The sequence below is a fragment of the Macaca thibetana genome, chromosome 10 (assembly GCF_024542745.1).
Source record: "Macaca thibetana thibetana isolate TM-01 chromosome 10, ASM2454274v1, whole genome shotgun sequence".
Taxonomy (NCBI): domain Eukaryota; kingdom Metazoa; phylum Chordata; class Mammalia; order Primates; family Cercopithecidae; genus Macaca; species Macaca thibetana.
This window is the reverse complement of record NC_065587.1, coordinates 66,712,843-66,782,372: the sequence shown is the minus strand read 5'-3', so window position 1 is coordinate 66,782,372 and position 69,530 is coordinate 66,712,843. Positions and strand designations below refer to the sequence as shown.

The 69,530-nt window shown below is 47.2% G+C and overlaps 4 protein-coding genes and 2 long non-coding RNA genes across 7 annotated transcripts in view; 5 read left to right on the top strand and 1 right to left on the bottom strand.

Moving 5' to 3' along the window:
• BPIFA2 (BPI fold containing family A member 2) overlaps nt 1-7,771 on the top strand; it is an 18,846-nt gene extending 11,075 nt beyond the window's left edge. For both annotated transcript variants that reach the window (XM_050807297.1, XM_050807296.1), the window contains exons 4-9: nt 248-355; nt 1,575-1,727; nt 4,264-4,345; nt 5,965-6,028; nt 6,885-6,962; nt 7,583-7,771. In XM_050807297.1, coding sequence (XP_050663254.1) covers nt 248-355; nt 1,575-1,727; nt 4,264-4,345; nt 5,965-6,028; nt 6,885-6,925 — 448 coding nt within the window. In that variant the 3' untranslated portion in view covers nt 6,926-6,962; nt 7,583-7,771. The remainder of the gene's footprint in view (nt 1-247; nt 356-1,574; nt 1,728-4,263; nt 4,346-5,964; nt 6,029-6,884; nt 6,963-7,582) is intronic.
• A 7,553-nt stretch (nt 7,772-15,324) lies between these two features.
• Nucleotides 15,325-21,461, bottom strand: LOC126964358 (uncharacterized). The gene is made up of 3 exons (XR_007729348.1): nt 21,135-21,461; nt 17,419-17,515; nt 15,325-16,015 (listed from the first exon to the last, which is right to left on the bottom strand). It is a non-coding gene; the product is annotated as an uncharacterized LOC126964358 (long non-coding RNA).
• On the top strand, nt 18,618-35,895 carry LOC126964287 (putative BPIFA4P protein). The gene is made up of 9 exons (XM_050807316.1): nt 18,618-18,716; nt 23,552-23,665; nt 24,669-24,816; nt 26,878-26,982; nt 27,887-28,036; nt 30,521-30,602; nt 31,246-31,309; nt 33,166-33,245; nt 35,473-35,895. Exons 2-8 carry the CDS (start codon nt 23,566-23,568, stop codon nt 33,204-33,206), a joined length of 690 nt encoding a protein of 229 aa, XP_050663273.1. The 5' UTR covers nt 18,618-18,716; nt 23,552-23,565; the 3' UTR covers nt 33,207-33,245; nt 35,473-35,895.
• A 6,776-nt stretch (nt 35,896-42,671) lies between these two features.
• On the top strand, nt 42,672-53,112 carry BPIFA3 (BPI fold containing family A member 3). The gene is made up of 7 exons (XM_050807291.1): nt 42,672-43,019; nt 49,124-49,274; nt 49,669-49,776; nt 50,412-50,561; nt 51,715-51,799; nt 52,236-52,299; nt 52,844-53,112. Exons 1-7 carry the CDS (start codon nt 42,896-42,898, stop codon nt 52,921-52,923), a joined length of 762 nt encoding a protein of 253 aa, XP_050663248.1. The 5' UTR covers nt 42,672-42,895; the 3' UTR covers nt 52,924-53,112.
• An 8,218-nt stretch (nt 53,113-61,330) lies between these two features.
• On the top strand, nt 61,331-67,902 carry BPIFA1 (BPI fold containing family A member 1). Its single transcript, XM_050806933.1, has 8 exons — nt 61,331-61,400; nt 63,086-63,284; nt 63,453-63,609; nt 65,172-65,279; nt 65,611-65,763; nt 66,848-66,932; nt 67,519-67,582; nt 67,880-67,902. The coding sequence occupies exons 2-8, from the start codon at nt 63,101-63,103 to the stop codon at nt 67,900-67,902; spliced, it is 774 nt and encodes a 257-aa protein (XP_050662890.1). The 5' UTR covers nt 61,331-61,400; nt 63,086-63,100.
• A 74-nt stretch (nt 67,903-67,976) lies between these two features.
• Nucleotides 67,977-69,041, top strand: LOC126964361 (uncharacterized). Its single transcript, XR_007729350.1, has 2 exons — nt 67,977-68,046; nt 68,860-69,041. It is a non-coding gene; the product is annotated as an uncharacterized LOC126964361 (long non-coding RNA).
• Nucleotides 69,042-69,530: the final 489 nt, after the last annotated feature.

The window sequence follows — 69,530 nt, the reverse complement described above, 5'->3', positions numbered from 1 at the left end:
AGTCAGACTGTTCTGGCCTCAAAATCTGCCTCTGGCACTTACTCCCCTGGAGATCTGGGGGAAATATCACACCAGCCTGAGCCTTGGTGTGCTGTGCCATAAAATGGAGAGAATCAAACCTCTGAACAGGGCTATAGTGAAGACTAAAGAAGGCAAGGCTGACGAGGCCCAAACGCTCAACTCAGGGAAGTGCTTGGCAAGTGGCTGTTATGAGGAGTGACAAGGGTGAATTGTGGGTTTTACACAGGTTGAAAATCAGCGACTCCCTCATCCTGGATGTCAAAGCTGAACCAATCGATGGTGGCAAAGGCCTTAACCTGAGCTTCCCCGTCACCGCGAATGTCACTACAACCTTGTGAGTAAGCGCTAGAATCTGAGATTTGGGAAAGGCAGTGCAACCTGGCCGATGGATGCCCAACCTGGGAATCAGGCACCTCCTCCTGTTACTGGGTGACCTTGGGCCTCAGTTTCCCAATCTGTGAGTGAGAGGACCCTTCTGGGTCTAAGATCTCAATCCTTAAAATGTTATAGAGAACTCTAGCCATAATCAAGGGTCTTTTAAAAATAATACTCCAATGAATGTAGTTTTGAAATCATGACATTTATCTGGTTTTAAAATTTGAAAAGTTGAGAAAACAAGCATTTATTATTCCTTGGCAAAATTTCCTCCGGCATTATTTTGTCTCTCAAGATTCTCTCTAAATTGCAGAGACCATTACAGAAAAATTCATAAAGTAATACACACTGTATAATAAAGTATGTGTGTGCAAAATATAAGTTTAAACTCTTTTAATTTTAGCTGGGAGTGGTGGCTTATACCTGTAATCCCAGCAATTTGGGAAGCTGAGGTGGGAGGATCGCTTGAGCTCAGGAGTTCGTGACCAGCCTGGACAATATGACAAAACCCTGTCTCTACAAAAAATACAAAAATTAACCAGGTGTGGCAGTGCACGCCTGCAGTCCCAGCTACTTGGGAGGCTGAGGCAGGAGGATTGCTTGAGCCCGAGAGGTCAAGGCTGCAGTGAGCCCTGATTGCACCAGTGCACTCCAGCCTGGGTGACAGAGTGAGACCCTGTCTCACGAAAATTAAAAAATTTTAATTTTAAAGGAGATAGACAAGAAAGGAGCATGTGTGAAAGCACTTCTGTAAACTACATGCACTAATGGTGCCATCCATCATTTAGCTATGAGATCTTGGGAAAGTTACTTAACCTCTCTGTACCAAGGTTTCCTCATTCAGAAAATAGGGATAGTAATAAATGAATCCAGGTAAAATACATTTTAAAATACCTACACATAAATTGTTGTCAATAAATATTAACTATTATTATTTTACCTATTAGTGTAATGTTGTATAAAAAATTCATATGAGCTAAACCCAAGTGGCCAGGAGAAGAAGCCCCTAATATAAACATGTAAATTTCATAGAGGATATGGACCATGTTGATATTACCTGGGCCATGTTGACATTACACATAGACATTCTGACTCATGTCCACACAGGTGGAAGAACCCAACTGGGCAACAGGCAGGACCTTCTAGACTCTGTTCACTGTGCATCTTACTTCCTGCAGGCCCATCATTGGCCAGATTATCAACCTGAAAGCTTCCTTGGACCTCCTGACTGCAGTCAGCATTGAAACTGATCCCCAGACAAATCAGTCTGTTGCTGTCCTGGGAGAATGCGCCAGTGACCCAACCAGCATCTCACTTTCCTTGCTGGACAAGTAAGTCCTGTCATCTTAGCAGAGCTGGGCTCTCAGGGAACTTGAGGACCCCTAATTTCAGCTCTAGTCCTATAAATAAGAGAAGGCCTCGTGGTGAAAGTGTTCAAGCTCTGGGGTCATGTTGACCTTGGTTTAAACATCAGCTCTGCCACTAACTTGTAACTTTATCACCAACTTGATCCTCTAAGCCTGTTTTCACATCTGTAAACTGGGGGTGTTCATAATAACTACTCATAGGCTTCTGAGATGACCAGATGAGAAAATACAAATATTTAGAATGCAGCCTAGAACATGCTGCCTCTCTCCCTGCTGGTTCTCTCCATTACTAAGACTGGAGTGTTGAGCTCCCCACCATAATCATTAATTTCTTCATTTCACCTTTCAACTCTGTCAGTTTCTGCTTCATACCGTTTGGAGCTCTGTTGTTAGGTGCATGCACATTAGGATTGTTATGACTTCTTGGAGAATTGTCCCCTTTATTGTTATGTAATGTCCCTCAATAATAATAATAATAATAATAAAATTATATTTACCTTCTTGCCTCCAGAAGGAGAGGGGAGAGTAAGCGCCTGCCATGGGCTCTAATTTCAGATTGTCCCCAAATTGTTCTCCACCCAGTGGAAATTTCCTGAAAGGAGATCTTGAAAACTTAATCCTCCCCATTTAAATCATTGATCCCTTTTAATCCACAAAATCTACATCTTAAGCTCTGTGCTTGAAAGAGCAGGTCTGACTCAGACAAGAGGGTGGAGGGAAAAAGAGTGACACTGGCCGATGGCTGGGAGAAGAAGAACGACCCAGAAGCTGAGGGCTGGGGCTATTTGGCCTTGGCCAGGAGCAAGGCTGGGTCCTCAGCTCTCAGCCCTGATGGCCATGAGCAGAGGACACTCCACTTGCCCTGCACTGAGGGATCTGAACACAGGTTGCCCAAAGACCCCTGAAAACCAAAGAAGGTTTCCATAGCCTGATGTGAGTTGCAAAGGACGGGATGTAAATTCAGAGACCGGAGTCTGGCTGGGTGCTATCTTCCCAAGTAGCCTCAGGAACTCCATCCTGCTGCACTGGGTCTGTGCCCACATCTGTGAGATGGCACCACTCTGCAGCTCCAGATCCTTCCAGGGCCTTTCTTTGCACTTGTGGTTCAATCCCAAGTGCTCCCCATGGTCATATAGGCTCTGTTTGATCTGGCCCCACCCTTGTATCCCTGCACCCTCCCCTTACTCACTGTGCCCAGATACAGTGGCCTTTGTGCCGTGCCTCAGATAGGCTCTTTCCCAGCTCAAGACCTTTGCATGGGATGCTCTGGCTGCCTAGAGCATCTTCTTCTCACTCTGCTTCAATGGACTGCTGCATCCTGCAGGGCCTTCACAGGGCTCCTCCTATTCTCTCTCGTAAGAGTCTACTCTTGCCTTTAAAGCACTTGTCACAAGTTCTCAACGTATATTTAATTGCATGTTCACTTTTTTCATTCTTTCAGCCAAAAATGTATTGCGACTGAGCATGGTGGCTCCACACTGGTAATTCCAGCACTTTTGGAGGCTGAGGTGGGCGGATCAGTTGAGGTCAGGAGTTCAAGACCAGCTTGGCCAACATGGCAAAACTCCATCTCTACTAAAAATACAAAAATTAGCCAGGGTTGGTGGCAAGTGCCTGTAATCCCAGCTACTTGGCATGCTGAGGCACAAGCACTGCTTGAACCCAGGAGGCAGAGGTTGCAATAAGCCGAGATGATGCCACTGCACTCCAGTCTGGGTGACAGAGCAAGACCTTGTCTCAAAAAAAAAAAAAAAGGTGTATTGAGCAGGCACCATTCTGGGCTCTGGAGAACTGATTGGTAATGACAAACAAGGTCCCTGTTCTTGCGGAGCTTACCTAAGGGAAAGCTAAGCTGGCCTGGATCTGTGTCCACATCTGTGAAATGACACCGCTCTACAGCTCCAAATCTTCTCAGGGCTTTTCTTTGCACTTTGGATCAAATCAACCCAAATTCAGTCCATCAGTAAAGAACGCTCCAGGGAAATATGAGTCCTGCACAGAGCATTACCCTTAACAGGGCACTGTGATAGCAAAGCCCTCTCTTAGATAAGTAGTCAAGGAAGGCTGCCCTGAGGAGGTGGCAGTTATACTGACAGTTGAAGGTGGGAGGAGCCAACCTTGGCAAGAATTGTTTAGGTACCACATTAGGGTATGTTTGGACCGTTAATGTTTAGGTACCAGGTTAGGGGATGTTTGTACTTCGCTCATTCGGTACCAGGGCCCAGCTAGGTTCCTGGTGCAGAGTTGATGCTCTGTGAATATGGGTTGAATGAATGAACAAATAAGGTCTCTGTGCTGAGAATCTCATGAGGCCCTGGGGTGAGCCACTGGTCAGATGTGGGATTCTAAGTGATGATCCATGTGGCTCTGTCTGTAGTTAGAAAGGAGTTTCCATGTCCCTGGGATTTCTCTGACTCCACAGTGTTTCCCCCCAGCTTTTGGCAGTTTCCCCCATCTCTTGCCCACTTGACTAGGCTTTAACAGTTCCTTGTGTTTGCAGCCGCAGCCAAATCATCAACAACGTCGTGAATAGAGTGATCAACACGCTGAAAAGCACCGTATCCTTCCTGGTGCAGAAGGAGGTAAGTCTCCCACTCCTTGGGGCCCAGATCCAGGCCTGGTCATGGCATTTTGGGGAATTTGCAGGCCTGGCTGTATCCTCTGGGCACTTTTCCTTCAGAGGTGAAAGCTTCTCCTTGGGAGGTCAGCTGGAACTTCCTCCCCTACTAATCAGCCTGGGGGGCAGCAGGGGAGAACAGAGGCCTGACATCAGCTGGAATTGCCAGGACCCAAACTTGAGCCACTCAACATATCCATGCACTACCAATATGCTTTTGCAGCTAACATCTTCGACACAATTTTACTTAAATACATTTCTTTAGAAGCATTTATTTTTAAAAATAAAACTTTATATCCCTATCACAAATAGAAAATTAATATCACATATCATACAATCAATGGAAAAACTAAACACAGACTTATAAAATAGTTTTAATTTTTTTTTCCATCTGTGCATCACCCAGAACCATAGGTACCATGTGCAGGATTCCTAGGCCCACAGTTGCAGATATACTAAATCAGTCATTCTGGAAGGGGACCCAGGAATGTGGGTTTATAAAAGAAAAACCCTCCGGATGGCTCCGTGACCCACTGAACCAGAGTTTATTTGTATTCCAAGTGTGGTCCTCCACCAGCTTCAGCCTCAGCTGGGTGCTTGATAGGAACATGGAATCTCAGGCCCCACCCTAGACCTGCTGAATTGCAATCTGCAGGGAACTGTGTACACACAAGAGCATGAGATACTCTGCTCTACAACCTCAGGGCAAACGCCTCAGGGCACCATTTGACCCTTTAAAATTCCAGGGTTCCAAAGCTCAACAACATGGGGATGTCAACACTCTAGAATGTAGATTTCTGAGGTCCTAGAATTCTAGTGTTCTAAGGTTTTAGGATTCTAACACCCTAGGGTTTCCAGATTTAAGATTGCTGGGATCCCATTTCTCTAAAATTCCAAAGTTCAGGCCAGGCACGGTGGCTCATGCCTGTAATCCCAGCTCTTTGGAAGGTCAAGGTGGGCAGATCACTTGAGGTCAGGAGTTCAAGACCAGCCTGGCCAACATGGTGGAACCCTGTCTCTACTAAAAACACAAAGATTAGTCATGCATGTTTAGGTACCAGCTTAGGGGATGTTTGTACTTCGCTCATTTGGTACCAGGGCCCAGCTAGGTTCCTGGTGCATAGTTGGTGCTCTGTGAATATGGGTTGAATGAATGAACGAATAAGGTCTCTGTGCTGAGAATCTCATGAGGCCCTGGGGTGAGCCGCTGGTCAGATGTGGGATTCTAAGTGATGATCCATGTGGCTCTGTCTGTAGTTAGAAAGCAGTTCATGTTCCTTGGGTTTACAGGCACATGTCCCAGTCTCTTGGGAGACTGAGGCAGGAGAATCACTTGAATCTGGGAGGCGGAGGTTGCGGTGAGCAGAGATTGTACCACTGCATTCCAGCCTGGGCAAGACAGTGAGACCCTGCCTCAAAAAAAAAAACCAATAAAACAAAATGAAATCCTAAAGTTCAAAGGTTCTAAGATCCCTAGAAATGAGCTCCTCTGTGGGTGGCAAGCAGTTTGTTTCTAGCCCAGGAGAACGGTCTGTTCTTCCTCCTTCTCCTGACCGTCCTCTTCCTCCTCTCTCTGGCTGTCAGATATGCCCACTGATCCGCATCTTCCTCCACTCCCTGGATGTGAAATTCATTCAGCAGATCATCGGTAAGTCAATGGGGAAGTGGGGACCTTCTGAGGCAGGCCTGGAGTTCTGTGCCCACCGCAATAAGCAGTTCTGGTCAGGAGACCCTGGAGAAGCAGAAGAACCCACTGTCCTAAGCAAATTAGGAGCTGTGGCTTCCCTCCACAGGCACTTGGGGACTCTCTTTGGCTTTTGGGTCTACAGGCATGGCTGAGGTTGCTGGGGAGAAATGGAGTAAGTAAAGGTGTCAAGACCCTGGAGGTGACCCTTCTATGAAAATAGCCACAAGTCAGCCAGGAACGGTGGCTCACACCTGTAATCCCAGCACTTTGGGAGGCTGAGGTGGGCAGATCACTTGAGTTCAGGAGTTTGAGACCAGCCTGGGTGACACGGTGAAATCCCATCTCTACAAAAAAAATACAAAAATTAGCCAGCTGTGTGGCATGCACCTGTAGTCCCAGCTACTCAGGAGGCTGAGGTGGGAGGATTGCTTGAGCCTGGGAGGCGAACATTGCAGTGAGCCGACATCATGCCACTGCACTCCAGCCTGGGCGACAGAGTGAGATCCCGATCTCAAAAAAAAAAATTAAAAAAAAAAAAAGAAGAAGAAAGGAAATAGCTGCAAGTCCAGTCCCTTAGGCAGTCACTTCGTGCTCTGTACTCACTATCTCACTGGATCCTTGCAACAACCCTGTGGGGTGGGTACAGTCATTGTATCCACTCTACAAATGAACAAACTGAAGCTCAGAGAGGTGTAGTAACATCCCTGGGGTCCCACAGCTGTCAGGTGACCTGCAGGAGAGCGGCATCTTTTGGAGTCTGGTCTCTATTCAATTTTCCAGAGACAGAGACTAAAACCTGCTATTGATTTTGTTTCAGATAATCTTCAGCATGAAACCCAGCTGCAAACCCACATCTGAAGAGGATGAATGACGAGCACCACTGTGATGCCTGCTGGTGAGGAGCCAGGCTCTAAGCCCCAATGCACAGGGCCTATGGTGAAGAAAAGCCAAGCATGGCTTCCCTTCTTTTTGTGTTAGAAGACTGTGCCTTCATCTCAGTCATAGACTGAGCACTGGCCCCTGTCCCAGGCTAGGGCCTGATTCTGGTCACACTCTGAATACTGAGCCTTAATCACTGAACTATGATTCTGGCCCTAGACTGAGCCTGGATCCTAGTCACAGACCGAGCTTTGATGCCAGTTATTGACTGAGCCTTAGTCTTGGTCACAGACTGAGCCCCAACCTTGGTCTCAAATGGATCCATGATTCTGATCACATATTGGGCCCTGAACCTGGCTCCAGTGGTGGCCTGCAATCAATCTTTCCACATCTGCCATTGTTCTGAAGGAGGGTGAGGGGAATGTAGATGAGTCAGTGCTAGGTGCCAATGAAAGACCCCAAACCACAGGTCCCAGTTTCTTCTTCCCAGGACTTAAACCACATGGGGTATTGTGGGAAAGAGCTGGGACACTGGAGCCAGGTCAACCTGGGTCCCATCAAGTGCCCAGTGGATGACAGCTGGGTATAAGGGCAGCCTAGCTGCAAATGTCCTAACCCCCTGTGGTCTCATTCCAGATTGGTTCCCAGTGGCTTGCGCCACCCCCTTATAGCATCTCCTTCTGGGAAGCTGCTGCCACCACCTAACCAGCGTGAAAGCCTAAGTCCCACCAGAAGTACCTTCCCAGATGCCCCTCCTGCTCACAGTCAGAACAGCAGTTTCTACACATACTCTCCTGTCCCTGGCAATAAAGGCTCATTTCTGCACCCTTCTGTGTGGCTCATTGTATTCCCTCCATTTGGGATTTGTTGGTGGGAATTGGGGAGGGAGGTTGGGGACTGCAACTAGTGTGGGAGAGACCTGGATCCAGAGCTAGAAGGCTCAGTGAGAATATCCAGCCCCATCTCCTGGTTCTATAAAGGGGGCCACGGAGACACAGAGAGGCAACAAACCAGCCCAAGTCTCACAGCCAGTCTGTGGCGATGGCAGACCTCTGATCTATCCATTCACACATTCAACAGGTATGTAGTGAGCACCTACTCTGTGCCAGACAGGCAGTGGGAACTGGAAAGTCACATTCTGGGAGCAGTCCCACCCAGCGCTTTCCTCCATTCCTCTCCAGGGGCCCTGAGGATTCTCGGAGAATCAGGGGACACCCCGCCTGACTGGAGTCAGGAGTATAAGGCAGAGTGATGCAGGCTCAGAGGCCTGTGGCCCCATCTCCACCTGCCCTGTTGACCCCGCTGCCCTCTAGGGGCCCCACTGGAGCAGAGATGTCTTTTCCAGGGGGTGCTGAGAGTTCTCAGTCTGCAGCGCCCTCACCCACCCCTCCCATCACCTGAGAGCCTGTGCACCCACCTGCCAGGCTGCCTGGAGGTCCAGCTTCCCTAGTTAGGTCGAGAACCCTGGGATGCTCACCTATCCTATGGAGACCAGCTTCTCCCTCCACCCAAAGCCCCTCCATCCACACCCCAGAATGCAGCTCAGCCCATGCTGCACCAGGCTGTGGCAAAGACAGCATCACACTGCTCACAGCAACACGTCATGGGGGGCTGCCTTTGTGCGGCATGCGGGCTCCATTGATTCCTTACCACACCCATGCACCAGGAGAGCCATTATCACACCCATTTGACAGAGAACTCTGAGGCTGACGGAAGCAAAGTGACTCCTCCGGGTCACACAGTGAGCAAGGGGGCAGAGCCAGGCTTTGAATCCACAGCTGTAGGACCCCTGGATTTACTACAAATGAAGACACTGAGGCACAAAGAGGGCCCAGGCTCAGAGAGGTGACATCCTGGCTTCCAGGCACTTTGGCCACTACTCTTGCCAGTCTCCAGCAGGCTCCACTTCCCTGGCCCAGGACAGACGAGGCGCTCTGGGTGCTGTTCTTCTCCCCCATGTGTGGACCCTCGGCTCTTCCTTTGTTCTAGAAGGGGCAGGACACTGCCCGTTCCCACAATTGCGTTGGCCTCAGCAGAGATGCAACATGGGCCACACACTAATGCACGCTGTCGCCTCATGATCCCAGCAGCCTCTCCTTTCCAGTAGGGAACCCAGCCCCAGGAACCTTTGCCAATTTTGCCAAGCAGCCATCTCATTACTCTGCACAACTCTAGGAGGCAGAGATGGCTCTTGTCTCCACGAGAAACTCAAACTCAGAGAGGCCAAGGCCACACAGAAGCCTGCACCCAGCTGCTAATTCACTCGCGGGCTTGCTCTCTGATGAAGGCAGTCTCACGGAGTCAGGTGGCCTACGGGGGCCCTTTGATTCCTTAAAGTTGCCTAGAGGGCCTTGGACCAGCAAGCCGAATCTCCTCCCGAGCCCCTCTGCTGAAGACCTCAGCTCTGGTTATGACTGTGAGTTGCTTGACACAGGGTGAAACTGAGGACTTAGGCAGATCTGAGCTCAAGTCTGCCACTTTCTAGCAGTGTGATCTTGAGCAAGTTACTTAACCTCAGCTTTCTCACCTGTCAAATGGAATTAATAGAAAATCTGCCTCACTAGGCTTGTGAGGATTAAATGAGGAGTCAGTGAGTGGAAAGTGTTTAACCAGGGCCTCATATCAAATAAGCACAGGATGAATGTTGGCCTCTACACCCTGAAACTACTGTTATAACTGCCATGCTCAAGTTTGTTGACTGACTGATAAAAATATGGTAGAAGAATCATGGCCCAAGGAGATCTTGAGTTTCTACCTTGTCTCTATGAGGGAGGACTGCTAACTAACTCCCAGTGTGCATTCTTCTCTCCCCAAGATTTGGCTAGACATATGGACCCCAGCCAGAGACCACATCTCCCAGCCTCCCTTGGCGCTAACTGTGGCCATATGACTAAGGTCTGGCCAATGGCATATAAGCAGAACTAATTATGCAAATTCCACTTTGTGCTTTAAAAGGAAGGGGATTCCCTCAACTTCCTCCTGGCATTCTCCCTCCTCTGCAGTTAGAAATGGAAGCAATTGGAGCAACTGCCCTGGACCCAGAGGTGGAAGCCCTGTGTTGAGAACACCACAGCTGCTCCAGCAGCCCCAGACCACTCAGCCCTGGGCTCTTAAGGGAGAAAGGAATGAACTTGCTTATTTAAACCACTATGTTGGGGTCTTTTTGCTAAGTCTGCTTTGTCTACGTTGTACCTAACTCATTCTTCCACTCACATGCTGTGTGACCATTAGGCAGCCAGCTTCCCCTCTCGGAGCCCTGTTTCCATATCCCCAAAGGTTCTTCCCACTCTGACAGGACAGAAGCTAATGTTTCTTCCATAACTGAAGAGGAAAAGAAAGAATAGACATTTGTTAAGTTTCTACTACATGCCAGACACTGTATTAGACTGATGATGACTTTGCCCTCCAGGGAACATTTGGTAATGTCTGGTGTGAACCCCGAAAATTTGAGACAGGTCTCAGTTAATTTAGAAAGTTTATTTTACCAGCGTTGAGGATGTGCCCCCATGACAGCCTCAGAAGGCCCTGACGACATGCGCCCAAGCTTGGTTTTATTCATTTTAGGGATATATGAGACATCAATCAATATATGTAAAAAGTACATTGGTTCTGTCCGGAAAACCGGGAAAAACAGAGACAACTCAAAGCAGGGAAGGAGCTTCCAGATCACAGGTAGGTGAGACAAATGGTTCCATTCTTTGGAGTTTCTGATTAGCCTTTCCAAAGGAGGCAGTCACAATATGCATCTATTTCAGTGAGCAGAGGGATGACTTTGAATAGAACTTCCTTTCACACTGGCAATATTTTCAGTTGTCACAAATGGATGAGGCGTGTGCTACTCCAGGAGAGCACGTGAGTAGAGGCCAGGGTGGTGCTAACCATTCCATAGTACACAGGACAGCCCCTCACAATGGAAGCATCCAACCTAAAATGTCACTAGTGTTAAGAAACCCTGTAGTAGGCAACTGGTGTGGGCTGAGGACAGTGAGGGCCAGGACCCTGGGGCACAGCCTCAGGATTCCCCACCCTTGCAGCTGGGGAGCCCGGGTTAGGCAATTTGTGGGTGACCATATCTGTGAAGGACTTTGCCGTCTGTGTTTTAGGACCTGGGGAGAAAGAACCCCGTCCCCTACCCCTCCTCCCCCATTTTAGATACCCCAGAGGGACTCATTTTGGGATTCCCACTGACATTCAGGAAGGACACAAACCCTTCTCTGACCCCAGCCAGCCCGAGTGGCCACCTGTCTTTGCCACAGTGACCCTGCTCCCATGACCCTGCGGTGTCTCGAGCCCTCCAGGAATGGCAGGGAAGGGATGCGGAGCCAGCAGGGAGACCACGGGGTCGCTGAGGAGCTGTGCCCGAAGGTGGTGCATGTCTGGAAAGGCCCTGCAGGAGCTCCCACAGGATGGTACTGGGGAAATACGTCCATGGAGCCAAAGATAAATTACAAGAGGCACCAGAAGGAACTTCCTTGATTAGAGATAGCTGCCATTCAGACGACCTATTAACAATATCTGTTAAAACATCAGCTGGACCAACTAGTCTTCCAATCAAATACCAAGATGGGAAATTCAGATTGCACTCTGTCCTTTGTGGCAAGTGTGGATTCATCTAATTGACTGCTATGTTCAGATGAGCAAGGATGAGCAGACGGGCGGGAAGGTTCCAGAACGGCACTGCTCACCTTTACTGACCAAAGCACACTACCCAGTAGCCCTGATGAGGCAGGAAAATAGGGCCTGGAGGCAGGGAACGCAAGGCCAATTCACACTTCAGCTAGGACAGGAAATACCCTCTCCATAGGGCCTACACTGAGTAAATGACTTGGTAACTTTACTTCATCCTCTTCATTTACACAGGGCGTACCCCAAGTACAGGGTTTTTAAACTCACAAAAGCTCTGTAACAGGGCCTTTGAGCCCCTGTGCTCCGCCCTGCACCCACACTGTGGAGTGCACTTTCTTTTCAATAAATTTCTTCATTCCTTTTTTGCTTTATTTGTGCGTTTTCTCCAATTCTTTGTTCAAGACGCCAAGAACCTGGACACCCTCCACCAGAAACACCGTCTCTACAGCAGCTCTGGGAACCCCTCACTGACACTCAGTGATCTCTGGGAACCCCCCGCTAACAGGCGGTGATCTCTGGGACCCCCCCGCTAACAGGCGGTGATCTCTGGGACCCCCCCGCTAACAGGCGGTGATCTCTGGGAACCCCCCGCTAACAGGCGGTGATCTCTGGGAACCCCCCGCTAACAGGCGGTGATCTCTGGGAACCCCCCGCTAACAGGCGGAGATCTCTGGGAACCCCCCGCTAACAGGCGGAGATCTCTGGGAAGCCCCCGCTAACAGGCGGAGATCTCTGGGAAGCCCCCGCTAACAGGCGGAGATCTCTGGGAAGCCCCCGCTAACAGGCGGAGATCTCTGGGAAGCGCCCGCTAACAGGCCGTGATCTCTGGGAACCCCCTGCTAACAGGCCGTGATCTCTGGGAACCCCCTGCTAACAGGCCGTGATCTCTGGGAACCCCCTGCTAACAGGCCGTGATCTCTGGGAACCCCCTGCTAACAGGCCGTGATCTCTGGGAACCCCCTGCTAACAGGCCGTGATCTCTGGGAACCCCCTGCTAACAGGCCGTGATCTCTGGGAACCCCCTGCTAACAGGCCGTGATCTCTGGGAACCCCCTGCTAACAGGCCGTGATCTCTGGGAACCCCCTGCTAACAGGCCGTGATCTCTGGGAACCCCCTGCTAACAGGCCGTGATCTCTGGGAACCCCTTGCTAACAGCCGGTGATCTCTGGGAACGGCCTTGACCAACAAGACTAAGTTATTTGGAAGAATATCTGTTCCAGGTATAAGTGGGGATTTTTTTGTTTGTTTTGTTTTTGTTTTTGAGACTAGAGTCTTGCTCGGTTGCCCAGACTGGAGTGCAGTGGCGTGATCTCAGCTCATTTCAACCTTCATCTCCCAGGTTCAAGAAATTCTTCTGCCTCAGCCTCCCAAGTAGCTGGGATTATAGGCGCCCACCACCATGCCCAGCTAATTTTTTGTATTTTTAGTAGAGACAGGGTTTCGCCATGTTGGCCAGACTGGTCTCGAACTCCTGACCTCAAGTGATCCACCGCCTCGGCCTCCCATAGGGCTGGGATTACAGGCCTGAGCCACCTCGCCCAGGTTCTCTTTTTCTAAACATGCCTCACATAGAGTGTCTCCAAATGCAGCTATGTAAAAGAGAACCAAAACTTGAGTGACTGCTCTGAATAGCTATGAGGAATTCTTTGTAAGAACCGCTGAAGGCAATCTGATTTAAATGCGAAGAGGCAGCTAGGTATTTATTTATTTATTTATTTATTTTTTTTTTTTTTTTATTTTTTTTTTGAGACGGAGTCTCACTCTGTCGCCCAGGCTGGAGTGCAGTGGCCGGATCTCAGCTCACTGCAAGCTCCGCCCCCCGGGTTTACGCCATTCTCCTGCCTCAGCCTCCCGAGTAGCTGGGACTACAGGCGCCCGCCACCTCGCCCGGCTAGTTTTTTTTTGTATTTTTAGTAGAGACGGGGTTTCACCGTGTTAGCCAGGATGTTCTCGATCTCCTGACCTCGTGATCCGCCCGACTCGGCCTCCCAAAGTGCTGGGATTACAGGGTTGAGCCACCGCGCCCGGCCGCGGCAGCTAGGTATTTAAAGTTTCCCCAGATATCTTCACCTAAGTGATACCTCCCTTCCTAAGGCTGACCAAGGCCGGTTGATCCTTTTAAATTAAAAATAAAATGTCCCATGTAAAGGCTGGAGGAGTGTTTTATCAGAATGCCTTGCCTTTCTGAGGTTCCTTTCTATTAGGTCGAAGGTCTATGCTCCAGGAGGAGAGAAAGCCCTCTTCATAGGAATGCTGAAGGGATAGCAGGAACTGAGCTGATTCCAGGCTTCACTGCAATTTTATATGCCTGTTGGTCAGTTTCTTTTAGGGCATTCTATATTTTGCATTCTGATGTACCTAAGAGTTAAACAGTTGTTAAAAAGATCATGCTTGTGACTATTCCTCTCTCATTTTGTACAATTAACCAAACAAACAAACAAGGCCTACGAAGCCCTGTATTTGCCTTTTTTTTTTTCTTTTTTCTTTTTTTTTTTTTTGAGATGGAGCCTTGCTCTGTCACCAGACTGGGGTGCAGGGGCACCATCTCGGCTCACTGCAACCTCCACCTCCCAGGTTCAAGCAATTCTGCTGCCTTAGCTTTCTGAGTAGCTGGGATTACAGGCACATGCCACCACACCTAGCTAAGATTTGTATTTTTAGTAGAGATGGCGTTTCACCGTGTTGGCCAGGATGGTCTCGATCTCCTGACCTCATGATCCACCTGCCTTGACCTCCCGAAGTGCTGGAATTACAGATGTGAGCCACCACACCCAGCCTGTATTTGTCTTTTTACTACATGGATGAACTCTGTCATATGAATAAATACCGTACTAATCCATTTTAAGGGAGCCTTATTTTGGAAATATTTCAAACTGGTGCCAATGGAAAAGGCTTTTTTCCTTTTAAAGCTAAAGACAAGAATGTCATGCTATACAGGTACAACTTGATCTCTGTTAATAAAAACCAATGTAGATATAGACATTTTACCCTTTGAAGTAGCTGTGTCCCAACCTGTCACCATTGATTTTTTGGAAATGGCTTTAGAAATGTCCAAGTTGGGCTGGGCACAGTGGCTCACACCTGTAATCCCAGCACTTTGGGAGGCCGAGGGGGGCAGATCACTTGAGGCCAGGAGTTCGAGACCAGCCTGGCCAACATGGTGAAACTCTGTCTCTACTGAAAATACAAAAACTAGCCGGGCATAGTGGCACATGTCTGTAATCCCAGCTACTTGGGAGGCTGAGGCAGGAGGATTGCTTGAACCCAGGAGGCAGAGGTTGCAGTGAGCTGAGATCGTGCCCCTGCCCTATAACCTGGGTGACAGAGTGAGACTGTGCCTAAGAAAAGAAAGAAAGAAAGAAAGAAAGAAAGAAAGAAAGAAAGAAAGAAAGAAAGAAAGAAAGAAAGAAAGAAAGAAAGAAAGAAAGAAGAAGGAAAGGAAGGAAGGAAGGAAGGAAGGAAGGAAGGAAGGAAGGAAGGAAGGAAGGAAAGAAAGAAAGAAAGAAAGAAAGAAAGAAAGAAAGAAAGAAAGAAAGAAAGAAAGAAAGAAAGAAAGAAAGAAAGAAAGAAAGAAAGAAGAAAAAAATAAAAAATAAAAAGAACAAAAAGAAATTTCCAAGATGTCCTTGAATTGTCTAACCATGGACATTGGCAGTTGTCTCCTTTCTATCATGTAGAATACTTTGACTTAATATTCTTCCAGATACAAGGGGATACTTGCTTGTTTTTCAAAGTGTTTATTTACTGCTGCTACTATTTGATTACAATGTATTAAATTTTAAAACCTGCGGAAGTGACGAGGTGGGGAAGAAATCCTGTAGTGGACCTCATACACATTTATCTCATTGAATTCGGATTTTTACTGAGTGATCCAGTGAATGAGTCTTTGGTTAGGTGTGGCAACTCAGGGTCAGAGAGGTGAAGTGACTTGCCTGAGGCCACATGGCTGGTCAGAGGCAAAATGGCATTTAATCGGAAGTTCATCTCCTCCATAGCTTTTCCCGCTAGCAAAAGATGAAGGATGCGAATTTTCCTTACTGACTATAATTTGTGGCAATCCAATCCCACAGAAAATACACAAGGAGGTGCTCAAAAGTCAGGGCTTCTTTTGGGCAGGAACTAACTCGGGTCAGTGCCAAGCCTTAGTCCATGCTGTCCCAACCACCTCAGACACCTTTCCTTCTCCCTCACCTGCTGGTTAAATCCTCCACTGCTCAGGAGTCACCACCCAGCTGAGCAGGACTGCTCCTTAATGTTTCCAAAAATGAGACACTGTATTTCTCGACATGCAGGTCTAACCAAGCTACCTTGTCACCAGCGTCCAATGCAGAGAGAACACTCAAACATCATCAGTTCTTAATAGCGTGGCTTCCACTCTTCTCGTTCACCCCTCTGCCCATCTGCCTGAGGGCAGGTGCTTCACTCCTCAACAGCTCCAGTGCCTAGCAAAGGTGCAAGCAAATAACCCATGATGAATGAATGAATGAATGAATGAATGAATGAGTGAATAAATGAATGAGCCTCTTCTTGACTGTACACAGACACCACCTCTGGGGCAGCTGAGTGGGTGAGTAAGCAGGAAAACTCTAGCAAACCAGGATTAGGGGGTATGGGAGATCTGCATTATTTTCTGTTAACCAGAGACAGATAATGGAGGACAAAATTGATGGACTATGGACCAAACGCATGGCTCCTAGCTGCATGGTGCCAGGCTGTGGAGGGAGTAGGGCCAAGATCACCAGGACCCACTGATGACTGATGTGGCCAATGTGGAGTGGGGGAGTGTCCCCTCTGTGAGCCTCCCTGGGGCCAGCTCTGGCTTCTTTCTCACCAAGCCCAGAACTTAAAAGTGGGGATGTGGTGAGGGCTTCCTGGAGGTGGTGATGTCCCATGAAGGAGGCTTTGGGGAAGAGGAGGATGCTTTGAGAGGGAGAGGGACATCTACCATAAGGGGATATGTGGGAATAATGAAGGCACAACCTAAGTGGACATGAAGTTATCCAGAGAGTAAAGCACTCAACTCTAGTGCAGGCTCTTTTGAAGCCTTTATTCAGTTAAATCAATGCTGCCCATTCATATGGATCTTTCCAATGTTTGCTTGATTCATACAGGATAACATTTCAGCATCCAAACTGTTAACTCTATGCCTTGGAACATTTTGTGACCCCAGGAACACATCATGAAATATTTACCAAACTGGATCTTTCTGTTTACACTATGATGATAGCGTGTACCTATTTCACTACATCTTTGCCAGCAGATGGAAACCTTTACTGTAAATATTTGCTCTGCGAATGGGAGTAGAATAAATTTCATCACACTGGAAAAGCCAAAGTTCTCAAATTAGGGGAGTCAATTGTTACACCAACTCAACAGACTTGTTTTCTGGGCATTTTTTAAAAATGGAAAAATAACTGTAGTTTCCAGCTGGGTGGAAATAAAGATCTAAGAATTTGCTTAGCTGGAATCACAATGATGCAAAAAAGTGGAACTGAGAAAAAAACTGAAAAGGGATGCCAAAATTTGACAGAAGTTTATTCGTTAGATGTGACTTACTTCTGTGTTAGTGCATGCAAGAAAAAAATGCATTTTCAAAAAAAATAGGAAGGTTGTTGAGTACCTAGCTGAGCCAAGCCTGTGCTGAGCAATTCAGAGATGACCTAAGCAGTGCCTCTCCAACCTCAGCATGCAAGGAATGTGTTCCTGCTACACTTGTTGCAGGGACTGGAGGGACTGAGAGGGGAAGAGGGCAAGACCTGTTCCCACCATCAAAAAAGTACAACCTGTTCCTGCTGCAATAACAAAATATCTTAGACTGAATAATTTATAAATAATAGAAATTTACGTCTCAGTTCTGGAGGCTGGAAGTCCAAGATCAAAGTGCCAGCAGACTTGGTGTCTGGTAAAGGCTTTCTATCTGCTTCCAAGATGACACCTTCTCACTGCAATCACAAGAGAGAAAGGACGAAAGGGCAAAAGGACAAATGTTATGTCCTCACATGGCAAAAGAGAAGTGGAGGGGCTAGGCAGCTATCTGAGGCCACCTTTATAAGGACACTGTTCTATTCATGAGTACAGAACCCTTATGACTTAATTGATTCCCAACAGGCCCCACCTCTTAATACCACTGCTTTGGGGTTTAAGTTCCAACATATGAATTTTGGAGGGACACATGCATTCAAACCATGCACGTGCTTTAAGACATCTTTGCAATTAAGGCTTTAGTGGGGTCCCAACCTTTCAAATGGTTGAGCACATCTGTTCTCAAGTCTTCAAGGAACAAACCTCTTCAGTAAGATAGAGAACAGTTACCCCTACCCCACAAGGAAGTCACAGCTCTGCTCTAAAAGGAGGAAATTGTGATGTAGTGTGAAGGTTACAAGCTTTCATAGAAGGTAGAACTAGATTCAAATCCTGATTCTATTATACACTAGCTCTAGGACCTTGGGCAAGATTTGTCTTCTCTTAAGTCTTAGTTTCCTTATCTGTAAAATCAGGTTAATTAGTTCTTGCATGATAAGGATACATTTGTGAAAACTGACTGTCAATGTGAGCTATTATTTTTATAGATGGAGAGACGGAGACCCGGAAAGGGCTTGGGAGCTGTCCAGCATCAAACAGCAAGAATGGGCAGCGCCATGCTGGAGCTCAAGGGTCTGGGACCACAGACCAGTAAACTGAAGCTAGGACATCCTCTGCCTCCCCACTCACAGAAGACCGAGCGGCTTCCTTCCTCAGAGTCACCAGACCCATCTTGCTTATTGTACAGATGAGAAAAGCAGCTCAGAGCGGGGCAGGGATGTGAATGTGACTCCTGCACACTGTCTTCCCGCTTGCAGCCCCTCTCGGTGCTCTCCATACTCTCTGCACCTCTCCATTTGATGGCATTCGTGATTTACAGATTCAAATATGTTGTTGACATTTTCCCGGGCCTTCCAGGCAGGCATGTTTGCTTTGGAGGTATTGGATAGACGTGGTAAAATCAAGGGCTTTCCATCAGCTTCCTAGCTGTCCATCACCCAGTGCCACGTCTCCCCCAGCAATGGGATCACTTGCCATTTATACAGTCTGCTCCCCTACAGAGTCATCGAGAATCAACCTACAGAGGCCAGAGTGTCTCGACAGCACACCAGAGAAATCCAGGTAAGCACAAGGCAATGGCACTCTTCAACCTGCCTTTTCATCAGATGCTGAACCAGACTAAAGCTTTTGATACATGTTACCGGTTACAAATTGTGTTCGGTTCTAGCACAGAATATGAAAAATTGTGGCTTCCGTCATGATGAGAAGCCCAGAGTTGGGCTGGCGGAGCCTGCCATCTCCTTCCTTGGCTACCCCTAGCATGTAGCTTTCATCTTCCTTCTAGTAAGATAACTGCTGGGCTCCAGTCATCAAGTCTTACATGTAATCAGGAAAAGGCAGGAGAGGAAAACAAAAGCATGCGCTTTGCAGCTGGATCAGTCACTCTAGAGAACGTTTTAAGAAGCCCTGACCTACAATTTCCATTTATATCTCATGGACCATCCCTGGTTGCAAAGAAGGTTGGGAAAGATAATTTCTTTGTTAAGCACATTTCTTCCCTCAAAAATAAAAGGATTCATGCCGGGCGCGGTGGCTCATGCCTGTAATCCCAGCACTTTGGGAGGCCGAGGCGGGCGGATCACAAGGTCAGGAGATCGAGACCACGGTGAAACCCCGTTTCTACTAAAAATACAAAAAATTAGCCGGGCGCGGTGGTGGGCGCCTGTAGTCCCAGCTACTCAGGAGGCTGAGGCAGGAGAATGGCGTGAACCCGGGAGGCGGAGCTTGCAGTGAGCCGAGATTGCGCCACTGCACTCCAGCCTGGGCGACAGAGCGAGACTCTGTCTCAAAAAAATAAATAAATAAATAAATAAAAATTAAAAAAATAAAAGGATTCTATAAATAAAGAGGGAAGAATGGGCATGTGCCCTCAGCTCTCCAAGCTTCCATTTCCTGCTCTGTAAAGGAAGCATGTCAATAACTGTCTCATAGGATTTGGGATGTTGTAAGGAATCGGGGCACTCCTCCAGCACCCAGCAGGAAAGATGCTTCCCAGCCACCCTCCCCTCCTTCAGACAGTCTGTGAGTCTTCCAAGGGTACTTACTGTCAGAACCAGGGAGGGATAAGAGGAACTTTAATTTGCAAATTCAAAATTAACTTCTATTTAGTGGCACTAGGCTAAACAATTTTCAAAACGCTTGCTGAATTCTCCTAGTAGCCTTTTTGAGTGAGATGCAGATTAAAGTATAAAAAACGTACAGGCGGGAGAGCCAGGTGCTAGCCACTAACTACAGCTGGCCTTAAGAAAACTTAACCCTGACCCGAGCCTCTGTGTCCCATCTGTAAAATAGGTATTGGGCTGGGTGCAGTGGCTCATGCCTGTAATCCCAGAACTTTGGGAGGCTGAGGTGGGAGGATCACGAGGTCAGGAGTTCGAGATCAGGCTGGCCAATATGGTGAAACCTGTCTCTTCTAAAAATACAAAAATTAGCCAGGCATGATGGCGCATGCCTGCAGTCTCAGCTACTCGGGAGACTGAGGCAGGAGAATCGCTTGAACCTGGGAGGCGGCCGTTGCAGTGAGCTGAGATCATGCCACTGACTCCAGCCTGGGTGACAGAGCAAGACTCCATCTCAAAAAAAAAAAAATGGGTGTTGGGTGGGTAGGAATGAGTCCAAATGACTCTTTTGCTCCCCCCAATCTCCTTTAGCTCCATAGAGAACTTCTCAGAGTGACCCTGAAGCTGACTCTACTTAGCTGGTATCCCACGGGTACCGCCCCAAGACGCTGAAGGTCGCGGGCCTCCTCATCCTCTGTTGGTTTCTTGCCCTGTTGTCTGCTCAATATTGGAATATTTGACTTGCCTGTGGATTTATTATGTTGTATATTTTAATTTCTTGGCCTTTAGTCCCTTGGTCATTTTTTAAGCATGCATGCCTTGTAAATTTTTACTGGATGCTGAACACGATGGTGAATGACATTATCTTTTTTCCAGAAACGAAGATGGCAGAAAGGTAGAGCAGAAATGGATCATGACCCTGCCTAGGCTTAGCTTTGTGTTTTATTATGTAGAACTATTTTGGTCTTGTTCTTACTTTTAGAGGGAGACTATTTCTAGGGTGTGGCCCTTTCTCCTAGAGCATAGTCTTTTGTGTCTTCACTGAGAGCTTAAGATGTGTACCAAGGTCCCTCCCATCAAAGGGGCCCACCTCCAACCAGTGCTCCCTTCCCCAGCATCACACAGCGGAGGTGCTGATGTCTCTGTTCACTTTTTAACTTTCAGCTGCTGTTTTCTGCCTCAAGCCTGAGAGTCCCACCCTGCAAGGGCGCAGCTTAAAAGCTGAGATTTCAAGGCTCCTTCCCTGGGGACCTTCCTCTTTGGGATTTTGCCCCTCAAGTCCCAGCCACTTTGGTGGCCCCAAATTCCAATTCCAATTTTTGTCTCCTCATCCCTGTAAGACTAGCTCTTTTTGCTTGGACTCTAGTTGATACGTTGGAAAACGACCTCAAGCAAAAGCTGGGGTGAATATGGAGCCCACCTTGAATGATGTCTCTTTCTCAAGAATCACAGCATTTCAAATTGTGCCCGTGTAGTTGCTCATGGATGTCCTCCTTTGTTTTTATAGATTTCCATCTCTTATAGTTGACGTTAGTTGGGAGGGTTAGTCTGATGCAAGATACTCTGTCGTGATCAAAACCAGAACTCTGCAGATGGAACTTGAGCATAGATTTCACAAGGACTGTGAACCCTCATTGCGGTTCACGGATAGGGTGAGAAGGATGAACACAGAGAATGCTTCCATACTTATAAAAACAGGCCAGGCGTGGTGGCTCACGCCTGTAATCCCAGTACTTTGGGAGGCTGACGGGGGCAGATTACCTGAGCTCAGGAGTTCACGACCAGTCTGGGCAACATGGTGAAACCCTGTCTCTACTAAAATTAAAAAAAAAAAAAAAAAATTAGCCGGCTGTGGTGGCTTGCACAGAGGTTGCAGTGAGCTGAGATTGCGCCACTGCACTCCAGCCTTGGTGACAGAGCGAAACTCCATCTCAAAAACAAAACAAAACACCACACATGCGCGCGCGCACGCACACACACACACACACACACACACACACACACAAAGAACTTCAGGGTTGGTTATTCCTAGAAAATGCTTCACGGGTTATAATGTGGCAGAGAAACGCAGAAAACCCCTAAGGATGTTCCTGCCGGTGCCATCTGGGGTAAAAACATGAAAATTGCCCAAAAGAGGAGACATTCCACAAACATAGGTCAATACATACCTTAGAAAATTCTGCAGACGAGGAGGTAGACAGTCCTGATGTGCTGCTACTTGAATAAATGCTTCTGTAGAAGCATGACAGGCCAATCCTTGTTTCTCATCGTGTTACATGAATGCACACCTATGGAAAGAAAAACTTCCAAAAAAAGACACAACAGAAGTTATCTCTGTGAACTTATTTTTATCTACTTTTTCTGTCTTTGTACATATCTTTATTTTCTAATTTCTCTACTTGCCTAAAAACAGATCTCCCAAATTAAAATGTTAAACCATGAGGTGGTTCACACCTGTAATCCTAGCACTTTGGGAGGCCAGGTTGGATGGATCATCTGAGGTCAGGTGTTCAAAACCAGCCTGGCCAACATGGTGAAACCCCATCTCTACTAAAAATACGAAAAAATTAGCTGGGCGTGGTGGTGGGTGCCTGTGATCCCAGCTACTTGGGAAGCTGAGGAAGAGAATTGCTTGATCCCAAGAGGTGGAGGTTGCAGTGAGCAGAGATCACACCACACTGCACTCCAGCCTGGGCAATAGAGTGAGACTCTGTCTCAAAATAAATGAATAAAATAAAATAAAATAAAATGCTAAACCAAATGGGCTATGAATTTACATGAGAAAAGTGACCAGGGACTGGGCTGAGAGTCTCCTTGGAATCCGTCAAGTGTCTAAGGAGAGAACCGGCCCCTACCAGCCTCTACCTGTTAGTCTCAGGTCCCAGTGGGGCCATTTGCACTGACATTTGGTTGAAGTCCCAGGAAACCACACGAACACCTGCATGCACCTCCTTTCCGGGAGGGGTGGAGCGTGTGTCAAGGTCCCAAGGGGCACTCCCAGACCAGGCAGTGTGCCGTTCAAACGGGCACAGTAGATGGGCCTGTAGTGTCCACATACTCCAGCCCTAGTCCCTCAGCCTGGGCCCTTCTTGTCCGTGCTGCGGAGCCTACTCTCTCCCACCAGCTCAGGGAGGTAAGCCCTTGAAAATGTCAAGTGAAAATCATGATCATAATGATGCATCGGCACAGTGGTGACCATTTGTGAAGCACTTACAATGCGCAAGGTGCTGTGCTAAGTGCTTACAACAAGGACAAGAGGAAGGTATGCGTTTGTATCCTCTGCATTTTCCAGGTGAGGAAAGCCTCAGGTATCCAGCAAGTAAGTGGTAGAGCTGGGATTCCATCCCGGGTATGTCTGTCTGAAGCCAGGGCATATCACCACCACCATTTCACTGTAAAATGAGGATAGTGTGTCCTGCATAACATCATGTGGTGAAGCAACTTGCACTAAATCCCACAATCCCACAGCTGCTAACAGGTGGGGGATTTCAGAGACCATTGTCATAACTCTAACGTTAAGCAGCCTCTTGCAGCAGCCGTGAGCAGCCCTGCTGGGGAAGGCAGTGTCCCTGCGGGAAAAACCATATGTCCAGCTTTTGGGCATAAATACAGGTTGTGTGGCCTTGGGCAAGTGACTTCATCTCTTGGACCCTCTGTTTCTTGCTCTAAACTCTGAGGAAAAGCAGGTCCCTCTCTGAGCCTCAGTCAACCCATCTGTAAAATGGACATAGGTGAATGGGTCCACATGAGTTCTGTGGCCACTTCAGACCTAAGCTCTGGGAAGACCCTCTCAGAAAGTATCCTTGCAAATGACCTCTTTTCCCTGATCCTCCACAGGGACCTAACCCAGGATGCTGAATGTCTCCGGCCTCTTCATTCTCCTCTGTGGGCTGCTTGCCTCATCCTCTGCACAGGAGGTCCTGGCTGGAGTTTCTTCCCAGCTCCTTAATGGTGAGACTGTCCTGCTCTGGGTCATGCAGAACCCTGAGCCAATGCCAGTGAAGTTCTCATTAGCAAAGTGCCTGGGACACAATTAACACTATTAATTGTTCGCTGTCCTGACTGCAACATCGTTTAATCCTCATTTTCCAAGAGCCCCCTCTTTCCTGTCTCCTTGCTGTGCTTTATCTATCAAGACCCACCATCAAAGGAACCAGCTCTACATGGACTGGTCCCTGTCCCAGCCTTTGTACCTGCTGTTCCCTCTGCCTGGAACATTCTTCCCCTACCTGTCAACATGGCTGCCTCCCTTCCTTCAGGTCTCTGTTCAAATGCCACATTTGCAGAAAGCCCTTCCTTGACCTCCTGCATAAATGAATCCCTCACCCTGCCTTTTATTTTTTCGTCATAGGATGGACTGCTATTCAGTGGCACGGTCATCATGGTTAAAACATTGAAATTTTGGGGTATACCATTTGGGAAATACTTCCTGCTTACAGACTCTCCAGGTGCCCCCCATTGCCCCAAACATCCCAGCTTCACCCCCAGAACTCTAGCTTCCCCATGAACTAAACAACTATGCAGTTAACACCTGGCACAGCATGGGGACCCCAGGACCTTGGTCCAGAGCTATGGCCAGTGCCCCTGTTGAGCTCGTCGCTAAATACTTTGAAACCAACCCCTTCACAGCACTTGTTTGCACCTGAATCCTGCCTGTCCCTTTATCCTCCACTTTTTCATCTGTCTCTCCTCAGCCCCGTAAGAATGCCAGCTCCATCAGGGTGGTGCCCAGGGTGGTGAACAGACTGGATGCATGGCCCAGGTGCATAGTAGGCCCCTGTGAATATTTGCTGGATGATTATGTCTGGAACTTGGCCCAGAGCCCAGCGAGCCAGAAATAGCTGATCGACAAATCAGAGTTACATAGGGGACATGCTCGGAGATCGAGGTTGTATCTGGGGATCTTTGGCATCTAAATGTCTACATGGGTTTGGGGGTGGGACATTCTTTACAGATTTGACTCAAGGACTCCTCAGGGCAGACTTTCTTCCCAGCCTGCAGACAATCAGCCTCCAGAAATCATTGAGTAGTGCCTTTGACGTTGTATCAGGCCTCCTGGACATCTTGGGGCCTCCACTCACCAATGAGATTGACACTGTTAGGTGAGTGGTCCCTGATCACCAACCACCCCCAGTCCAGGCTGTCCTGGTTTGTTGGATAGTTAGAGCTCTCCCCACATTTCCTGACCTCACAGAGGCCCTTCCCTTGCAAAGAGCCTTTCCAACTCTGATGGCCTGAGATCCTCAGGTTGGGAGAAACTCCCACTGCAGGAGGCTAAGGGAGGGGCTAAAGACACAGGGATTCAGTCCCCTTGTCTGGGAAAAGGATGGCTGCTCACCAGCTGTGACAGCATCACCAATCTGCCCCTTTCTCTGAGCCTCAACATCTGCCCTGTTCAATGGGGAATAATAGCATCTACCCCCATGGGATTGTTGTGAACATTAAGTGAAATAATATGTGTAAAATGTTTGCACATCTTCCTCTCCTCAGTAAGCATCCAATCACAGGTAATAAAAAACAGCAAGAATGTGATAATCCTAATACTAGATGATGCTGGGCTTTAGGGTTAGATTGGCCACCAGAGTATAGAAGACCTGGGTTCCTTGTCTTCTTAAACTCAACATGTCCAAAACTCAACTGCTGACTCCCACCTTCATCCCTGCCCCAACCTGTGCCTCTCCCTGCCCAATCCATCTTACCTAATGACAACTCCATCCATCCAGTTGCTCTGGCCAAAAATCGTGATGTCCTCCCTGGCTCCTCTGTCTCCCTTGTACCTGCTTCCAGCCTGTTGCCAAATCCTCCCTGTCACTTCTGCCTTCAAATCACACCCAGGCATCTCACCACTTTTTTTTCCCACCTCTGGTGGTCTGAGCCACCATTATCTCCCCGCTTAACTTACAGCCGCAGATTCTCCTGCTTCTACCCACCAGCCCTCATCTCCTCCATTCTGTTCTGCCAGTATCCAGAAAAATCTTCCTAAGAAGCGGAGCCAACCCTGTAACTCCCTTGTCCAAACCCTCCAATGTCTTATCTTCACCCTCAGAACCAAGTCCAAAGTTCTTACCACTGGCCCTCAAGGCTCCACGCAATCTGGCCCTGGCTACCTCGCTCACCTCTTCTACTAGTCTCGCCTCACTCTCTGCCTGCTAGCCACACAAAGCCCGTTGCTGTTCCTCAAACACACAAGCCACATTTCAGCCTCAGGGCTTTTGCACTTGCTCTGCCTTCTTTATTATTTCTACTATTATTATTGTTTTGAGATAGGGTCTCGCTCTGTCTCCCAGGCTGGAGTTCAGTAAGTGGTGTGACCACAGCTCACTGCAGCCTCAACCTCCTGGGCCCAAGCCACCCTCCTGCCTCAGCCTCCCAAGTAGCTGGGACCACAGACACATGTCACCATGCCCAGCTAATTTTTTGTTTGGTTGTTTGATTTTTTGTTTTCCTTTGTTTTGTTTTCGAGACAAGGTATTGCTCCATCACACAGGCTGGAGTGCAGTGGCACAATCATGGCTCACTGCAACCTTGACTTCTCAGACTTAATTGATCTCCTGCCTTGGCCTCTCAAAGTGCTGGGATTACAGGCATGAGCCATGCACCCAGCCTTGCTCTGTCTTAAGCCTGTCCTTTTCTTCTCTTGACTATCTGTGTGACTCATTCTCACTTCATTCGTGACTCTGCCCAAACGTCAACTCCTTTGATAAACCTTCCCTGACTACCCTGTCTGAAATTCCACTCTTCCCAATATTACCTTCCATTGTCCTGATCCTGTAGGGCCTTTTTTTTTCACCATGCCTATCACTTTCTGTATGTATTTATTTACTGGATTTATTCTCCTATACATACATACCTGCTCCAAGCATCTGCTGTATATGGCTTTCGGTCTTATTCACTCATTGATTCCAGCCTGCTTGGTGCTGGGCAAAGTGCTGAACATGATTATTCTGAGATGCATTAAGATAAGAGCTTCTTTTTGCTCGGAGATATATTTCCAGTGCTTATAACACATAGTAGCTTTGCAATAAACTACCTGGTTAATGAATGAGTAACCATCTTTGCCTATATTCAGCTTCTTCTCTGCAAGGGACCTGCCATTGCACAAAGTGAGGTCCACCTGCAGCAGGAGCCACAGCCTCCCTGTGTTGTGCTGTTTCTTCACCCAGGATACAGGTGAAAAATCCTCAACTCCTCCAAGTCTCCATCGAGAGCACCCCTCAAAGAAAGGAGGCCACTGTACGAGTACCATTCATATCTGAGTTGATTGTGCAGTAAGTCACAGCTATGAGTCTCGCAGGTTCCATCGGCTTTTGCACAGGAGTTGGGGGTTGTGGGCAGGAGCGCTAACCAAAGGACTCAGCAACAGACTCACTGTGTGGTTAGAGCAAAACATCCACCCTCTCTGGGCCTGAGTCACCCCATGTGTAGAATGAGAAGCCTGCAGAATACTTGAGTGCTCCAAGCTTGGGGCCCCTCTTGAGAAAGCAGAAGGGTTGAGCAGATTTCCTCCCCCTACCTCTTCCAGACAGCCCCCACCTTCATTTATTTGAACTTCATGAGTCTGCTTAGTTCTGATTGAATGTAACTGAAGACAAGAACATCGAATCACCTCTGGACCCCAATTCTGTGACACTATTGCCTGGAGATCACCCCAGGAGATGCATCTGGCCCACTGATAAATTTTGTCTGGTTTGCATGGTGCATCTGCAGAGGCCAGGCATTCTCCAGTTCACCACAGCCTTTACCTCTCCCTGTGAAACTAACTGCCGGTCTACTTCATTCATTGCCATTTCAAGCCTGGTCATCAAGGCGATGGATTCTGAGACCTCTAGAAAAGGACTTTCCAAGGTCAGATGCAGTTTTCTAGTTTTGATAAGATGCCATACTTAGAATCAATATTTTCCTTCCTAACTGTCCCCAGAGCCAGAGGTAGCAAGTATTAGATTCCCTGAGTGCAGAACCCTCTGACTTAGCTACTGGCTGGATGCATGACTTGGAGAAAGCCATTCCCATTCTCCAGGACTGAATGGCCTCTTTTGAAAAATGAGAAAATGACCTTAACAGGGTGGTTTTGAAGATTCTGTGGCAACATGGGGAACGTCGTTCTAGAAACAAATGGGGATGTAGTGAGCTCTGAGCTTCTCTCCCACCTGCCTTACCTCTTCCCTCCCACAGGCTCCTGACCTTGAAGCCCTTCACAGCTAATATGCAGTCAGATATAAAAGTCCAGATTCGTTTGGAGAAGAATGTAGGTGGCAGATATGAACTTGCCTTTGGGAACTGCAGACTCTTGCCTGAGGCTATCTGGATCCAAACTGGAGCCCAGTGAGTTCTCCATCTGTCTTTCTCTGTGTCCAGCTGGTTATGATGATGTTCCCAGTGAGGTTTCACCTGAAAGATGTCACTAGAAAAACAATACCCTACAAAATTAGGCTTTTGTGTGTATGGTGATGTGGGTATAATAAATAGGACTTTCTGTGCCTTTAAAATTTTGTTTTTTACAAAAGTAATAATTCTATCAACATGAAAAGAGACTTACCAAATAGGACTGAGCAAAAAAAAAAAAAAAAAAAAAGGATTGCTTGGCCATTTTTTGATAGGTTATTTCTAAACTTTTTGGGCCTAGTGAGGTGGCTCATGCCTGTAATCTCAGCATTTTGGGAGGCCAAGGCAGGTAGACAGCTTGAGCCCAGGAGTTCAAGACCAGCCTGGGCAACACAGCAAAACCCTGTCTATACAAAAAATATAAAAATTAGCCACATGTGGTGGCAGGCGCCTATAGTCCCAGCTACTAGGGAGGCTGAGGTGGGAGGATCACTTGAGCCCAGGAGGTTCAGGTGGCAGCGAGTCATAAGCATGCCACTGCACTCCAGCTGGGGCAACAAGCAAGACCCTGTCTCGAAAACATTAAATTAATTTAAAAGATAAACATTTTGCTATCATAAATAACCCAGAACATTTTGATATAGGAAAATGTTCCAAAAATAGAATTGTTTTCTTATTGTAGATTTTTAAGATTATTCCAAAAGTATACACAGTTCTACAACTTCTAAGTTTTCAGCACTGCCAAACCACTCACCAAATACCTTACCAATGGAACTGAACCAAGTGGCATGTCTCTAGCTGATACTGGGCAGTTTTGTCCCAAATACAATAAATCCCAATTATTCTCTTTTTCACAACACTTATTCTTTTATACATACATACCTTCCCCAAGCATCTGCTATAGATGGCTCTCATTCTTACTCATTTATTTCAGCCTGCTTGGTGCTGGGAAAAGTGCTGAATATGATTATTCTGAGCTACGTTAAGACAAGATCTTCTTTTCACTAGGAGGAAAATCCCACAAATGCTATTATTTTCATTACTTTGACTACCAGTAGAAAAAGATTTCATCATTTCTTAGTCTCTGATATTTCCTCTTCAGAGAAACTGTCTTCAGAGATTTTGCTCTTTTATTAAGTAGAGTTTTAGTGTTTACTTCTAAATTTATAATCCTTTTTCAAAAGTCTTCTTTTTAAATATTTTTTTGAAATGGGGTCTCAGTTGCCCAGGCTTAAGTGCAATGGTGGTACAATCTTGGCTCACTGCAAGCTCCGCCTCCCCAGCTCAGGCGATCCTCCCATCTAGGCCTCCTGAGTAGCTGAGATTACAGGCGCAGGCCAACATGCCTGGCTAATTTTTGTGTTTTTTGTAGAGACAGAGTTTCACCATGTCTCCCAGGCTGGTCTCAAACTCCGGCACCCAAGTGATCTACCTGCCTCAGCCTCTCAAAGTGCTGGGATTACAGGCATGAGCCACCACATCTAGCCCTTTTTAAAGTTTGTTTGTTTGTGTGTGTGTTTGTTTAAATTAAGGCTGATATCCACATTTAGCTGAATCCAGTGGTCATCACCAGTCCATTTTCTATCTTGTTTTCTTCTTTCACGAATTCTCTATTTTGATTCATCTCAGTTGCTCGCTGTTTCAGGAAAGCTCTGGGTGTGGAATGCTTTCTGCACCCTTGCACACCTGGTCCTGTCCTCCTGACATGCTCAGACACAAATGAGAACCAGGCCAGATTCACAGCCCATCTCCCCTTCTGAAAACTCTGCAAATACCTCTCTCTCCCGTGATATGCTAAAGAAAACATGGCCCTCCTTTGTGAGGAATCTGAGACCTAAGGTTGGAAGCAGTAGATCATAGCTGATTTCTATGCACACTCTTTAAAAAATAAAGACATAAACCCTTTGCCTGAGAATAGGACAGATTTATCTTCACATGTTAAGGATTAGGGACTGAGTCAGGAACACAGAACACAAGGACACCTTTATGCTATTTCCTGCTTCTTTCTCCTGTCTCCCAATTAAAGAACGATGCTATACTGTTCCTTCCATGAAAGCACTGGCCCTCCGGCAGAAGAGATAAGTTCCGCTGTAGCATCAGGTAATCAGAGAATTGAGAAAGTGAGAAGGAAAGAGGGAACTCAGAATTAGCCAGGATGATCAGGAAGAGCTTTCTGAAGGAAACCAGTTGGCTGGGCCTAACAAGAATTTGAAGAAGGCATCTCCAGTGGGAGATGCAAAATAGTCACAGAGAAGATAACGTTGGGTAACAATGATAAGGGCAAGGTGACTTAAACTTGGAAGATTAATTTTGAGGAGCCCTAGAGTGTGGACTGGAGCAGTAGGACATGGCTGGGTGATTCAATGCCGTGGAAACAAAGAGTAGACTTGAAGAAGTTCACGGTCATTGATCAAAGAAGTGATGTGGAGAAAGGAATCCGAGAGAAGTTAATCTGTTCTGCGTATTTTCTGCCTCTTGATTTAGACTCGCCCCAGCAGCAAAATTTGTTGTGGCAAACATAGAGAGAAACCTGAAAAACATAGTAGCCCATGATCTGGGACAAAAGGTAAGTATGCAAACCCAGATTACTTCCGTTTTTGAGCTGAGACTCAGATAACGAGGGATTGGATCTTCTTAACGAAGTGGGAGGAAATCTTCCAGGAAGGAGAGCTAGGGAGAGATGGAGTGGTGTCTATTAAGCTCCCATTCTGCAATCGGACACTGGTGAAGTGTTTTACAGACATTCTTTAATTCTTCAGGTCAAAATCAGCATCCGTGTGACCAGAAGTGAGTTGATAATTCTCTCCAAAACTCAGTTTCCTTATCCATAAAATGGGGATAAGTAATCACAAAATTAACATTCACTAAGCACTCAAACACTATGCTAAGTATCCGAATTTTCTTATCTCATCCTCCAAACAATCTCATACTCCAGGTAACAATATCATCTTCATTTTCCAGATTTAAGAAACAGTCCCAGGCAGGGCCAATGACTTACTCAAGTCATACAGCTGCCAAGTGGCTGAGCTGGCTTGTGACCCTAGGGCAGCCTGAGCTGGCTTGTGACCCTAGGGTAGCCTGTCCCCAAAACCCATCTACTTGGTTGTCCCCAGAATGGGTTGGCTTAGGAGAACTTGCCTTGCTCACTCTTATTTAGGCTTTATTAACGAGCCCTCCTCCTGACCTTTGCCTATTTCCTTGTCTTTCAGGTGTGTCCTGTGATTAATAAATGGCTCTACAACCTGGAGCAGCATGTGGTTAAAGAATTGATTAGTAAGTGCTGGAGGTGGGAAGGGACAGGAACACTCCAGAAGAAAGTTCAGACTCCTCTGTCACCCTTTGTATCTCATTTCCCCTTACCTCACCCTGGCACTTCTCCTAGACCAAAAATCTCTTTCCTGCTGAAGTAGAATGGTCCCTAATAATCACAACCTTAATAAACTCAGCTGACATTTACTTAGGGGACCCAGTGTGCCAACATGAAGCACTGTGCCTGCACTAGCAATTGAATGTGCACCTTTAGCTAAGGACATGCTTGTTTCGATTCTATTCTTGCCCTCAGCCTAGAGCAGCTAAGATATGAATGCAGGCTTCTCCAGGGGAGAAAATCTGCCCAATTCTCCCTTTATTCTCCTCTAAAATTGTATGATGTTGATTGATGGGCAGGAAATTGGTCTGGTTTCAGCCGAGACAAAGACTGCCTCCTTTCAGATGTCTCTACCTCAAGCATCCAAAGTTTTCATATCTGCTAGAATTCAAAGCAAAAAATGCAAGATTGAATCTGAGCAGCTCAGGCCCCCATCAGGACTTCAAACTTCCCCCACCAAAAAAAAAAAAAAAAAAAAAAAAAAAAAAAAAGCTGAATTGAAAGGTATATGCCTTCATTCACTGAATATTCACTAGTCCTGCCAAGTGCTAGATGCCGGAGTTTCTAAAATTCTCTCTAGTGGCTCTCCCAGCAAGCAATTTTCTGACCTCTGCTTATATACCTTCATTGACTGGGAACTCACTACCTTTTTTTTTTTTTTTTTTTTGCTTTTTGAAATGGAGTTTTGCTCTGTTCCCCAGGCTGGAGTGCAGTGGTGCAATCTCAGCTCACTGCAACCTCTGCCTCCAGAGTTCAAGTAATTCTCCTGCCTTGGCCTCCCAAGTAGCTGGGATTACAGGCATGCATCACCACACCCGGCTAATTTTTGTATCTTTAGTAGAGACGGAGTTTCACCGTATTGGCTAGGCTGGTCTTTAACTCCTGACCTCAAGTGATCCACCTACCTTGGCCTCCCAAAGTGCTGGGATTACAGGTGTGAGCCACCACGCCCGGCCAGAACTCACTACTTATGAGGTAGGAAGCTTGAGGCAACTAATCTGGATGAGCCTAAAAATTCACAAAGCTTGTGACCCCAGGCCCATGCAAATGAATGGGACAGCTCAACCAACACCTTCACTTTGTTATTGGGCCATTGCTTCAGAGAGATGACCAGATGAAATGAGACTCCAGCTGCAGTAATGGCACCTTTCTGCACTGTCTCATTCCAATGTAGGAGCTCTTAAGTGATTAGCTTGGAAGGAAGTGGTTGTTCCTAATCTATAGATAAGGAAACCAAGATCCAAGAACTTTAAGCAATTTATCCAAGATTGCTTAGCAAAAAATAATAACAATTAAATCTAAATGCATATTAGGTGCTTTACTATGTGCCAGACTCTTTGTGGACTTTACATATGTTAACTTGATCAGTCCACACAATTCCATGAACTAGGTATTATCACTATCTGCATTTTAAAGATAAGGAAACAGAAACAAAGGAAGATCAAAATGTTTGCCCATATTTCCATGGAAGAAAGTGTCGGAGCCAGAGTGAACCCACATCCTCCAGCTACAGAGCCCACAATGGTAGTCACTATACTGCATGGTTATCCATGCAGTATCCATGCAGTATCCAGAACTGTCCACAAAATCATTCAAGACAGCCAGCAGCAAATCAGAGCTTCCAGCCTCAGACCCGTCTCCACACCTTGGGCTCATTCCCCCTCCCCATTCTGCTCCCAGTACTGCTCCAAGGGGGAAACCTCCCTGGTCTCTCTGATCCTCCCCCACCCCCACTGTCTGAGGTATCTGTTTTGCATTCTAGATCTGGTCCTGCTGCAGGAAAAGTACCAAGTCACCATCTAAATGTCCCCAAAGTGAAGGAGCTATGTGTGTACCAATCCGGTGAGAAACCAGAGCATGTTTCCATTCCTTAGTGATGACCTTTGGCCTTTAGGGTCATTATAAGTGTGTTACTCATTCATTTATTAAATTGTAGTTAAGCCTCTACTATATGCTAGACACTATTCTACATGTTAGGAATACAGCAGTGAAGGAGATGGACAAGGAATCTGATTTCCTGGAGCTTGTATTCTAGTTGGGAATACTAACAGCGAACAAAGAAATTAATATATAGTCAACTAAATTCCAGAGGATGGTGGGTATTCAGAAGAAAACAAAGCAGGAGGATGTGGACAAAAGTAACTGAGGTGGGGACAGAGAGAGGCATCAAATTAATATAGTCAGACAGAGGCTCTTTGGGGAACAGATATTTCGGCTGAGCCCTGAATGATCAGGCAGTAGGAGTTGTGCCAAGACCCAGGAGAAAAGTATCACAAGCAAGAGGATGAACACGTGCAAAGTCCCTGAAGCAGGAATGAAGGAACTTGCCTTTTTGAAGTAAAGAAAGGAGGTTGACGTGGGCTGGAGTGTGCAGGGAGCTCAGTTTTAGGAGACATCTTTACAAGAGTGATATCTGGCAGATAAAAGGAAGGAAGTTTCTATGAAAGGAGATGTCATTATTCATTCATTTATCATGTATGTATTTGCAACAATTCTGTGCTGAATACACTCTGCTCAGGTGTCACCATCTCAAGTCTCTCAAAAATGGCACATCCACCACTCTCTTCCCTGTTTTATTTTTCCTCATAACAGTCATTATTATCTTACTTCCTACTATATTATCTGTATCTTTTCTCTTCCCCTCCCAAAAGAATGTACACCTCATGAAGTCAGGGACTTCATCTTATTCCCTGTTTTATCCTAAGTTCCAGGATTACAAAAATGAATCACACATGGCCCCTGATCTCAAGATCCCCCAGCCTAGCAAGAGATAAAACAAATAAATAGGCAATTTCTTGTGCACTGAGGTGATCAGTTGAGGTTCTATGGAAGTAGACAAGACCCAGTAGCCTCACCAGGAGACTTCCAGGAGTCTTTGCAGAAGAGGCAAGATTTAAACTGGGTGTTGAAAAATGATAAAGACTCTTTTGGTGGGAAAAGACATTATAAGCAGAAGATACAGCATGTGCAAGTACACAGAAGCAGGAAAGGGTCTGATGCTCTGGGCAATGGGGAGAAGCTTTGGGTGACTGCCCATAAGAGTCATGGGGGATAGACGTATCCTCCTCTGAGGAGTAAGGATAAGCATGTAATAAGCTGCGCTGTACACATGCTTTGTGAGAACAAGGTCACATGTGATGAATCGAGCTGTAATAAGGTACAGTCCATGACGGGGACACAAAAAATTAAGTGGCCAACACCATAATGGAATCTATGTCCTTGAGTTAATTAGCTTAGTTATGTCATACTCTAAACCATTGTTATCCAATGGAAATATAACAGGAGACACACATGTAATTTTGAATTTTCTAGCAAAGCCATCTTTGAAAGGAAAAAGAAACAGATTATATTAACCTTACTGGTTTATATTTACCCACCATATCCAAAATATTATGATTTTAACATGGAATCAATATAAAAGTAATAAAATATTTTACATGTTATTTTTGCAGTAAGTCTTTGGTCTGTTGCGTATTTTATACCTACAGCATATTTCAGGGTGGATTAGCTGCATTTCAAATGCTGATATCCATGCGTGACTAGTGGCTACCCTATTGGACAGTGCAGCTCTCTCTAAGTTAATTGGCTGGCAGTTGCAAAACGTTGAAAGGTCTAGGGCATCTCAAGTGTTCCTGGCAATATATCTAGGCTGTCACTTAGCACAGAAGTCCCAAATCTGTGACCCCCCATATTATATTCAGCTCACAGACATATTTAGTTTAGCCTATAAAGTGTTTTATACATGTGACTGAGTTGCCAATATTAAAAGTAAGAAATATGTTTTTTGATTAACTAGGGCACCTGGTGATATTTTGTATTATTGTGCTGTGAAGTAGGCCAAGGTGACGAGGAAGAGCCACCTTAATTGATGAAAGGAAGTCCAGGGAAACAATGAGAAAACGTTATACAGAGAGAGGCAGTGGATGGGTGTCCCTACAGGAATAGACTTCAGCACCACGGACAGCAGTCTTACCAGCGCGGAGGGAGAGAGCAGGAAGTGGGAAAGGCTGTCAGTTCTGACCGGAAGAAAGGGTGTGAAATTTACTAATACCTGGATTATTTCACACAGAATCAGCTTCTGCATCCTAGTCTTCTCCCTGGAATGTTCTCCACATTCAGGACACCACCTGCGTAGATCGTGTTGATTATTCAGCTGATGCCTGGAACTGCATGACCCACCCTGGACCCAAAGATCCCATGCTTCTCCGGGTACGGAGGTTATTTCCCTGTAAATCCTCACCAGAACCTCTGTGCTGATTCCCTGTAATCTTCCCACAATAAATTTTTAGCAGCTCTGAACTGCAAATTGTCCACCTTCCACAGCGCTATGTAGATGGGGGCAACGTAGCCAGAGACGGTGGTGGGTCTGGCCATGATAACTAAAGTTTGGAAAGCAGGGGAGGATACGTGGGTTGATTTATCCATTATCTTATAAACATCTGAACACTCTAGCATGATGTTTCCCTAAAGCTAATTAAAAATTTTAAAAGGTTTCCTGTCTTGTCTGGTATGTTTTCTGAACTGATTTTTTGAGCTTGGGTGGCTCCATCCTCTTGGCCACAGTCTCCTCACTGTGCAGTGGGAATGTTGGTCTCATCTTCCCAGCACCCTCAGGCAGGAACAGCCTACAAAGTTGTGATTTATGGGAGAAACCTTATCCTGGCCCTGGTAACTCCATTTTTCTTCCCTGTATCACCAAACTTCCCAAAACAAATGCTGCTATTCACTGCCTCTCCTTCCTAACGTTCATCCCCTGCTTATTTCTTTTTAAGATGGAGTTTTGTTCTGTCTTCCAGGCTGGAGTGCAGTGGTGTGATCTCGGCTCACTGCAACCTCCGCCTCCTGGGTTCAAGAAATTCTCCTGCCTCAGCCTCCTGAGTAGCTCAGACTACAGGTGTGTGCCACCATACCCAGCAAATCTTCATATTTTTAGTAGAGATGGGGTTTCACCATGTTGGCCAGGTTGGTCTTTAACTCCTGGACTCGAGTGATCCACCTGCCTCAGCCTGTTAAAGTGCTGGTGTTACAGACGTGAGCCACTGCAACCGGCCATTTTTTTTTTTTTTTTTTTTTTTTTTTTTTTTTTTTTTTTTTTTACAATCTGGCTTCCTTCTCCAAAGCACTATTCTAATTTAGTTCTCATGATAAACCTAGGAAGTAACTGTTATTTTCTCTTGAATAGGTGAGAAAACTGAGGCTCGAAGAGGTGCAGTGATGTGTGCAAGCTGCACCTCTAAGAATGAGAGAGTCAGAACTCAAACCACATCTGCCTTAGAATGAAAGTCTGGGTACTCACTGGGCCTGTGGGCACACTGTGTCCATATGCATGTTCCTGACCCTGTCCCCATCACTTTCCCCTTGTCTCACTTGCTCTGGTCACACTGGCTTTCTTGTGCTGCCTCCTCAGCTTGTTTCAACCTCAGAGCTGAACACTGGACTGGATTTTTATCTTTCCTGTTGACTGCTTGGCACATGGAGGGGCTCAGTGAAACCAGCCAACTCCCTGATAAACGCTCCCTCCTGGGAGCTGCCACACACTGCACAATAGCATGGAGAATGTCACCCCCAGAGTCACACAATCCCTCTTCCAAAGACAGGTCCCCAATTCCCAGAGGATCCAGGTGAAGAAATTTAGTGTTGTAGCTATCTCCAGCAACCATGAGAATTTAGGATCAGCTAAAGCAAAATGAGCAAATATTGGGTGACACATGTTGGAGAAAATTAATAAAAGGGGGATTGGGATCCAAAAGTGGAAAATGGAAGAAGACAGAAAGCAAGTTTGGTCCCTTTGAGAAAGGCAGCAGGAAGCAGAAGAGAAGCCAAGTTGCTTGAAGAATAAAATTAATGATCAAACAGGTTGAATGTGCATTTTTAAAAGAAGGACCCATGCCCATTTCCTCTTCTTATTGGCTGACATTTAAGGGCAGGTGAGGCTCTGCCTGGCTGGTTATCCTTAATGACCTGCCTTCCTTCTTTCCTCCTGAGAACACTCCTGCTAGGTAAGCCTCGGGGCTTGACAGGTTGGTTCCTGCCCCCTTGTGGTCCAGAGTGTTCATGGTTATGGTGAGATCTGCAGTCTTCGGTCCATCTGGTGGATCAACGCACTGAAAATGTTGGTATTGGCCATATGTGTCCCAGGAATCTTAGTAGCCTCTGTAGTATATAAGAGGAAATGCAGCTGGACAGAACAGGCTTGCAGACCCCGGGGGCGGGGGGGAGGTCAAGGGCTGTAAGTGAATTTATCCAGAACAAGGTAGAGCCGATTAGAGCCAGACGGCCCAAGATCAAATCCTAGCTCCACATTTACCAGCTGTGTGTCCTTACACAAGTGACTCCAGAGTCAGGGTTCAACATAGGTCTGCCCTTGTTATTCTTCCTGCCTCTCCTTGCAATGCCTGTGGCTGGGGAAAGCAGGGCTGAGGATCATGTTGAGCAGCAGAATGGGGTGTGGGATGGAGCAGTTGGTGGGGAATGAGCAGCAGCTCCTCGGAGCTCCCTCCTGCAGGCCTGGCTACCTGGTTCCCATCCGAGCCCCACCCCTCCCCAGCTGGGTAGATTTGGGGATTTTACTTAACATTTCTGTGCCTCTGCAAAAGGAGGCCAATAATAACAGTACCTACTGCAAAGGGTTGTGTTGAGAATTCAGTAAGTCATTACAAGTAAAGCACTTAGCTTGCCCCTGGAGCTCAGTCAGCACTCAATAACTGTTAGCTGGTATCACTGTTATTATTTCAGCTAAGTGATCTTCACACACTGTGTGCCTCAGAATTGTCCAGAAGCTTATTCCCAGGCTCCCCCTCCAGAGAGTCTGACTCAATGCATCAGAAGTGACCTAAGAATCTGCATTCTTACAAGTCCCATCTCTCCCTCCAAAATTTGGTGATGCTCCCCTGGAAATTCCAGTTTTTCCGTTTTCCCTTTGCCTTCTCCAGGCCACCCTCAGAACCCAGAATCGGTCAACTCTTCCTTTGTCAAACCCAATAGGCCATTCAGAAATGGTCCCCACTCTGTCCTCCCCTGCCACTTTAAGGAAATTCGTCTTTGGATTAAAGTTATACGTGTATATACGTATATACACACATACATATATGTACATATATACACACACATATATATTATATATATAAAGAATGGAACAAACGAATGACTAGATGAACAATGAATTCCATTCCTTAGAAGAGTAATTCTCAAAGTATGGACTGAACCCCCTGAATCATCTCTCTAGGGTGTTCATTCCAAAGGCAGCTCCCAGCACCTCCGACAGCCCCTTCTAAATCAGATTCAGGAATCTGCATTTAATGCTTCTGCCTTCTCTGCTGTTCCCTGGAGTTTGGGGACCTCTGCCTTTTGCTAGGGACCTGGAATTTCCTTAGGGCCCCAAGGAGAGGAAGTGGACACCCCAATTGGCCATTGGAGATCACAGGTGTGCATAAGCCTGCTTGGCCCAGAGTTCTGCCAGGGGAGGTTCCTGCCTCCTTGTCCCACTGGACAGCTTCTTCCTGCAGCCAGGGATGTGAGACAGGCCCTCTCCCTGGGCACATGGGTACAGACTTCTCACCCCGTAGATCCAGCCACTACTGTCTTCCTTTCTTCCTCCAACCTGCTGAGCCCTTTCCCACCTGAGGGCCTTTGCCATCGTGGCTCCCTCTGCCTGGCTCCCCTTCCACATTTTGATACTCAAGTCTGGCTCCATCACCTCCTCTCCTCCTGGGCTCTGCTCGAATGTCACCTGAGACCTTCCCTAGCCCCAGTCTAATGTGGCCTCCTTGCTATTTCCAATCTCACACTAAGCTTTTTCCCCTTAATACAATTTATGGTTATTTGGTTTCTTGTTTATTTCACCTTGTTCTGATTCCCTCGCCAGATGATAAGCTGCTGGTGAACAGGGTGACTGTTATTCCCTAGAGTCAAGCACAGTGCCAGGCACATAGTTGGCCCACAGTAAATAATGGTTGGGTGGATGGATAAACGAATTTTTTTCAAAGTCAAACTCCTTGAAAGCCAGTTTCCCAGGAGAGCAAGTGTTTTACCATTGAACCCATGGGAATGCCTTAAGAGGTCCATGGCAATCCTGGTACTGTGTGCAACATTTTTTAGCTTGGTGCATTTTTTTTTTCCTAAAAGACAAACCAAAACTTCCAGTGCATTTTCAAAATGTCCCCCAAGAAGGTAAAGAAGCTTGTTTTAAGGAAAGCTATTTGGAATACTGAAAGAGGCTGCTAATGCGTGAGGCTCAGTGGTGTTCCACAGCTCCAGGGCCTAAGGAAAACAGTATCTGAGGCAGTGCTAGGGAAGGCAAGAGAGCCCGCTGGGATGCCAGCTCAGCCCCTTCCTGGCTGGGAGCTTAGGCAGCTGCTGGGTTTCTCTGGGTCCCTGTCTCCTCACCTTTGTAGCGTGAGGACAGCATAAGATAGACCACAGGGCAGGCTTAGCATGGGGAACGGGTCCCAACGGAGAAACACCAGCCCCGCCAACCTCCAGGTAGTTGCTCATTAAGGAGCAGTCCTCACTCCACCACCGTCCTCCCTGAAAGCACCAGCGTGGGGTGCCCAGCCAACTCGGGCTTTTTCCCTTGAATGTCAGCTGAAGCTCCACCTCCTCAGGGAGGTCTTTTCTCTGACATCCCTTTTCCCCCATTGACCAAGTATCCCCTCACTGTGCCCTCCCACGGTACCTCCCACCTCCTTCACCGCTGGGCCATACTTCATAATCCTATGCTCAGTTGCAGGGATAATTGAAGACTGTGTCTCCCCACTGGTATGTGAGCTCCATGAGGACAAGGACCCTGCCTGACCAGTCTCTGTGGGATCCCCAGAGCCCACGGCTCCTGGCACTCAGTGCTCAATGATTTTAGTGGTTTTATTCATTGAATGAATGACAGCAAAGCCCACCATCTGAACAACCACGCTCAAGCTCACTCCAGGACCATCACATCCTCACTACCGTCTCAGCCTCTCTGTCATTCCTGCCTGCCTTCTGCAGTTGCATTTCATTCGTGAAAGTACTTGATACAGGTGACTCCCGCATTCGTTGCACACGTGTCCCAGGAACCATCTCAGGACTCTCATGCTCCATGTCACTGACTCCATCAGCTTCCCTGGTTTACAGGTGAGGAAGGCTCAGAGGAGTAAGGACAAGGAGGAGGATCATCATAATAACATGGTTTTGGAGCACTGGCCCAAACATGATTCGCTTTAATCCTCACTATAGCTCTGAGGTCTGCCCTGTGATCCTTTTACAGACCTGGGAGCTGAGTTTGCCAAGAGACAGAGTCAGGAGTTGAACCCTGGTCTGTGTGACCCCAAAGCACATGTTCTGGACTGCATGTGATCCTGCACTGAGTTGGCTTCAAATCCAGTCCCCAGCCCCTGAGCAGGGCCCTCTCATCCCTCCAAATCTGCTCTCTCGTCATGCATCAAGCTCTGAAAATCTATACCCTCCATGCTGTCCTTTCATTAGGCTCTGTGGTCCTGAGAACCACAGCCTATGATGAGGAGGGACCAACAGCCCCCGCCCCGTTTTAAGATGTCCAAAGAGCCAAGCACAACAGATTTGTTCCTCCCGACAGTGCCCACTCTTCTGTTTTCTTGACAAAAAAAACAAACAAACAAACAAATTCCAACCACTTACATAAGACCAGGAAGGCTAGAAAAACACATTTTGAAGTAAGTGATATTCTACAAACATCCCAAGGGGAGCATGAACTCCATGAAAGGACCTCAAATAGGGAAAGCCAACACCCTGAGCCACGGCTTTCTCAGTGCAGTCTCTTACAACACCACAGTAAATTGCCCAAGAACAGCCCCAAGGCTTCTGTGAAATTTGCAAAGGACGTTCCCATCCCTCCTCCACATGGGGCCCTCTACATCCCCCGCAGTATGGGGAAACAGCACAGGGACAGTGACAAATGCCTTTGTCTCAGAGCTCACAGCAATGGCACCATGGGGCCCAGACCCCCAAGACCTGTGCTGCTGCAGTATAGTGGGTAAGAGAGAGCTGCAGGCAGTGCGGTCCAAGAGGATGCAGGGACTCTCCTGGGCCTGGGAGGTGTTGTGTGGAAAGTGGCTTTTGCTCTGTGTGCAGTAGGAAATGCTGGAGGGTTTTGAGCAGAGGAGTGGCATGGTCTACCTTACATCTTTTTTTTTTTTGGATGGAGTCTTGCTCTGTTGCCAGGCTAGAGTGCAGTGTGGTGTGATCTCGGCTCACTGCAACCTCCGCCTCCCAGATTCAAGCAATTCTCCTGTCTCAGCCTCCCAAGTAGCTGGGACTACAGACGTGTACCACCACACCCGGCTAATTTTTGTATTTTTAGTAGAGACGGGGTTTCACCATGTTGGCCAGGCTGGTCTCGAACTCCTGACCTCCTGATATACCCGCTTCGGCCTCCCAAAATGCTGGGATTATAGGCATGAGCCACCGCACCCGGCCTATCTTACATCTTAAAATGACTGTCCAGGCTGCTGTGTGGAAGAGATTGTAGGCGGGCACAGTTAAATGCTGGGAAACCAGCCAGGACCCACTGGCAATAATTCAGACCAAGCTGATGGTGGCTGAGGAGTAGTTGTGAGACGTGGTCATGTTCTGGAAGTGTCAGCAGAATCTCCTGACAGATGGGTTGTGGGAGATGGGAAAAGGGGAGTAAAGGGCAACTCCATGGGCTGGGACTGGAGCAACTAGATGGACTTGGCACCACTTCCTGAGAGTAAGGACAGGGGACTTAAACTGAATTCTCTCTGAATCCCAATCCCAGGGCTCCAAGGTCAACCTGCTGCTTTGGCTTCAAGACTCTGTAAATCTTATCCAGAAAGATAAGACCTATCCATCCAGTCATTCATTCATTTGTAGCATTAACAAACATTCACCAGTACTTACCATGTGGCAAACATAGGAGGCACTGTAGACATGAGGATTAATTAGGCTCATACCCTGCCCTCAAGAAACTCATAATTTGGAGGAGATTCAGAGATCAGCCATCTCCATTTATCAATTCAGTCGTTTGGTCACTCAACAAACATTCATTAGCACTCAGTTTCTGACAAGCAAGTGTCATGGTAGAGATTGAAGTGGTTGGTCTTGCCCTTAAGAAAGTCCTAGCCCAATTGGAGAGCCTGGGGTTAGCCATCCTCACTCAAATGTGTTCATTCATTGGTTCACTAAAGAGTCATCAACATCCAGCCTGTGCCAGGGTCTGGGAGAGGACTCCTGTTGGATGATCCAACAATAGGCTCTGGTGAGTGTCTCCAAGCAACAAGGCCTTCCTCTGGAGCCCTGGCCTCCCCCCAGGGTTCCACCTGTTGCTCTCCCAATGTGAGCAAGCCCGGTGGCAGCTGCCAGGGTCCAGTGTACCCCCTCCCCACAGCATGCTGGGGGCTAATTCTGATGTCATCTTTCTGCAGAAAACCATGAGCCCATCCCTCCAGACTGCCACCCTCAAAGCCATCTGCCCAGGCCCCATCTGACACTCTTGACATCCGCAGGTCCCAGACCCTACAATGTGTCCACTCTGGAGGCTCCTCATCCTCCTCGGGTTGCTGGCCTTGCCCTTGGCACTGCGCAAGCAGCCTTGGTCTGGCCTGGCCCAAGCCCACAGAGACAACAAATCCACCCTGGCAAGAAGTAAGCTAAGTCCCGGGCTCTGCCTGCTGCCCACAGGGTCGGGGAGGTGGGAAGGTGCCATCTGGGCTCCACCGCTAACCTGCTGGGTGACTTCAGGTTAGTCACTTACCCTCTTTTTTTCTTAGACCTCAAGTACAGAAAATTGAGGTTGTGTTGATTATATGCCAACTTCTAGCACATCCTCATTGGCACAAACTACTTCAAGGTCCCCCTTTTGTTTTATTTTCTTATTTCCCCCTTTATCCCTTATTCTCACTCCTGTATCCCTACTGCCTTGGCAGGCCCTGCAGTGTGTTTAATGGATATATTTAAATATGCCTGTGTCCTTGTATGTTTGGTACTTTAATTTACATAAATTGTATTGCCATATATATCCCATTCTGGTTTTTTTACTGGTTTCACTCAGCACTACGCTGTTGACATCTATGTTGCTTCAGCTGGTGCAGAAAGAGCCATAAGATTCATCCACCCCAGTTTATTTGGCTGTTCCCCTCTGGATGAACATGCAGGTTGTCTCTAACTCTCCACGATTATAAAGTACACTGAGATGAACCTCCTTGCACGTGTCCCTGTTACGGCCTGTGGGAGAATTTCTCTGGGATATACCCAGAAGGAGAGTGGCTGGGTCCTGAGGTAGAGGTAAACTCAATTTAACCAAAACTGCAGGAATCCTCTCTAGAATGGCCACGTGGTCTACACGTGCTCCGGTAAGAAATGACTATACCTGTCTCCCCATGTTCCCCAGCACTGCCGAGCACTGACTGTATCAGTCAGCTAGGGCTGTCCTCACAAGATACCACAGACTGGGAATTAAACAACACATATTCCTTTTCTCACAGTTCTGGAGGCTGGAAGTCCAAGATCAAGATGCAAGTAGGGTTGGTTTCTGGTGATGCCTGTCTTGCTGGTCTGCAGACAGACACGTTCTCCATGTCTCCATATAGCCTTTTCTCTGTGCATGCAGGGAAAGAGATCGCTTCTGTTTCTTCTTATAAGGACACCAATCCCGTCAGTTTAGGGCCACATCCTAATGACCTCGTTTAACCTCAGTTAGCCCTTTAGAGGCCCTATCTCCAAAGACAGTCGCACTGGGGGAGGAGAGGACACAATTTGAACTGACGTTATTTTTAGACTTTTTTTTTTTTTGCCAGTTTGATATGTAGTTGAGTGATAACTACTTGTTTTAGCTTGACTTTATCTGGTGAGTGGGAAGTTTGAGCATCTTCTACTTTTGTTAACCATTTTGACTTTTTTTCTTGGAGACAGAGATTCTCGCTCTGTCGCCCAGGCTGGAGTGCAGTGGCATGACCTTGGCTCACTGCAATGTCTGCCTCCCAGGTTCAAGCGATTCTCCTGCCTCAGCCTCCTGAGTAGCTGAGATTACAGGTGCATGCCACCATGCCCGGCTAATTTTTGTATATTTAGTGGGGAGGGGGTTTCATCTTGTTGGCCAGGTGGTCTTGAACCCCTCACCTCAAGTTATCTACCCACCTCGGCCTTCCAAAGTGCTGGCATTACAGGCGTAAGCCACCGTGCCCAGCCCCATTTTGACTTCTTTGAATTCCCTGTTCTTACCTTTTGTCCGTTTTTAAATTTGCTTTTCTGGGTTTTTTTAATCCCCTTTGATTTGAAGAGACATTACTTAATTCTTGATATTAGCCCTTTGTCAGATTTATGCATTGTGAATATTTCTCCCAAACTGTCATCTGTTAACTTTGCAGGTCCTTCCCTGAACAGAAATATTTTCAAATTCATCAATATTTTGTTTTATAGTTTGTGTTTGGAGAGTCTTAAGACCTGGCTCCTACCTCAGACATATTCTACTTTGTTTTTTTCTCATAGCTTTATAGTTTTACCTTTCACATTTAAGATTTTAACCCATCTCTGGAGGCTATCTTTATGTATGCCTGTGTATGTAAGGCAGAGATGCAGCTTCTCTTCTCTCCATGTGACTCAGTTTCCCTAACTCATCTACTAAATGATCAAATTCCTAAAAATGAGGATTCACTGCTAAGCTCCCTGTGCTGTATCTGTACATTTGTTTTACGCCAATAACATAGTATTGTAAATACCACATCTTTGTAAAATGCTGTTTTATCTGACAGACCTATATTCTTCCAAATGAGTTTTAGAGTGTGTTGAGTTCCTTTAAAAAATTCATCTGGTGGGGCATGGTGGCTCCCTAGCACTTTAAGAGGCTGAGGTGGGAGATCACTTGAGCCTAGGAATTCAAGACCAGCCTGAGCGACATATCAAGATCCTGCCTCTACAAAAATAAAATTAGAAAATTAACCAGGCATGGTGGCACATGCCTGTAGTCCCAGCTACTTGGGAGGTTGAGGTGGGAGGATCACTTGTGCCCAGGAGTTTGAGACCGCAATGAGTTATAATTGTGCCACTGCACTCCAGCCTGAGCAACAAAGACCCTGTCTCTTAAAAAAAAAAAAAATCAGGCCAGGCACAGTCACTCACGCCTGTAATCCCAGCACTTTGGGAGGCCAAGGAGGGCGAATCACGAGGTCAGGAGATCGAGACCATCCTGGCTAACACAGTGAAATCCCATCTCTACTAAAAGTACAAAAACTTAGCCAGGCATGGTGGCGAGGGCCTGTAGTCCCAGCTACTCAGGAGGCTGAGGCAGGAGAATGGCTTGAACCCAAGAGGTGGAGCTTGCAGTGAATGGAGATCACGTTACTGCACTCCAGCCTGGACGAGAGAGCGAGACTCTGTCTCAAAAAAAAAAAAAAAAAAAAAAACATCTGGAAATTTGATTGGAGTTAAAATGAATTTGTTAATATAAAGGGAGTTGATATTTTTTACTTCCCAATCATAAACTTAGTGTATCTTTTCATTTATTCAGATTTTACTATATATCCCATAATATAATTTTAAAGTCCTATCAATGTCTCAAGCATGATATGTTAACGTGATTCCTAGAGAATTTATAGTTTTCATTACCATGTAAATGCTACCTAATCTTTTATTATATTTTCTAGTTGGAATTGCAGGTACAGATGGAAGGAAAGCTGTTGACTTCTTCTGATATTCAAAAGCCTTGCTGACCTCTTATAGTTTTATTGTTTTATTTATTCTGTGAGTTTTTCTATCTAGAGTATTATATTGTCTGTAAGTAGTAATAGCTTTATCTTTCCTCTTCTAAGCCTTACACTCCCTGTGCCTTTTTCTTATCTTGCATTGTAGCCAGAGCCTTCTACAGAAATGGAAATGAATCCAGAATTCCCCTCCAAGCATATTTTCTGTAGGTTTTTGGAATATAGTGTTTATCACATTAAGCTTGTTCCTTATGCCCCTAGTTTTATGAATTTTTCTTAATCATAAGTCAGTATTGACCTTTAACAAAAGTTTCTCTGCATCTAAAAGTTAATCACTTTTTTCCTCCAACCTACTAAATGATAAATTGTATTAATAGATTTTTCTGTGGTTGAACCTTGCCAACATTTCTAAAATGAACGTTTTTATGATGTACTAGTAGTTTTTTTGTGTGTGTTTTTGTTGTTGTTGTTGTTTTGTTGTTGTTGTTGTTGTTTTTGCAATGGAGTCTTGCTCTGTCACCCAGGCTGGAGTATGGTGGCGGGATCTCAGCTCACTGCAACCTCCACCTCCCAGCCCAGGTTCAAATGATTCTCCTGCCTCAGCCTCCCGAGTAGCTGGGATTGCAGGTGCCCCCACCACCACACCCTACGGATTTATTTATTTTTAGTAGAGACAGGGTTTCACCATGGTGGCCAGGCTGGTTTCAAACTCCAGACCTCAGGTGATCCGCCTGCCTCGCCCTCCCAAAACATTGGGATTACAGGCGTGAGCCACTGCGCCTGGCCAATATTTCATTAACTAATAATTTGTTTAGGATCTTAGCAAACTTTTCATACATAAAACTAATATGTAACTTTCTTTTCTTGGTATTGTCCTTGAGGCTAGGAAAGTTATACTAACCTCAGAGAATGAATTTAACATCTTTCTGTTTTTCCATTTTCTTTCACAGTTTTCTCTTTATAAAAGTTTGATAAAACTCTCTGCAAAATCTTCTAGGTCAGAAGCTCTTGGAGAATGAGATCTTCAATCACTATTTTTATTTGTTAAGAAATTTCTTAGTTTCTTTGGTTATGAATGTTTTCTATTTTTCCTCATCAGAACTTGGAATGTTGTGGTTTATCATAAATGTATCCTTTTCATTTAGGTTATTGAATATATTGGTGTATAATTCTGAACCCAGGTAACCTCATTTATACAATGAGTGCGGTTAGAATGTTAGTTCATGAAGCTGCTTTTCAAACTTAAATGATGAAAAGTATGTGAAAAGTGCTTTGACTGTGCATATGTTTATTGCTATGACCAGTAGCAGCTTCTCTGCAGTAACCCAGAGTTCTCGGCGAAGGGCCTGATCTCAGGTAGGGTCAAGAAGTGAAATTATATTATCAGTTAGAGTACTTAGCAGCAGGCAACAGAAAACCCAACTAAACCTGGCTTACACAATTAAAAAAGTTGTCATTTTACATAACTGAAAGTCAGAGGTAGGACAAGCTCCAGGTTTGGTTCAGTCATGAGTTCAAAGCTTACCTCCAGACTAGATTTTGTCTATTTTTCAGCTCTGCTATCATCATGGTTTTATCCTCATGCTGGTTCCCAGTGTGGTAAGAAAATGGCAACCCATGGCCATTGGCACTATAGGCTGTCTTGCTTCTTTCTGATAGGAGAAAGAGAAAAGAATTTTCCCCTCAAACGTGAAACATGAGCTCTCCTGTTTGGTCTGATAGAGCCAACTGGGTCATGTGCCAACTTTGAACCCAAAACAGTCAGTGAGGGTGAGGCACACCTGATGGTTCAGATAATCAACAGCCTCATCTAGACTAGGAATTTAAAGGAGTACTTGAATCAAATCAGGGTTCAGATGAGGAAGATAGAATGAATAAATGGATAAGTGGATGGATGAATGGACAGATGGATGGATGGATGGATGGATGGATGGATGGATGGATGGATGGATGAACATTAGACTGGCAACCACTGGTATCTGCTGCTCACAAATTCCTAAGCACCACTATAATCACGAACCAAGAACTACTAAGAGCTCTGGCCATACCTATAGGTTCACTCTATCCTTGAAACTATTTGTTTAATATTTATCTCCCCTAGTAGACACAAAACTGGTTTGAATCCTCAGTGCCCAGTTTGGGGCCTGACACCCAGTAGATGCTCAATAAATATTTGTTGGATGAATGAATGAATGGTCTTAATATTCCTCACAAGGACCCTGTGAGGTACTGCCCCTGTTATACAGATGAAGAAGCCAAGACCCAGGGAGATGATAGAGCCAGGATTTGAATCAAGATCTGCTACTCCAGACACATTCTTGTTTGTAAGCGACAGAAACAAACATTGCTGAAACAAACAGCTCCAAGATGCTGTCTTGGAGGAGGGGGATGGGGTGTGACAAAGGTTTCTGCTACTCTGCAGTAACCCAGAGTTCTCAGAGTGGGACCTGATCTCAGGGCAGGTAAAACTAGTGAAATAATGTGCCCTGTGGTACACTCTGATGTTCATCAGAGCTGGATCCTCATCCCAGGCAGGAGGGTCTAGAGACAAAATAGGCAGGACTTAAGCATCTCCAATAGCTTTAAAAATTCCTTCCTTTGGGAGATTTATTCTTTTCTGGTGGAAGCTTCACTGGGTCCTGCAATTTATTCTAGATATGGTGTGGAGCAATTTACATCTATTCTCTCCACACTTACCCATCTAAATTTTCTCTTCAACCAACATTGACTCTGATCTACATCCCGTATGTTAGCTCCGTGCTCCAGACTGAAATACAGTGTTGGGTGAACTTTCAACCAGGATACCCCTCTTTGAGCAGCTGTTTCTGCCAGACCCTCTGCAGGTTTTTTTCTTTATTTCTCACATCAGTCTTGCAAAGCATAATTTCATTTCATAGATGAAGAAGGTAGATCTCCATGGGGAGGCGGTGACATGCACCACTCACTAAGCAATCAGAGCTTGCACCAGCCTGCAACCCAGGTCTCTGAATCCCAAGCCCCCCACCTTTTCCATGACACTGTGCAAAGTCAGTGGTCCTTGTGCATTTCCAGTTATTGCTCAGGGCCTCATAAAGCACAATGCAGAAAGCCGAATCCAGAACATCCACTTTGGGGACAGACTGAATGCCTTGGCACAAGTGGCCCCAGGGATGGTGGGCTGGCTAATCAGCAGCAGGAAACACCAGCAGCAGCAAGAGAGCAGGTGAGACCCTGAGTTCCATCCCTGGCCCTGGAACTCTTTATAGAGCTCTAGATCAAAGGGTGGAGCTGATGGGGGGCTGGGGAGGTTCAAGGCCTGTAAAGAGGGAAGGTAGGAAGATTGAAAGAAGAGAAGGTGGAAGGCCCACACGAGGAAGAGTGGGGGCCCAGCTGCACAAATCAAAACTGTGTGGCACTGTTAGGGCCACTCTGGGGCAGCTTGCAGTCCAGGGCTCCCACACCTGACTCTTGCCCTCAGAGCATCTGTAAAAGAATCACACTCCAAATCCCATTGCCAGGCCCTCTTTATAGACGGGACAGTCTTGTTTCTCAGCAGGAAGCCTTACCTGTTCTGAGGTCCCTCACCCTTGCGGGGCCTCTGCTCTTTCCCTGTGCAGCATCAACATCACCAACATGCAGCTGGACTATGGTGGGATCCAGATGTCATTCCATAAGGAGTGGTTCTCGGCAAACATCTCGCTTGAATTTGACCTTGAATTGAGACCGTGAGTCATACAGAAGCAGCATCTGAGAGGTGCTAGCCCTCCTTGCAGGGAACCTGGGAAATCCAGATCTTTCTGATCCCAACCTAAATTCAAATCCTGGCTTCCAAAGCCACTTGCTGTGTGACCTTGGGCAAGTCACTTCGCCTCTCTGAGCCTTGGTTTCTTCACCTGAAATGTGGATTACAATCATTAGTCAGTGGAAGGAAGTCATTTGCTCATTCAAACCTATGAGAGTTCACAACAACTGGGCTTGATAAAAAGAGAAAGGGAGAACTGCTGTAATCATCTCATCGCCCCTGCTCACCATCCTCCTGTTCAAACTATCCTTTGACATCCACTGCCCCCAAGAAAGGGAGGATGCAGCTAAATGGGAAAGATTTTTGAAACAGAGATTAGCTCTCAACGTTTGAATTTCCAAAGGCCTATTTAAGGGATTTTCAAAGTTACTCTGGCTACAGCTGTTTTCTCTTTAATCACTGACTTCGGGATTTAACTGGGCCTAGTTTGTTGAAAGGACTCAGAGTGCCAGGGGAAGCCCTGACAGTGGACAGTGCCCATCTTTGCCAACACGGAGATTTCTACTCTTTCTCTACCTCCTCCCCTTGCCCTTCCTCCTCCTCCTTTCTCATCTGCAGGCCCTTCGATAGCAACATCATAAAGATGTGTGCACACATGAGCATCGTTGTGGAGTTCTGGCTGGAGAAAGACGAGTTTGGCCGGAGGGATCTGGTGATAGGCAAATGCGATGCAGAGCCCAGCAGTGTCCACGTGGCCGTCCTCACCGAGTAAGACCCCAGCTGCCCCTCCCCAGAGCTGGGCCTCCTTCCTGACAAGCCCCAGCTGCAGCGTCACTTCCTGACCATCTCCTAAATTAGTCCAAAGCAGATCTTATCCTTCCCCCAGGATCTGCTCTTCCTCCCGTGTTCCCAACCGTGATGACCCTACCACCCTCCCAGAAGCCAGATTCTTCTCCCTCCCTACTCCTCAGGCCCATCATCACCAGTTCCCATTAATGACTTCCTAGTAGCCCTCAGGTTCTCTCTTTCATCTCCATCTCCTACTCCACTACCTGGAGCACTACAAGAGCCTCCTCCTGGCTTTCCCGGATGTCCCCTCCTACTCTCCATTCCCCATCCTGCAGCAGAAATAACTTTCTAACACAGAAATTTGGCCATGCCCAAGCTCCTTCTCCAAAGCCTCCAGTGGTTCCCAGTGCCCTCTGGATAAAGAGCAACTCCCAAATTTCACTCAAGGCGCTGCTTGTCCTCTCCCCTGCCAACTTTTCAGCCCTTTGTCCTCCACCACACACCACACATTTTTACACCACTGTGCCTTTGCACATGCTGATCCTGTTGCCTGGAATGCCCTTCCCATCTTCCCTGAAGCTCCTCCTTATCCCTCATTCATTCGTATGTTTCCCAAAAATCTACTGTATGCCAGCACCACACCTGATGCTAGGGATACAGTGGTGAACAAGACACAAAATACAGCTTTAATAAAGCTCCATAGATTGGCTGACCAAGTCTTTCAATTTCAACTGACTGTAAGTCCCTTGAAGGCAAGATTTGTGCCTGATTTATCTCTGTAATTCTGGAATGCTGAAAGCAATGAAGACCTCAGTGGATGTCTGATCATTTGTTCATCAGATATTCATTGAGTACCTAGATTGTACCAGACATTCATGGGAGGACAGTGTAAGGGAAAGACTCTGGAATCTGGTGCTCTATTGCCATGTTTCTTATATAACCAGCACTTATTAGCTGTGTGACCTTGGGCAAGGTCCAAGCTACCCCTTTGACGATCACTGACAATGATACTTCTGGCATGGGGCTGAGTGAGTATTAAAAGACTGTGGAAGGCGTACTCAACACATACCTCCTGGCTTTAATGTTGCCTAGATTGCTCTGTTCTGTTCTGTACCTCTACCTTTCTTTCTAGGGCTATCCCACCAAAGATGAAACAGTTCCTCCACAACCTCAAAGATAACCTGCAAGAAGTTCTCCCACAACTGGTAGAAAGTCAAGTAAGTTTAGAAAAAACTTTGCATCTTGAGCAATCTTGAGTCCGAGGGTCAAGGCATATCCACTGGCAATTTAGCAAAGGATTTCAAACATTGGGTTTTGGAGCTTGAAATATCTCAATTTGAAACTTCAGGTTGGCCATGAGTTTTGTCAGGCTATCCTTGAGCAAGAGACTTTGCCTCCCTGAGCCTCAGTGTTCCCACCTGTAGTATGGGAACCACCACAGTCCCTGTCTTATATGATGAGGATTTGTGGAGACAAAGCGTGGAAGTGTTGTGCATGACACTGAGCAGGTAGTTGGCGCTCACTACCAGGGAGCCACTCTGGCCATGATTCCTACTAGAAAAATCCCATGGACTTAAAGTTTCCTGCCACAGGCACTTCAGTTTTCCTTTTCCAGCCCCTGACCTGATCCTTCTCTCTGTGCTGATGGTCCAGGTATGTCCTCTGATCGGTGAAATCCTCGGGCAGCTGGATGTGAAACTGTTGAAAAGCCTCATAGGTGAGTGTCTGGTCCATCCAGTGAGGACTCCTTAGGACTGGCAAGGGGCTGAAAGAGGTACCCCTGTCCCTGGAGCCCCCAGGGAGGCCTGCTAAGGGGCATCTGCATGTGCTGTGAGAACACTTTAGAGGTGACCATATTATGATGACCACACTGTCCCCCAAGAGAGCTGGGACAGCAGAACATACCCCTACCAAGCAGGCTGTGCCCTGCCAAGTCGCTGAAGTCATCAGGTTACCAGGGATTCTAGCTTCTCCCAAGATCTCCACCCAATCCAGTAGGGAGCACTGGTCCCACCCCAAACCTGAGACCATCTCTACTCCAGTTACAGATAAACAGTTACAGTCCCTGCTCATATAGAGCTCATAGACTAGTAAAGTGAAGACACCAAGAAGCAAATAATTCAGCATCATTTGGGGAGGGTTTTCATGTGAACACTCCCGACACCCGCCTTTGGTCACCATGGATAGATGATGGTTTCCCTTCAGTGTGGGAGTTGGGAGGTGGGCACGCTGGTGACAGATGCTACCTTTTCTCTTTACAGAACAGGAGGCTGCTTATGAACCAACCCACCATGAATCCAGCCAACCCTCTGCATGCCAGGCTGGGGCGCCCCCCAGCTGACTACTGCTGATCAGAAGGAAAGTCCACATCTTGGGACCTTAAGTCTCCCTTAGAGTGGGGCTTCTGCTACCCTAAAAACTTTGCCCCAGACCCTGTGGACATCCCATCCTCTCCCACAATAAACTCTAGCTCTGAAGGATGCACAGGTCCCTCCCGCCTGGGCCCTGGGGTTTAGGTCTAGAAGTCAGACCTGATGAAGTATCCTCCTGAGAACAAATATCCCTACGGTTGCTCATCAGCCCAGAAATGCCGACAAAAAAAAAATGCAGGGAGGGGCTTGTTGAGAGTTCTCATTCTCTCATTCTTTCATTCCATATTTACTGGGCACCTAATATGTGTCAAGAATACTGCTGGGCTCCAAGGGGGTGTAGAGAAAGGGTGAGAGAGTGGAAAAGTGAAACCATGGGTGCCAAACACACCTGAGCTCACCTTCAATTCGGCCCAACTGGCAGTTCCATGAGGGTGTAGGTGCCATGCAGCATGGTGACCCATGCCCCAGCATACAGCTGGCACAGAGTGCGTGCTCAGTAAATATTTGTGGCTCAATGAGTGGTTGGATTCTAGTCTTAGGCTCCACTAGCTGCATTTGGGACAAAGCTTGTTACCTTTCTGTCTTCATCATTTGCAAAATGGGAATAGAAATCTTGCAAGATGTGGAACAACAGAAGCCATCCAACGCTGCTGGTGCGAGATCAGTTCTACCACCACTTTATAAGGCATCTCTTAAAGTTAACATAGGCTTGCTTTACAACTCAGCAATTCCACTACTTAGTGTATTCTCAGCAAAAATACATGCACGTGTGGAGCAAAAGGCAAGGAAGCTGGTAGCAGCAACGTTCATCATAACCCCAAACTCAGCATCCCCCCATGCCCATCAAAAGAATGAATAAATAGAATGGGCAAATATCTTGTGGGATGGGCACCCACTGGAATCTCTATAGTGATGGAAATGACCAAAAATTGCCCACAGCCACATGGACGAATCTCATAAACAGAATGTTACATGAAAGAAGCCATAGGCAAAAGGGCACGTGTTGCGTCTCCCATTTATGTGAGTCCCAAAACAGCAAAACTAATCCGTGCCACCAGAGATAAGATAGTGGTTACCTTGGGGCAAGGGTTAGATGCTAAGAGGGCATTGAAGGGGGCTTCAGGAGAGCTTATAACATTCTGTTTCCTGATCTAGGTGCTGGGTATGGGAAGGGATGTTTGGTTTCTGAAAACTCATTGAGCTATTTACATATATGCATTTTTCTTACGTGTAATGCACTTTAACAATTTTGCAATAAAAATATTGGCCAGTTGTGATGGCTCACACCTGTAATCCCAACACTTTGGGAGGCTGAGGCTGGAGGATTGCTTGAGGCCAGGAGTTCGAGACCAGCCTAGGCAATGCAGCAAGACCCTATGTCTACAAAAAGCTTGAAAACTTAGCTGGAGGTAGCAGCACGCATCTGTAGTCACCACTACTTGGGAGGCTGAGGCAGGGGGATTGCTTGAGCCTAGGAGTTCAAGGTTACAGTGAGCTATGATTGCAAAACTGCACTCCAGCCTGGTGATAGAGCAAGACTTTGTCTCTCTAAAAAGTCCATATATGTATTTATAACGCAGGATGTTTGTAAGGAGTAAAGCCATGAAAAACCATTTGCAGTATATTTCATATGTGATGGGTTCATGGAAAATGCTTATTAAATGTCACTTAATCCAGCCAGGCACAGTGGCTCATACCTGTAATCCCAGCTCTTTGAGAGGCCAAGGTGGGTGGATCATTTGAGCTCAGGAGTTTGAGACCAGCCTGGCCAACATGGTGAAACTCCGTCTCTACTAAAAATACAAAAATTAGCCAGGCATGGCGATTTTGTTGCCTGTAATTCCAGTTACTCAGGAAGCTGAGGCAGGAGAATTGCTTGAACCCAGGAGGCAGAGGTTCAGTGAGCCAAGTTCATTCCACTGCACCCCAGTCTGGGCAACAGAGTGAGGCTCCATCTCACTCAAAAAAAAAAAAAAAAAAAAAGTCATTTAATCCATTGTTAATGATTTGACTGTTGATTATTCAATTATTAAATATGGATTCCCACTCTCCTCCAACCAAGAGTTGAAAAAGCAACCTGAGAAATCAAGGGAAAATAAAACACACATATTAATCACAGTAGCACACACATTAAGCACTTGTTATATCCAGAGCTTCTTGGTGCTCAGAGCTTACATCCAGCATCTTATCAATGCCTCCCAGCAACCCCACCAGATACAAAACTTCAGCTCACTTTATACATGAGAAGCCTGAGGCTTGGAGAATAAAGTCACTTGTCTAAGGTCACACTTAAGGAAATGGCCACATTGACTGCACTCAGGCAGCCAGCTCTAGAGCCCACGCTCTCAACCACCGTCAGTCCTCCCTCCCAGTCTTCCCTTCCTTCCAACACCCCCCACCCAACCACACACACACTCACGCACACACACACACGGTGGGGACTGATGAAATATGTGTTCAGTGGGACTGACAAGCTCAAATAAGGAAATGTCAACAGCTCAGAGATGAGAATAGGGCAGGAGAATCTCACATCTCTGTCTTTGAATTCAAGCTCCCTAATCCGAAATGCTTCACCGGGGATTTGCAACCCTAAACGCTAATGTTCCCCTTGCCAGCCGTGAGCTTGTGGGGTTCTTCCTGCTCATGATTCAAAGAGCAAACACAGGAGGCCCAGGCCTGGTCCCCAACAAGGCTACCTGGTTCACTGGTGAAGGCAGCTTTTGTCTGCCTTCCTCCTGACCGTTTCTGGGCTGGCGCAGGGCTCCCTGTAGGGACCTCCTTGGGTTTCTGGCATTCTGTTTTCATTTTAAGGTTCATGGAGCACAGACTCATTACATTTCCTCCTGGAAGGGCTTGTTGGACAATGGGCCTCTATTAGGATACTGGGGTTCACACTGGGGGATGGTTTAAGGCTCCAATTCAGCCCCAAATGTTCAGAACCTCAGTCCTGGCTCTGCCCTTCTGTGCCTTATAACTTCCATGCCCTCCCACTACTGGGCACTGACTCTGTGCCAGGTATTGGACTGGGAGCTACATGTGTTTCCCCAAATTGGAGGGGGTGCAACAAATCAGTTCTAGAGATCTGTCATACAACATTGTGCCTACAGTTAACAAGGCTGTGTTGTACACTTAAAACTTTGTTAAGGCCAGGCACAGTGGCTCACGCCTGTAATCCCAACACTTTGGGAGGCTGAGGGGGGCGAATCACCTGAGGTCAGGAGTTTGAGACCAGTCTGATCAACATGGTGAAACCCCGTCTCTACTAAAACATTAATACAAAAATTAGCTGGGCGTGGTGGCACACACCTATAATCCCAGCTACTCGGGAGGCTGAGGCACAAGGAATCACTTGAACCTGGGAGGCAGAAGTTACAGTGAGCCGAGATTATGCCACGGCACTCCTGCCTAGGAGACAGAGCAAGACGAGAGAGAGAGAGAGAGAGAGAGAAGGAAGGAAGGAAGGAAGGAAGGAAGGAAGGAAGGAAGGAAGGAAGGAAGGAAGGAAGGAAGGAAGGAAGGAAGGAAGGAAGGAAGGAAGGAGAGAGAAAGAGAGAGAGAAAGGAAGAAGAGAGAAAGAAAGAAGGAAAGAGAGAAAGAAAGAAAAGAAAGAGAAAGACTGTTTAAAAAAAAAACAAAACTCAGTGGCTCTCATGTTAAGTGCTCTTACTACAATAAAATTTCTTAAGGCTGTGCACGGTGGCTTACACCTGTAATCCCAGCACTTGAGAGGCCAAGACAGGCAGATCACTTGAGCCAGATCACTTGGCAAAACCATGTCTCTACAAAAAACATGAAAATTAGCCAGGCGTGGTGGTGCACACCTAAAGTCCCAGTTACCCAGAAGGCTGAAGCAAGAGGATCACCTGAGCTCGGGAGGTCGAGGCGGCAGTGAACTGTAATGGCACCACTACGGTTCAGCCTGGGCGACAGAGTGTAACTGTCTCAAAAGAAAAATGGGGGGTTTGGCAGGGGAAGCGCTCCATCAACGGGAGGGCTCCAGGGAAGATGGGCAGGTGCTTTCTGAACTGAAAACTGTGATGCAAACTTGCACTTAAAGTAAGGGCACTGAAGCCAAAGATGACAGTCCGACTTCACCTCTTCCCAGCTGATATGACCCTGGGCAGGTCACTGTCCTCCCTGAGCCTCAGTTTCCCCACAGGCTTGTTATAGGTGGCATAAAGCACTAGTGTCTCAAGAAAGGTTGTTTATCATTAGTAGTAGTATTTTTATTTTTATTTTTTATTTTTTTTGCACTTTAAAAGCAAGCGCAAAGATTAATCTCAAAAGCAAGGGAAGCTTGCCTGAAGCAAACCCTACTTGATAATATATATTTTTTTCATCTAAGTTGGGGTTCCTGGCTCTCTGGGAATGCTCTGGAGCTTCCAAGTCCATCTGAAGACCCTCTCTAACTCAGTCCCCACCCTGAGCTTTCTCCTGGGGAGCAGATCCCACATCCCATTCTCACATTCTGGAGAAGAGACCTTGCATACTAGCATAGGTCACAGCCCTTTGAAAAATCAAACCAATTCTGCCCTTTAGAAATGGATCTTTTGTTTGTTTGTTTGTTTGTTTGTGACGGAGTCTTACTCTGTCACCCAGACTGGAATGCAGTGACACAATCTCAGCTCACTGCAACCTCCACCTCCCAGGCTCAAGCAGTTCTCCTGCCTCAGCCTCCCGAGTAGCTGGGTTTACAGGTGCGCACCACTAATGCCTAGCTAATTTTTGTATTTTTAGTAGAGATGGGGTTTCGCCATGTTGGCCAGGCTGGTCTTAAACTCCTGACCTCAAATGATGCACCCGCCTCGGCCTCCCAAAGTGCTGAGATTACGGGTGTGAGCCACCACACCTAGCCAGACATGGATCTCTTGATTGACAAAACACCCTCAGCAAAGGCTTCCAAACACAACTGCAATCTGAGAAGCAGGAAGGAAAGGCATCACCTACAGTTTCTGAGAAACACATGGGGAGGGTACTGATGTCACCAGTGTGGGGTAAACCTCTTAAAACGTTCATGGTGTGTCCTTCCATTTGTTTCCTGGTGCCTTGAGACCTTTCCCCTGTTCAGGGCATGGAGCATGCAGTCCCTGTGGCCACAAGGGAGGGCAGTTTCAACAGAAGCAGAAACAAGGCTCTTGACTTTCAGGAGCCTGAGTTTTTGATAAAGTGGTAGTGGTAGTGACAGAGAACAAACAGGTGGTTGCCAGCAGATGGGGGCGGGGGTGACTGTAAAGGGACCCATGAGAGTGCTTTTTGGGAGGATGGAACTGTTCTGTACTCTGATTATGATGGTGGCTGACTATACACGTAGTAAGACTCAAAGGACCATACCACTAAAAGAAGTCAATTTTACTGTAAGTTTTTTTGTTTTTATAGTCTTGGCTTTTGACTTGTTAAAATCAGGGCATAGGGGAGTCTGAGAACAGCACACACATAATGAAGTTGAAGCAAAACTTCCTGCCCACAAGACTAGAAAATGCCCTATGTTGGGTTGGTGAAGTGTGAGGGTCCAGAAGAACTGGAAGGAGCATAGTTCTGGTGGGTTCTGATGGTGACTCAGTCCCTTGCTGCTCCCAGGCAGACCTGGGTGTGGGAGGAAGGGAACAGAATCCCAGGCACATGTGTGGGATCCAGGGACAGAGGGTGTCTGTGTCCACGCTCGCTCCCAGAGCCTGAGCCAGAGGAGAGGATGAGACCCCGGGGAGAGAAGGGTAACGGGAAGGTCTAGGTGGATCCAGGCAGGTGGGCTTGGGCAGACCCTCACAGTCCTGTATCAGGCCCAAGGAACTGGCGAGCAGCAGAACAATTCTGTGTCTTACGAAGCAGTTGAAAGTAAATGCTAAATCCGAAGGGACCTTTCACCAGGAGGGAAGTACAGTGTCTCCGCAGTCTAGGAGCAGACGGCACATGGCTGTCTCCGTATTGCCAGCCAAAAACAGGGACAGGCAGCCCCCCTGGCACAAATGAAGCCCCTAGCACAGACATGAAACCCCAGGGGGGAATGGGGACATTTCTGTTCCTGAGCAAAATGGTATTTGAAATGGTAAAGTATAGATAAATCAGAAAGATGTGTGGACGCCCGAGTTTATGAACTGTGATTCATACCAGCTCCCCAGACATCATCTCCCCATAGCCCTGTGAGGCGGATTTTATTCTCCCCAAATTTTACAGGCGAGGAAACTGAATGAAGTTCAGGGGACTGGACTGACTTGCCCAGGGTCGTAGGATTTGAACCAGAGCCGTTTGAGCCCAAATTCACCCACTTTCGGATGCAGTACAGACACAGCCTCCCGATCTCAAACCAGAGGGTGTAAGCTTTCATTAACTGGCTGCACAAACTCTATTAATTCCTTGCCTTATCTGCCTCAGTTTTCCCACAAGGATAGTAGCAACCTGACCCGACCCACAAGAGTCATACGATGGGACCACTGTGAGGATGACTGCCGTGTACAAGATGTGGGCAGAGTCCAGCAAGTACCTTGAATGGATAATGAAGGTCAAAGCCATGGCCCCAAAGCCTTGGAGGCCCCACCCAGAATCTGGAGAGCAGTGGAGCAGGCCGGTAAAGCCCAGTGTGAGGGAGCAGTGTGGCCCACTGATTACCAGGGACTCAGAAAGACATGGAGGGTGGCGGGGTCAACTGACTCCAACACTCACTCGCTGTGTGTCCCCAGGAGGCAGTCACCCTTTCTGACCCTCAGCCTCCTCATCCAATGTATAAGAGACAACAATACCAACCACTCCTGAAGAAGATGAAGTTCAAATATGGAGAGCACCTGGCATGCAGTCAGCGCTTAATAAATGCATATTTCTTCCTTCTCTCTCCACTTTTGCTTATAAGATGTTAGGTTTTGCTGCGCTCACTGGTCCAGGACCTTGGCCTTCCTGTGTCTTCATCTTTTCATCTGCTAAACAGACTCCAAGGGCCCAAGTGGTGGGGATAAATGCCTGATTACTCCACTTAGGGAAAGGTAGAAGAAAGGGTAGGATAGAGACCACCAAGCCTGGGAACCCAGAAAGTCTTTTCCAGGATATAAAAGAGAAGTGGCCCAGCACTTTGGGAGGCCGAGGTGGGTCACCTGAGGTCAGGAGTTCGAGGCCAGCCTGACCAACATGGTGAAACCCCGTCTCTACTAAAAATACAAAAACTTTGTGGGGTGTGGTGGCACTTGCCTGTAGTCCCAGCTACTCAGGAGGCTGAGGCAGGAGAATCGCTTGAACCTGGGAGGTGGAGCTTGTCGTGAGCCGAGATCGCACCACTGCACTCAAGCCTGGTTGACAGAGCAAGACTCTGTCTCAAAATAAAATAAAACAGAATAAGAATTAAGTGAAAATTTAAAAAATAAAAAGGGAAGCATGAAAGCATAAAGTTCACAGGTGGGGAAATCAAAACGGCCAGCAAGTGTGGGGAGGCACCTTCGTCTCTTAGCACAGTGATACGGGGAAAGGACAGAGTGTGGATCTCACCCCAGGCCAGCAGTGCATCTCTGGACAGCTCGCCTCACACTCAGCCTCAGTTTCCCCCTTGTAGAATAGGAGTACGGGGCTGTGAGGATTTTGTGAGATGCTGCATGTGAACACGGTGGCAGGCTGGGCATATAGCAGGAGCTCGGCCAGTGTCTGCTGTTGGCACTGTTTTTGTTGTTTTCATTCTCCAGTCAGTTGCATTCTAACTGTGCTGCATCCTCTCTGGGTCTTTGAGCACTTGTCCCCACTGGATCTCAGTTTCCTCCTCTATAAAAAAAGGAGCAGTAACCTCTCCCTCTCAGGGTTCTTGTGAGGACAGAGAGCTCCTGATGTGCAACAGGGGCTCTGAAAACAGGAGACCCACTGTGTTTCACCAACATGGTGAAACCCCGTCTCTACTAAAAATACAAAATCTTTGTGGGGTGTGGTGGCACTTGCCTGTAGTCCCAGCTACTCAGAAGGCTGAGGCAGGAGAATCCCTGGAATGGAGACACACCCCAGATGTCGGATGCAGTGTCTCTTTTGACACTTTAGGAGAAAGAATCCTCCAACAATTGGAGCAAAACAATTAGAGCAGGAAAGGAAAGAGTCCAACAGATGAGACTGAGGTCCCTTCCTGGGCTCTGACTGGCTGGCTGCTCCTTTCAATGCTCGAAGCTACCTAGGGAGCGTGGGTCCCCAACCTTGGCCCCGCTCAGGAAACCATAAAGTCTTGAGTAACATCCCATCTCAGGTTTTTCTGTTTATCTTGTCGACCAAATAGTTTAACCGTCCCACCTGCTAATGTGATTAGCAATTATTTGCTTTGGAGAGCCCTGAAAGACGCCGCCAGATTGCAGAATTCTCAATTATCTAGAAACCCATCACCCAACACACGCTTCCTGGTCCCCATACTATAAAAGAGGCTGCCTCCTCGGCAGAAGTGAGTGGGGGAGACAGAGGAGACCAGGACAGCTGCTGAGACCTCTAAGAAGTCCAGGTAAGAGCTGTCCATTCTGCAGCCCCTCTGCTACCCTTGATGGCAGGGATCTCAGGCTCCTCACTGTGGGGCAGGCAGACCATACTCAAGATCACTCACTGGGGGCCATGCAAGAGAAACAGACCTGGCCAATGTCAGGGATGTGGGAATGGCCATTTGCTCTGCTGTCCTAAGAGACCAGTAATATTGATATAAAATGAGCACTATTAATGCCCTAAATCAAAACCCCTAAGGCAAAAGTTTTAACTTGAGGTTACCAATGTGGATACAGATGATCCAGAAAGCTCCTAAAATTCTTCTCCCAATTTTAAACATTTTGATGCATTTTTCTGAGACTAGGATCTTTAGCTTCCACTGGATTCATAAAGGGTCTGTTGCCCAAAGGAGATTCGGAGGCTGTGGTCAAAGTTACCTCCCTAAGAAGGGCACAACTGGCTCTTTGGACCAAAAGACCTTTCATTTCCAGCCTTCCACCACAAGAATGGAGCTTTAGCTGAGTCAGCCAATAGATGGAATTTTGCACAAAGCCGCCAGTTGTCTCCAAAGTGTGGGTACTAGTGCTGGCTCTGGACAACTTCGCTGGCTGCCAAATAGACCTGTGAGAGGTCTGCGAGCCAAACCTCAGGGGGTGCCCAGAATTCCTCCAGGGCAGCTTGAAGAAGAAGAGAAAGGTGTCAAAACGATAGAACGCATGTTTGTGTCTTGAGTGAGGGGAGGGTTGGGAGACCTGCCTTCAACCACAGCTCTACCATCAATTTATTCTATGACCTTGGGAAAGTCACTACCCCTCTTTAGTACCCTGGTTCTTTGCATGCAATGAAGACTCTGATGGCCCCAGGAATTTCCCAACACAGGTCTGCATGAGATGGTGGCTGTGGCCATGCGATCCCTATATTGTGTGACTTTCAAGGGCATCCACCAACCGTCAGGCCAAAGGACTGAACGGGGATGATGCAAAACAGCTCAGTTCTTCAGCACTTGCATGTTTAACCCTTCTCACTTGCTTTGTCTGAAGAGCAGCAATGATTCAAGCCATTGAGGCAAGGCCGATTGGAGGATAAATCTGATGATTACTTAATTTAACAGAGTGTTCACCTGGCTCTAGCTTCCAATCCTCTCTCCACTGTGTACTTGTGACCTTGGGGAAAGTTACCCACACTCAGGCCATGAGTACTTGGGTACATGAGTGGTACTTGGGTACATGAGTGGGTTTCAAGAGGTGATGGCAGTACATTTGAAACTCCCAACTGGAAACTCACTTGACCTCTGTGAGCCTTGGTTTCTCCTACTGGAAAATCAGACAATACAACTGTGGGCAAGATGGAGTGAGGTGAGGCTGGGATTCTTGGCAAGGAGGAAAAAAACCCTCTTCCTTGGAATGTGCTGGAGCCAGATACCAGTGGGGCTGTCTCCTTTTTAGGCCCCTGATCAGTGGCCCTCACCTGTGCAACGCAGGTAACAGGTGCCCATGTCTTAGGGTTGTGATGAAGATGAAATTGTGTAAAGCAGTCAGCCTGCTGCCTGGCAAGGAGAAATTGTTCAGCAGTGTTAGCTATTACTAGTGACCCCCTGGTGTTCTGGGGAGCAAACGAATGACAACCCCACCCCCTAGGCGGCAGGGGCAGGTGGTGCATAAATTCCTCTCTGATATCCATGCCCTGTTGGACTTGTCATTCTGTCCACAGATACTAAGAACAAAGATGTTTCAAACTGGGGTCCTCATTGTCTTCTACGGGCTGTTAGCCCAGACCATGGCCCAGTTTGGAGGCCTGCCTGTGCCCCTGGACCAGGCCCTGCCCTTGACTGTGAATCCAGCCCTGCCCTTGACTGTGAATCCAGCCCTGCCCTTGAGTCCCACAGGTCTTGCAGGAAGCTTGACAAATGGTGAGTCTGTGACAACTTCTTTCAGGGGTGTGTGTGTGTGTGTGTGTGACAGAGAGAGAGTGTGTCCAACCCTGCGAAGCGGGGAGGGACAGGGCTGGATGGGGGAGGGGGCCTGAGGATCTGGAATTGTCAGATCTGACCCCCAGAGACCCTTATGCCCATTTCCAGCCCTCGGCAATGGCCTGCTCTCTGGGGGCCTGTTGGGCATTCTGGAAAACCTTCCGCTCCTGGACATCCTGAAGCCTGGAGGAGGTACTTCTGGTGGCCTCCTTGGGGGACTGCTTGGGAAAGTGACATCAGTGATCCCCGGCCTGAACATCATTGAGTGAGTTGCCCTAAAATAGAGCTTTGATCTCCGCCAGGGAACCCCAGGTGAAGATCTGCCAGCCCCAGGCAGTGGCACTGAAGCAGTGAGGTGGCAGCCTGAAGGGGGAGCCAGGACTCAGTTCTGAGACCCATCTCCAGTCTGGCAAACCAGCAATGCCCTCAGTTCTAGGCATGTCCTGAGGCCCCAGCATCATCTGTAATCCTCACAACTACCCTCTGAGGTCGATTTAATAATCTTCAGTTTGCAAATAGGAAAACCAAGGCACAGAGGTGCTTGTGTTCCCGCTGCTAGAGTGATGCCAAGTGAGTAAGGCTCTCACTCTACTTTCCTAAGTCCAAAGCCAAGGCTCTTCCCACTACACTGTGGTCATTTTGTTCTCTCCACCTGTGAAATCCCTTAGAACACAGATGGCCTTTGATGTAAGCGAGAGTGATATCACCAAGATATCACCTTGATGATATCAATGTGATGAAGAACAGTGTGATGTCCATGGAAAGGTCTAATGTGGTGTTTCCCATGAGACAGCCAAGAGCTCGCAAAGCAAAAAGCAAGAATGGAAGATTGATGCCAGTGAGCTGGGAAAGCCTGGGTCCTGGATAGGATTGGATCAAAGCCATTTCCAAAATCCTACCCACCCAGGGTCTCGCTCCCTGACTTGGAGACAGACAGACTTCTTGACTTCGATTTTCAAATGTACTTGTTGGATGACCTGGGACAGGACACCCTGTCTCTCCGTGCTTGGTTTCTCCATCTGTAAAATGTAGATTATAGAACCCACAGAGGAAGTCTATTGGGAGGACTGGAAAAGGTGTAAATCACCTGGCACAGAGGCTGGCTCAGTGAATGGCTTCACCCATCAAATGGCTTCCCTGCTTGGTGGGTGAGGTCAGACGGCTGGCTTCTCCTGGAGACAACAGGGTATGATGATGGATGGATGGTTGGAAAGATAGGACAATGGGAGAAAGGCTTCCTTCCACCCTCTCTGCACTCTCCCTGACTTCCTGCTCCTCAATCCCCATGATAAACTTTGGTGATCAGCCACCTGACAGGGTGGGTGATTCTTACCCATAAGTGTTTGTGCAGGTTTACTTCCAGTTGCACCTGCGTCATTCATTCATCCACTGACCAATCCATCATCCAGTTATTCATCCTTCTACCTAATCACTTACTCTTCCATCCATCCACCCACGTATCCGCTATCCACCTTCTCATCAATCCACAGTCAACTAATATGAAGTAGCCACTTTCTTTGTAAGGCTCTTAGCTGGCATACAGGATGCAAATATAATCCAGACACAGTTGCTCTCCTGAATACATCATAGACTGGAGATGAGGAAAGGGCACTGTGTGTGTGTCAGATCTGTTCCAGGGCAGAGGTTGGAAAAGACCTGATGTGTGACTCAGACTCATGTGGCTTAGGCTGCAAGACTCCCCTCCCGTCTCCCTATCCTGGGTGGGAAGTTCTACCTCTGGGATGAGTACTGTTAGGTTAAAGATGGTTTCTGGATTTGGAGTTAGAAGATCTAATATTTCCCCCTCCAATATTACTCCCTGGACAGTATAAAGGTCACTGACCCCCAGCTGCTGGAACTTGGCCTTGTGCAGAGCCCTGATGGCCACCGTCTCTATGTCACCATCCCTCTCGGCATAAATCTCCAAGTGAATACGTGAGTGGGTCCCAAGAGGGGGTGAGAGGATGGCTCACCAAGGGAGACCCTGGTGACCATGGGTAACCATGGGTAACCATAACAGGGGTATTGGAGTCTAACAGACCTAAGCCTCCAATTCAGCTCATTTGCTGCTATGCTGAGCAGCCTTGGGTCACTTGGGAAACTCACTTGACCTCTTAAGCCTTTGTTTCTTCTGCTAGAAAATGAGATAAGTACAACTGTGGGCAAGATGGAAGGAGGTGAGGCTAGCATTCTTGGCAAGGAGAAAATAACCCTCTTCCTTGGAATATGGTGGAGCCAGATACCAGTGGGGCTGTCTCCTTTGCAGGCCCCTGGTTGGTGCAAGTCTGTTGAGGCTGGCTGTGAAGCTGAACATCACTGCAGAAATCTTAGCCGTGAGAGATAAGCAGGGGAGGATCCACCTGGTCCTTGGTGACTGCACCCATTCTCCTGGAAGCCTGCATATCTCTCTGCTTGATGGGTGAGGCCAGAGGAGCAGCTTCTCCTGCCCAGAGATGACATGGTGTGATGCTGGATGGATGGTTGGAAAGCTGGGACAATGACAGAATAGATGAGTGAGAGGCTGAAAGGGTGGGAAAATGGATGGGAAGGAGGGAGGGTGAAAAGATGGATAGATGGATGGATGGATGGAGGGATGGATGGAGGGATGGATGGATGGATGGATGGATGGACTGACAGATGGTTAGTTGGTTGGGTGGATGGAGAGAAGGATGAACAGATAGATGGATGGATGGTTAGATAGATAGATAGATACATAGATAGATAGATAGATAGATAGATAGATAGATAGATAGATAGATAGATAGATAGATAGATAGATAGATAAGTAGTCGCTTATCCCTTCTTAAACCAAGATAACCAATTTTATGCTGGATCTAGCAACAAGAAATTGGAGTTTAAGCCCTGCATATTACATAGGAATGGGGACAGAGGGCTTCCTATGTGAACTTGGGTAGTGCTTCTCCAATTTAGTTCTAAGTTTACTTATCTGCAGTATGGAACTGCATTGGAGTTATTGATAGAATCTACCAAGATAATAGGTGTGAAAGTGCTTTGTCCCAGTAAGGGGTAAAATAGACATGGATCCTAACTAGGTTACTTATTTCAGTTACCTGTCACATGGGGAGACTGTGTCATACCTATTATGCAAAAGTTGCCCATGTGGTTAACTTTTAATGAGCACATACATTGGGCTTCACATGTGTCATCTCATTGGATCCTCATGATAACTACATACTAAGTAGTATCCATTCATTTATGGACTCTGCAAAGCCTTATTGACACCTGCTTTTTCTGAGAACCATGTGTTTATCCTACACATACCTGTGTGTGCACTGCTGTACACAAATGTAACTCCCTTTCAATAGGACCCTTGCTGTTGGCCTGCACACGGGTGTAGACAGACAAAGCTCTGCTTTAGTGACTGAGTGTTGAGACTGTGGGGTTCACAGTGGGGTTCACTGTGGGGTTCACAGTGTCCCCCTCTGGAGCCTTCTCCACACCAACTCCAGGTCCCTGCATCACCCATGGCTTTTCTCTTTCAGACTTGGCCCCCTCCCCATTCAAGGTCTTCTGGACAGCCTCACAGGGATCTTGAATAAAGTCCTGCCTGAGTTGGTTCAGGGCAAGGTAAGTGGGCAAGGTGGGGATCCCCTGATCTAAACCAAGTTTTAGAACTTCTTGCACTGAAACAAAGCCCTGGGCTGAGTGGGTCCAAGTCCTTCAATTTGATAAGTAACTTCCATTCATCAATCTATTTGTCCATTGATCCATCTGTCCATATTTCTTCTTTACATCTTTCCAAATGCATTGATGAGTCTCTGCTCTAGGCCAGGCCCTGCCTGTCCACACTGAAGCTGAAAAGGATTGGCCCCTGTTCTGAGAAGTTGGAGAAGTTCCCTGCCCAGCTTTCTATGGCCACAGACAGTCTTCCAACCTATGCCTGGGTGTCTTCTATAACCAGAGCACTCCACTCTACTTAGAATCAGATGTGATGTCACAGAGTGAACACTGGGCTTGTGTGATTTGGGGTCCTTCACAACATCCCTCATGCCTCCAGTTTGTCCTCGTGCATGTGTGGTCATTGATCTGTGGGATTGCTTAGAATCACTTTCACACTGAAAAATGACAGGAAATTTCCCCAGAGAACCCCCGCTGGGGATTCTGCTGCTCCAGGGTGCCACTCTGCCTAACTCACCCCTCTGCCCCTGGCCAGGTGTGCCCTCTGGTCAATGAGGTTCTCAGTGGCTTGGACGTCACCCTGGTGCATGACATTGCCAGTAAGTACCTGCTTTCCAGCCCTCTGTCCCCCTCTGCAGGAGCAGCAACTTCCCCCAAGGAGTTTTTTTCCTGCACACCCTAGGATACTAGGTCCCTCTGGCCTCAACTCTCTCCATTTTGGGCTTTTTTTCCCCGGAATAATCCAGATGATTTTGAGATAGACACTGTGTCTCCTGCCTCAGCCCTGACACTGAGGACAGCTGGGCTGGTTGGTAGAAGGAGGCCTGGCTTCCTCCAAGCATGCTGAACACAGTCGGATCTCCAGAGGCCTCCATTCCCTGGCCCCCCACCTTTAGGAATGTGGACTCCTTCACGTTGAGATCATGACTGTGGTCTGTTTTTTTTTTTTTATTGTTTGTTTGTTTGTTTATTTGTTTGTTTTTCTAGACATGTTGATCCACGGACTACAGTTTGTCATCAAGGTCTAAGCCTTCCAGGAAGGGGCCTGTCCTCTGCTGAGCTGGTAAGTGCCCCTCCCCACACCCCAGGATTTTGGGGGCTGGCTGTTCTTCTCCTGGTAGAAGGCAGCCGGCAGCTTGGGACAATGACATCCAAAGAAAGAGACAAACATCTACAGAGGTACACACAGGGATGCACAGAGAAATCCACAGAAAAGCTGACAGAGGCCGGGCGCGGTGGCTCAAGCCTGTAATCCCAGCACTTTGGGAGGCCGAGACGGGCGGATCACGAGGTCAGGAGATCGAGAGACCATCCCGGCTAACACGGTGAAACCCCATCTCTACTAAAAAATACAAAAAAACTAGCCGGGCGAGGTGGCGGGCGCCTGTAGTCCCAGCTACTCGGGAGGCTGAGGCAGGAGAATGGCGTAAACCCGGGAGGCGGAGCTTGCAGTGAGCTGAGATCCGGCCACTGCACTCCAGCCTGGGTGACAGAGCAAGACTCCGTCTCAAAAAAAAAAAAAAAAAAAAAAAAAGAAAAGCTGACAGAGGTGGAAGGATGCAGGCAGCACAGCTACCAGGAGAAACACACACACAAATGCCCAGACACATGGCCACTGATACAGACGCACACACTCTCACACCAGCATACTCACACACGCCCACATCGGTGGACTCACCAAACACAAGTACACATCGATACACAGACACACACTCACTCAAACACACGCGCACGGAGCCCTGACCCCAAGCCTGATGCCTTCCCCAGGGTCTTGGCCTCCTCCTGTCCCTTTGAGGCATGAGTTTGATGATGAGTCAATACCAGTAACACTCACTGACCTTGAGTCTCCATCCTGATTCGGGTCTTCCCCCAACAGAACTATTTCTTGCTGCTCAATCCATTCCCTCTGGCCCAGCTTCCCAGTGCTCACAGATGACTGACCCATGTGCTGGAAGATGACACAGTCGCCTTCTCTCCGAGGAACCTGCTCCCTCTCTTTTCCCACCAGGCGTGTGTAACATCCCACGTGCCTCACCTAATAAAATGGCTTCTTCTGCATCAGGGACCTTGTCATCCTTCACCATCACTTGAGGGCTCCTGGGTTGGAAACAGCCCTGGCCTGGGTGATTGGGGCCATGGCACAGAGTTTGGCACCTACTTTGTAGATCTGAATAGTCTTGAGCAGGTCAGGGAGGTGTTCAAGTGTGTGTAGATTTCAGAAGGCTTTCCCAGGCATCCTTAGAGAGGAGGGATAAGGCGTTCAGGGTAGATATAATACTCCAGGTACGGTTAATGACACACAAGCTTGCCACACCAGGAATGAAAATGGCAGATTTGTATTAGGGAAATGCAAATTAAAACGACAATGAAGGCCAGGTGTGGTGACTCACATCTGTAATCCCAACATTTTGGGAGGCCAAGACAGGCGGATCACTTAAGGGCAGACGTTCAAGACCAGCCTGACTGATATGGCAAAACCCTATCTCTACTAAAAATACAAAAATTAGCCAGGGGTCATGGCGTGTGCCTGTGGTCCCAGCTACTCGA

Excerpts from the sequence above, each read along its gene's own strand:
- LOC126964287 (XM_050807316.1), top strand. The coding sequence starts at position 23,566 with ATGCTGAATGTCTCCGGCCTCTTCATTCTCCTCTGTGGGCTGCTTGCC. Across the intron at positions 28,037-30,520 it reads TGGATCCAAACTGGAGCCCA|ACTCGCCCCAGCAGCAAAAT; the intron begins GTGAGTTCTCCA and ends CTCTTGATTTAG. Across the intron at positions 31,310-33,165 it reads TGTGGTTAAAGAATTGATTA|ATCTGGTCCTGCTGCAGGAA; the intron begins GTAAGTGCTGGA and ends TTTGCATTCTAG.
- BPIFA3 (XM_050807291.1), top strand. The coding sequence starts at position 42,896 with ATGTGTCCACTCTGGAGGCTCCTCATCCTCCTCGGGTTGCTGGCCTTG. Across the intron at positions 43,020-49,123 it reads CAAATCCACCCTGGCAAGAA|TTATTGCTCAGGGCCTCATA; the intron begins GTAAGCTAAGTC and ends GTGCATTTCCAG. Across the intron at positions 50,562-51,714 it reads CACGTGGCCGTCCTCACCGA|GGCTATCCCACCAAAGATGA; the intron begins GTAAGACCCCAG and ends CTTTCTTTCTAG.
- BPIFA1 (XM_050806933.1), top strand. The coding sequence starts at position 63,101 with ATGTTTCAAACTGGGGTCCTCATTGTCTTCTACGGGCTGTTAGCCCAG. Across the intron at positions 63,285-63,452 it reads TGCAGGAAGCTTGACAAATG|CCCTCGGCAATGGCCTGCTC; the intron begins GTGAGTCTGTGA and ends GCCCATTTCCAG. Across the intron at positions 65,280-65,610 it reads ATAAATCTCCAAGTGAATAC|GCCCCTGGTTGGTGCAAGTC; the intron begins GTGAGTGGGTCC and ends TCTCCTTTGCAG.